Source organism: Saccopteryx bilineata, chromosome 8 (assembly GCF_036850765.1).
Source record: "Saccopteryx bilineata isolate mSacBil1 chromosome 8, mSacBil1_pri_phased_curated, whole genome shotgun sequence".
In the NCBI taxonomy this organism is placed as follows: Eukaryota; Metazoa; Chordata; class Mammalia; order Chiroptera; family Emballonuridae; genus Saccopteryx; species Saccopteryx bilineata.
In genome coordinates, this window is record NC_089497.1 from 86,643,852 (window position 1) to 86,715,940 (window position 72,089).

Below are 72,089 nucleotides of genomic sequence, written 5' to 3' on the forward strand. Positions count from 1 at the left end.
ATTGCCTTAAAATAATGAGACACTAGGATTCTAGAGTGAAAAGAATAATTGGCTTAACTTAGCCTACTTGGTCTCCAGAGCACACACGTTAGCTATTTTCAACCTGTAAAACAAGATCTTCACAAAACATCTGCCAGGAGCAAATGAATAATATTAACTGCCTCTTCTTTATTCATATCTTTTTCTTCTGTCAGACTCTGTGCTAATCCAAAATCCAGATGGTCAGCTTTTAAAACTTTACAAGTAACATATACAGAGGCAATATGGCTACTATGCTACAGTGTCCAACTACCATGCAGGGAAGCATGGATAGTCATGACTAAAAACCTTAGATCCACTAACTAGTGTTTGTCTTCCAGGAGCTTGGAAAATTCAAGAGGCAAAGTAGAGAGTCTGAGGGAACAAGTTCCAAGGGAACATGGGATTTGGCATTTTGTGCACATGCAGGGAACCTTCCAGCTCTCCTCTTTGCCTTTCTCCATTACTTTGTCTCAGTGGTTATATCAATGGTCTCCCTTCCTCTGACTCTGGTGACATTCAGCCAATGGAGTGTCCTGCAGGAGATGGAGGTGGGAGTAGAAGTCAAATTGTTTAGTCTGCTGGTTCAGAGGACTGCTTTATTAGCAAAATAAGCAGCAGTGGCTCCTACCACTTCACGAAGAGGAGGACCCAATTGTTAAGCACACATCCCATTTGGTGGTCACAATAATGATAGGTCAGCAAGGCCTTTGGAATGAATGACAACACTTCCAGGCAGGCCTGGCACCATGATGCTATAAGCATAGGAGCAACATGTCCCAAGCTAGAGGAAATGAGTAAAAATTGAGAGCATTTCACCCACCTTGGGAATGAACAAACCTGTTCTGATTGATTATTTAGAACGGGGTCCCCAAACTACGGCCCGCAGGCCACATGCGGCCCCCTGAGGCCATTTATCCGGCCCCCCAATGCACTTCCGGGAAGGGGCATCTCTTTCATTGGTGGTCAGTGAGAGGAGCACAGGATGTGGATGCTCCTGGAGTACTGTATGTGGCGGCACCGCAAAGTGCGGCATTGCTCACCTACAGTACTACTTCTGGTGACGCGGGACGCACGGCTCACGGCCGGAAGTGTGTCATATCACTTGTTATGGCTAGCAGTGACAAATATAGAAACGGACATTGACCATCTCATTAGCCAAAAGCAGGCCCATAGTTCCCACTGAAATACTGGTCAATTTGTTGATTTAAATTTACTTGTTCTTTATTTTAAATATTGTATTTGTTCTCGTTTTGTTTTTTTACTTTAAAATAAGATATGTGCAGTGTGCATAGGGATTTGTTCATAGTTTTTTTTATAGTCCGGCCCGCCAATGGTCTGAGGGACAGTGAACTGGCCCCCTGTGTAGAAAGTTTGGGGAGCCCTGCTTTAGAAAAAGCAGACACTGGAGGTGGTGAGTTCCAATGCCACGGCGCACTTGAGTGAACAAACTTCCAGGAACAAGGTTTCCAAGTCTGCTTCTCTCTGGTCCCCTCCACCGTGTTTAATCTACCCTCTGCTTAGGCAGGGTGAGGAGGCACATGCAGGAAGGAGACCTCAGCACAACCCAGATCATGCTGGAAACATCCCATCTCTTAAATGCTCTCAAGGAATTGCTATGATGTTTTGAAATGGCTCTGAGCTTGATGGGAAGGAATGGGTAGGCAGTGACAGTTCATAATCCCTTTCCACCCAGACATTTGAGTTATTAATCATTTTCCTGTCTCAACCAGTTTTGATATTAGGATTTCCTTTGCTTCAGTTAAGTTCTTCAGAGATCCAAGTGGGCTGTGCTCAGGTGTTCTTAAGCCTGGGGCCAAGGTGTCCTTGGTGGTCTCTAGTTTACTCCAGCAAGCCCTGGCTCAGTGAGAACACGGGCAAGGAGGGGCTTGTTCCTGCATTTGCATGTCCTGTCTTATCCCATCTACTGCCTCTTGGGCAACAGATGCTTTGTACTAATTCCTAATAGTCATGTTACTCTCTTGTCTGTGTTAAATAAGAGACAAATTGCTGTCATTGGTGTAGCATGGAATGACAGAGACACATTCACTGGTTACCTAAAGAAGAGATTAACGAGAGAATCAAAAATATATTTTTATTAATTTATTGTGTTTACACAGATTCTAGTGTCCCCCCGAATTCATCCTCCCCTCCCCCGTGTTCCCCAGTACATCCCCCCACCCCCTCTCTCCGTAGAATCAAAAATATTTAAAAAATATTTTTCTAACTTAGTGTAAAAGATAAAAAAAAATAGTTTTGAGAGGTTAGCTTGTTAAATCTCATACAAGTATTTCAGTTTAATGGGGGCAATTGTCCATTATTCACAGGGAAAAACAAAGTACTTGAAATAATGAGAAACTTTTTAGCACATTTCTCATTATCTTGTTCTTTAACATTACCACATTTTTAGAAACATTATGTTCACAGTACAAGTCTCAAAACTGGTGTATGTTTTGCTGTCTTTGGTAAATAAATCATTTATTGGTAGTACCTTTGGTCTTCCTCAGTCTCTCCATTATATGAAATTGTCAGGATAAACCTGCAAATGTTTGGGAACATTTGCTACATCATCTCCAGCATCACATGAAAGAAAATACTTGTGAGGTCAGTTGGCAATGGGGGAAGGTCATGTGAGGAACCAGGCCCGGGAACTTTGGCTGGAACTCTTATGCGTGCCAAAAGAAACTTCCCAGGAGCCCTTTGAAAAAGAATGACTGTCAGCCAATGAAATTTCGCCAAGTCATATCAACTCGACCACCCTAACAACCCTATAAATTACCCCCCACGCAGATCCCCCCACGTGACTTCTCTGGCCCCCCTCTCGAGGACCAGAGAACATCATCGGGGAAGCGCTCTACTAAATAAAGCTTTTGCTATTCCAACCTTTGTGGCTACGCCCTTCTTTCTTCCTCGGCAGGGAAACTATCTTACAATACTTAGTTTGGACTTTCTATTAATCATCAATTTATTGAACACCTATCCTATAGAGACTGTGTTAGATACAGTGAATCAAATAACAAAGTTAATAATATGCAAAGATGTAATTGATGACCAATGATTTATTTTCCCTTTAGGTTCTGTGTACTTCGGTGGAGTTTGTCTTGGCTTTTGGCCTCTGAAAGTTCTCATTTATTTATTTCAAATGTTTACAGAGTGCTAAGATCGAATTCAGAAACAACCAGCAAACTACTTGCCTCATTCTTTAGTGTTCTTAACAGCAAAATGGAGCAAGAAAACTTCCTCTCATTTCTTTGGCACATAGATTTAATTGTATTATAATAATTAAGGTAACAATCTGATTCATAAAATCCCTCCCAGTTCTAATAGCCTTGAAATCATCATTTGAGCTATTGCATTGGCTTGAAAGGAAATGTCTATATTTTTTCAGTTATATGATTTAATGAATTTCATTGATGATTCAAGCCAGTTTGACTTGGGTTTTTAAGTGTGTGTGTGTTTGTGTGTGTGTGTGTGTGTGTGAATGAGTCATGATCTTGGCAGGATACAAATGGCACACTTAAACAAGACAGCTGAGGAGAAGGTAATGAAGGACCATTTACACAGTTGGGGTGGGGTTAAGGGAAGCCAACAAGAACCTGCAATAACAGGGAACCTTCTTATACGTTGGCCTGAAACTACAAGGGAAGGGCATTGCTTCCCAGAATGCAGAGCTTGAGAAGAGCCATAACTGTAGCTGTTAGAGAGGACTGCCTGACAGGAGCTATGGTCTTCATGAGGAAAGCAGCCTGGCAGGAAGAGACCCAAGAAATAAATACTCTTCCTTCTCTTTTCTTCTCCCTTTCCTGTTGGTATTTCCCGCTAGCCAAACCCAAGCAGAAGCCAGAGGGAATAATGACCATTTAATGAAGACTATTGAACCCTGCTCTTGGGGCGCTGAGCTTGGTAGAAAGGGGTGCAGAGGGAATCTAGAAGGCTCATGAAGAACATTCATTATCCTAGGATTCTAATATTGTTTTTACAGTGTATTTTGGGGTTCTAGAGAACAGTTTATCAAAACAAATGACTATTATAATCATCACAACAAATAATTTAATCCAATTTGTTGAACATTTATTGTTGTAGGTACTTTGAAATAGTACAGGAATTTAGAGGTAATAGTTGCCGCTCTCAAGGGGCTAATAACCAAAAGGGTGAAATGAGATATCACAAATGAAAAATAAAATTATGGGTCTACAAAAATATAAAAATTCCCACTTCAAGCATGAACCAATCGTGTCCAGCCTTCCTGGCCACAGGGATTGAGCACAGGAACCAAAGAACTCAATGAGACAGAGTGACTACCAGGACTTTGAAATGTATTAGAAGAGACGTGGGCTCTTTCTTTCTACACCAGGACTTGAGAATATTAGGTCTGGACAGCTACACATCTTTTACTAGCAGAAGAGAAAGCCCTGGAGCTGCTCGGAAGCCACGTTATAAAACCTAAAGATGAAGTCAAAGGAAGGCAGCACAAGGAGAAACTGGATCCTTAGTGACATCGTTTGAACCACGAGCTAAGCCTGGCCTGACACCAGACACCTAGACATTTTAGTTACAAGACCCAATAAGTTTCCTTTATAGTTTAAGCCGGTTTGAATTGGGTTTTCCGTCACTTACATCATAGAGCATCCTAATAGATACAACATCCTAAAACAAGATAATTAAAGTATTATTTTAAATAAAAAATTTTAATGTTCACATAAAATGTTTGAATCTTCACAAGAATTCTTGCATTTTATTGTTAATTATTATCTTAAATTTTAAAATAAAGCCCTGATTTCTGAACTAACAAATATTCCAATGATAGTAATCATAGGAAGTAACCCAATCAGACCTGTCACTTTGAAAATATCTCTATAAGAGAAGCAGTATGTAGAATCTATTCTGTGGATGTCATTTGCCTAAAGAATTGGTGAGTGTAGACAAAGGCTAGTGAATACTGATATTTTAATGCCTCTGGCATGGAAACAGTCATCAGGCCTGAAATAAACACTTTTTTTTCATATTCTACCAAGAATAAAAATGTTGCCTTTTACAGATTTGTCCCTTGGAGTTGCTGATATCCTTCTTATGTACAACCTATGCAATCAGATACCTGATTCTTTCTAATTTCTGTGCTGTGAATTAAATGAGTGATATTAGTGGCAAACCATTGATGTTACTACAAAGCGCATAGAGCCAAGATAATAATTTTTAAAAAGCTGAGTGTTAAAAGATTCTAGGCCTGATCTGTGGTGGTGCAGTGGATAAAGCATTGGCCTGGAATGCTGAGGTCACTTTTTTGAAACCCTGGCTTCCCTGGTCAAGGCACATATGGGAGTTGATGCTTTCTGCTCCTCCCCCCTTCTCTTTTCTCTCTTTCTCTCTCTCTCTCCTCTCTAAAAAATGAATAAATAAAAATTAAAAAAAAGGATTCTAAACTCACTGTTAGACTACAATAGTAATCTCATAAAACAATAAACCACCTGATTATCACTTACTTAAAAAAAAACCCAGAAAACAAAATACAACAATGTAACACGGACAAAATTTCTTTCTGCTATTTTGAGTGAAGTCATTTCTATTTATTCAGTGTCTGGAGATCTAAATGTATGCCTGAAAAGAAACTTGTTATAGTAGAGGTCTGCAGTTGAAGTCTGGAAGATCAGGGAACAAACGTTATTAACTGAATTGTACCAGTGCTTTTGGTAAACACTTGAAATTTCCATTTTGAAAGTGAAAGAAAATGGAAGCAAAGTTCTATTATCAAAGCAAAGCACAATACTACATTTGACATAACTCTAGCAAATACTGTGCTTCCTTCATAGAACTGGTTGGATTGTTTATACAAATGCAAAACAACAGATTGACAGTTCAGCAAATTATCTACCTGGCCCAAACAGAAGCATTGAAATTTCCAGTTCCCACAGAATACTTTGCAGTGTCAGAGGGAAGTTGAATGGCGTTTCTAGACTATGATTCAAGGCCACGGGTGGCACAGCCTACCTTAGGAGAGAAACAGGCTTCTAATCTATCACAAACACCTAAGCATTGCCTTATAGATACTGCATAATACATCCAGTTAAATACATTAAATATCTCTACAACAGCATGAATAAAGATGTAGAAGTGCTTAAAACAGAATTTAAGGACCCAGATAAGTCAGAGAGAAGAAGCAGAATGGATTGCAGACATAGAAAAAAGCCCATTTCAGTTTCATGTGTAACTAGAGCTCATCAATTGTGCATCCTAGTGTGCTCTTGAAGAAAGTGAAGATTATCACCTGGTATCCTGGGAGTCATTTGCATAATTCCCCAGGACCTTGGGGCAGTGAGTGGGAAACTGGTGAGATGACCACCATATGAGAACCAAACAATTCAGAATAAAGAATGGATATCTGACTATTACAGGAAGTGCTTAGGCAATGAAGTGGTAGGAAATTAAAATGACTGGGTTGATGGCCTTAGGAATTGAGAGTCAGGATTCAGAACAAAGGGTGTAGATACATCCATTGCCAATCTGGTCACTAGGTCAGGAAGAAACATACCTCCACAGAGTGAGATGGGTAAGACTTCTGAGAATTGAAAGATTTTCACAGTGGGTAGAACTCTTTGGGTTTGCTTACCTGGGAAAGGCAGAGTGAGAACTCAGAGCCCTAATTTAGGAGACCTGTGAGATGATTTCAGCAAGAAAAGGTTGTTAGAAAAAAGAGGGACCATGAGCAAAAGATGGATGACTATCTGCCCGGTGCTCTCCTGGGGGCGTTCATCTTCCCTGGCAGTGTTACTGGAAAGAGTGAATCCAAAGCACAGTGTGTGGTTTACCTTCTCCTCTACCTGGAACACAATAAAAATCTTTCCTCTTTTCCTATGAGACAAGGCAGAGGGTCTGGTCAAGAATGAAGTACATGAGTGATGGGTGAGTCAGTGTTGTTTTTACCTTTGGTGATTGAGAAATTAAGCTAGGATGGTGGGTAACATAAATTTCCTACCTCTGTTGATTATGCACCTGATAACTGTAAAAAATTAGATAAAATCTCCTCACTCCTCCACACTCTATGTCCACTCCTGGAAAGAGCCCAGGCTTGTTTACTGTTTACTATAAAATTAGTGGGTTCCCCAAGCTCAGTGTTCCTCAGCTGTGAGGAACTGCACGTGCAGCATCCTTTAGGCCCATCTGTGTTGTCCTCATGACACTTGAGGACAAGGCGAATCAACACAAATATACTGATGTTCATGATGCTTATTGTATAATGAGTAATAAAGTCTTTTGTCTCTCACCCAAGGGTCTTGAGTATTCTGCCAACCTCCGTAAAATAACAGGGGGCTAATTTATTAGGTTGTAGGTAAGGTAAAATCAAATCCCAGATCTGACACATATTATTTTATCTGTATATATTTTGGTATATAATCTAAGAGGTATGTAATGTACTCTCAAAAAAAACCCCAAACAGATAAGTTCTAGAAAACTGCCATACAACATTGTTCCTGTAGTTAACTTTTTATTGTGCACTTAAAAAGTTGTTAAAAGGAAAGATTTCATGTTAAAGTTTTCACCACAATAAATAAAACCCTCCAAAATACTATTATCACATTTTTAAAAAGACAATAATTTTTAATAGCATTGAATATTACCAATTGTATTCAAATTTCTCCAACTGTTTAATTTGTTTACAGTATATTCAATAAACATCCAAATATTTATATTGGGTGATTTAAATCTTAAAAATATTTTTAAGAAAAAAGCCCACAGAAAAAGACAGAAAAAAAGCCCATTTCAGTTTCATGTGTAACTAGAGCTCATCAATTGTGCATCCTAGTGTGCTCTTGAAGAAAGTGAAGATTATCACCTGGTATCCCAGGAGTCATTTGCATAATTCCCCAGGACCTTGGGGCAGTGAGTGGGAAACTGGTGAGATGACCACCATATGAGAACCAAACAATTCAGAATAAAGAATGGATGTCTGACTATTACAGGAAGTGCTTAGGCAGTGAAGTGGTAGGAAATTAGAATGGCTGGGTTGATGGCCATTCTTCCTGTCCTAGTGACCAGTGAAGGTAGTAAAATATCCACGTATCTACTTCCAGAATTTTTACATCTGGGTCATTTGAATTTTTAGTATCTTATAATCTATTGGGTTTTTTTTTCTTACTTGGTTTTTCCTTGAAATTTATTTGTTGAAAAAATCAAGTAATTTCTACTGTACAGTTACCACAGTTTGGATTTTGCTATTTTCATAACTGTTTCATGGACTTTCATCATAAGGCAGGGGTTGGGAACCTATGGCTCGCAAGCCAGATGTGGCTCTTTTGATGGCTGCATCTGGCTCGCAGACAAATCTTTAATAAAAAAAATAATGTTAAAAGGATCTTATTTATTCATTTTAGAGAGAAGGGGGGAGGAGCAGGAAGCATCAACTCCCACACGTGCCTTGACCAGGCAAGCCCAAGTTTTCAAACCAGCAACCTCAGCGTTCCAGGCTGATGCCTTATCCACTGCACCACCACAGGTACCCCGAGGTTGCCAGTTTGAGCGCGGGCTCATCTGGCTTGAGCAAAATAAAAAATGCTCACCAGGCCCTGGCCGGTTGGCTCAGCGGTAGAGCGTCGGCCTAGCGTGCGGAGGACCCGGGTTCGATTCCCGGCCAGGGCACACAGGAGAAGCGCCCATTTGCTTCTCCACCCCTCCGCCGCGCTTTCCTCTCTGTCTCTCTCTTCCCCTCCCGCAGCCAAGGCTCCATTGGAGCAGGGATGGCCCGGGCGCTGGGGATGGCTCTGTGGCCTCTGCCTCAGGCGCTAGAGTGGCTCTGGTCACAACATGGCGACGCCCAGGATGGGCAGAGCATCGCCCCCTGGTGGGCAGAGCATCTCCCCTGGTGGGCGTGCCGGGTGGATCCCGGTCGGGCGCATGCGGGAGTCTGTCTGACTGTCTCTCCCTGTTTCCAGCTTCAGAAAAAATGGGGAAAAAAAAAAATTAAAAAAAAAAATGCTCACCAGCTTAGACCCAAGGTCGCTGGCTCAAGCAAGGGATTACTCGGTCTGCTGAAGGCCTGCGGTCAAGGCACATATGAGAAAGCAATCAATGAACAACTAAGGTGTCGCAACATAATGTTAAAAATATAAAACATTCTCATGTATTACAATCCATTCATTTCCTACCGCTCATGTTCATGGTTGCGGGTGGCTGGATCCAATCACAGTTGTCCTCCGGGACAACACCAAATTTTTATTGGATAATGCTTAACGTACACGGGTCGTTGTATGGCTCTCATGGAATTACATTTTAAAATATGGGGCGTTCATGGCTCTCTCAGCCAAAAAGTTCCCGACCCCTGTCATAAGACATATAATGTCTGTTTCTTTTTTCTCTTTTTGTGATGTCAGAAACAATTTATGATCATTGTTTAGATCCTTTACTTTTCAGAGGTGAAAAATGGAAACAGTTGCATAGAATTCTGTTATTTAATCTGTCTAAACCAAATATTTCATAAATCAGAAGACACTATTTAGCAAACACAGTTTTATTGATTGTTTTTCAAACATAAGAGAGGTTTTTGTTTTTGTTGTTGCTGTTGTTTAATTCTCACAAAAGGTGCAGAGTATACTCATGACTAAAGTAACATTTGTGGAAAAGTTAAAAACTACTTCTATATGAGTAACATTTTCAAGCCAAACAAAATCCTTTCTGTTACTAATGTGAGTCTATTGTTAAAAGGTAACCTAGAATTATTAATCTGAAAAGAAAGCAAACTTATTATAGACAAGCAAGTTCAGCCTCCTTTTCTTCCAAAGAAGAGTGTTGAGAGCTGGGGTTTACAATGTGTCCTCTGGTTCGTTTTTTAGTGCACAGATCTAAAATTAATCACCTTGCTTTTTTTGTTGATAGTACATGCTAGGATGGCATATCAGAATATTTTCTCAGAGCAACATTGAGACACATCTGCTATAGTGAATCAGGTACCAACTCAGTTGATTTATTTAGCAGGAATAAGAAATTCAAAAGCCAGCATATGGATTGAACCATGTGATTCCTCTGCCTCTAAAAATATTAATGAAACTTTCCTTTTATCTACACCAGAACATCTGTTAACTTATATTTGGCATGTTCTGAAACTTCTGCATGTTGGGAATTATAGCTGTTGAAATGTTATGTGACAAAACTTAAAATTTAAAAATTTGGAGGTGTTCTCTGTGTGTGTCTCCAAAGAGAGTAAACTAGCAAGTCATGTGCATATTTGATAGTATAATTTTATGTTTGAAAAAAATTCTGCTGTTTTCATATTAAAAATAAAAAATATATATACTTCCTTGGAAAAGAGAAACAAAAGAAAAAAATAAATGGGACTACATCAAAACAAAAAGCTTTGCATAGCAAAGAAAAACAATCAACAAAATAAAAAGACAACCCACTGAATGGAAGAACATATTCACCAATATTACATCTGATAAAGGACTAATACCCAAAATTTATAAAGAACGTATAAAACTCAATACCAAAACCACAAACAATCCAATTTAAAAATGGGCAAAGGATCTGAAATGACATCTCTGAAGAGGACATACAGGTGGCCAATAGACATAAAAAGATGCTCAATGTTACTAATCAGAGATGTTTAATTTGCATCAGAGAAATGCAAATTAAAAACACAATGAGCTATCACCTCACACCTGTCAGAATGGTTATTATCAATGAATCAACACATAACAAGTATTGGCGAGGGTGTGGAGAAAGAACTCTTGTGCACTATTGGTGGGAATGGAGATCGGTGCAGGGAAATGCAGTATATAGTTATTTCAAAAAATTAAAAATGAAACTGCTTTATGACCTAGCAATTGCATATCTGGGAATTTATCTGAAAAAACCCAAAACACAAAAGAATATAAGCACCCCTATGTTAATTACAGCATTATTTACAATAGTCAAGATTTAGAAGCTGCCTAAGTGTTGGGCAAACAAGTGTTAAGTTAGGCTGCCTCACTTATACTTTGCCTGACTGGTGCATTAGCTAGGACAGCACCACACGTTTATAGTCTATGTGAGGCTGCAGGTGCTTGCCCTCAGGGCAGCAGATTGTAGATTGCAGATTGCCTGCGCCATTGAGAGGGGCCATTATTTTCTATTGTTTGCTGGAGAATGGGTTTCTCCCTCCCTCCCCACCTGTTTGCTCATGAGTCCTGAGAGAGAGAAGTGGTTTTCCCTGCCTGCTTGCTCTGTCCACGTTGCCAGACTCTAAATAAACGGAATGGCCTGCCATCCTCAGGCTCCACAATTCCTTTACTGTCTGTGAAATCCAATGGGAACCTGCATGGCCACGCCCACCAGCCTTACACCAAGCGTCCATCAATAAATGAATGTATAAAAAAACCGTGGTTCATTTGCACAATGAAATACTGCTTGGATGTAAAAAAGAAGGAAATCTTACCTTTGAGACAGCATGGATGGACTTGGAGAGAATTATGCTAAGCTAATTCTTAGGTCTCATTTTTTTTTTTTTTTCATTTTTCTGAAGCTGGAAACAGGGAGAGACAGTCAGACAGACTCCCGCATGCGCCGGACCGGGATCCACCCGGCACGCCCACCATGGGGCGACGCTCTGCCCACCAGGGGGCGATGCTCTGCCCATCCTGGGCGTCGCCATGTTGCGACCAGAGCCACTCTAGCGCCTGAGGCAGCGGCCACAGAGCCATCCCCAGCGCCCGGGCCATCTTTGCTCCAATGGAGCCTTGGCTGCGGGAGGGGAAGAGAGAGACAGAGAGGAAAGCGCGGCGGAGGGGTGGAGAAGCAAATGGGCGCCTCTCCTGTGTGCCCTGGCCGGGAATCGAACCCGGGTCCTCCGCACGCCAGGCCAACGCTCTACCGCTGAGCCAACCTGCCAGGGCCAGGTCTCATTTCTTTAACCCTGCCAGTAAGTCTCCTTTCAGGGTTTGCAGCAGATGACGAATCATAAAGGAATGTCTGATGTCACAAGCCAAAAAGTCCTGGCAAACTGCCATAAAAGACCCTCCTTGTTCCAGCAGCCAATGGGCTAATGCCCCACGACCCATCTCACTCTCCCTCCTCCTCCCCAAAACCCTTAAAACCCAGCCCCAGGCTGTGCCTGGCAGGACTCCCCTTGCCAGTCAGCCCAGCAGGGTTCCTTTCTTCCTCTCAATAAAGCCTGTTACTCTGGTCTTTTCGGACTCCCATGGATTCCAACACTAATAAACCAGTCAGACAAAGACAAGTACTATATGATTTCACTTACACATGGAATCTAATAATGTTGTAGTAATATAAGGTTATAATAATTAAATATATAGAAATATAAAAATATGGAAGATATATAAAAGTAATTAAAATAATATTAAAAGTAATTATTAAAATTAAATAAAGTTATGCCATTTGGATAGGAATTAATATAGTGGCTTGGTGCCATAACTCTGTACTGTGATAAACAGACTCTGACTTTCAAGTAGGGCCTAGTTAGTACGTGTGTGAAGTTAGACCTAGATAAGAAGTGGCTTGGTGTTTAACTTGTAAGTTAATGTAAATAAGAACATCTTAAAAAGTGGTTTGATGCAAACATTTTAGTATTGACATAGAGGGGATTCCCTGCGAGGAACTCCCAAAAAGGTGGTTTGAGGTGATGATCCTGTAGAGTGACACCTGTTAGAAGGCATTGGCCAGAAAAGGTACTAAAACTAAAGGGCCCCTGCTGAGGTAGTCGCCCAGACTCCAACGTGAACGTGGACTGTCTCCACGCCACTCTGAGCTCTGACCAAAGACAGCTGAGAGGAGCACGCTGATGGGGCTCCCTTAAGCTGTACCCATGCACGCCAAAAGGATTTGTGAGTAATAAATTGCTTGAGTGATTCTTGCAACTAATTCTGTGTTTGTCGGTCGTGTCTTTTCTCTGGTGGCATTCAGTGTTGGCACTTATTAGTAGCATCCTCATAGCCACCTCAAGAGTAGTCTCAAAGAGGCTGCCAGCCCTGCTGACAAGCAGGAGTGTCCCACTGCACGGGGAAATCGAATCAGATACTCCTGATCAATGTAGAGCTCGGGCTCTACTGGGACAAATGAACAAAGTGAACTAATAAGCAAAATAGAGTCAGACTCATAGAGAGCAGGCTGACAACTGTCGGGAGATTTGGTAGGCTGGATGCGGGTTGGGGAGGGTGGCAGGACTGAGCAAAAAAGAAAAAAAAAGAAAAACAAACACAGACAATAGTGTGCTGAATACTGGGGAGGATGGGAAGGAGGTGTGGGAGGAGGGTATAGTGGGCACATGGTGACGGAAGGAGACTTGACTTGAGGGTAAACACACAATACAGTGTGCAGAGGATGCATTGTGGAATTGTGCACCTGAAACCTGTTTAATTTTGTTAATCAGTGTCACCACAATAACTATATTTTTTGGTGTACTGCAAAATTTTAGTAATTAGTTTATGTGTGCCATGAGATGAATAAAAAGGGAAAAATAAATATCTATACACTGATGATTTCCAAAATAAATAAATTGTTTAAAAAATAAAAAAAAGCAAAGCACAACTAAATTAGAATGATTTGTGGGGGAATGACTTCAAAAGCTCATTCTCTGCAAATCAGAGAAAAATGCCCACTCTGCAAAAGTCCACTTTCTTCCAAATCAAAAAGTTAACATGGATAACATGCTATATATATTATCGATGCAATGTTTGTTTTAGTTCTCTATTGCTGTGAAACAAAGTACTCCAAAACTTAGCAGTTGAAAACAACATATATTTCCTATCTCACAATTTCTATGCATCAGAAATCTAGGAGCACCTCAGCTGGGGACCTCTGGCTCAGGGCTGCCAGTCAAGCTGTAACCAGGAGCTACATAGTCATCTCAAGGCTTGACTCAGGAGGAGCCAGCTTAGAGTTCCCTCATGTGGCTGTTGGCAGCCCTCAGCTCTATTTTCAAGTTCACTCACATAGGCTTCTCTACAGGGCTGCCGACATGCTTCTTCAAGAGTGAGGATTTCAAAGACAGTAAGAGGGATCACCCCAGACAGAAACCACAGAATGACATCCATCATGTCTTTGATTTCTATTTACAGTGGTATTCAACTCATGTACCACAAGAATTTCTAAAACATGTAATACCTGACTATTTGGTCAGGAGCACTGACCTCTTTCCCCTGAATTTGTCAAATAAAACAAAATGACAACAGCTAATAGAACAATAGTGGTGTGAATGAATCAAAATTGTACCTGTTTTTTTTTTGTCAGATTGACAAAAAATATATTTTTTGGTGTGCTGCAAAATTTTAGTAATTAGTTTATGTGTGCCATGAGATGAAAAAAGCTTGAAAAATTACTGTTCTATTCATTAGAAAAGAATCAGTAAGTCCAGCCCACTCAAAAGGGGTGGGGATTATATAACGGCATGCATACTAGGAAGCAGAGATCACTGGGGGCCATTTTACAGGCTGCTTACTACAGTTTCTTTATTTTCAATGTAAAATTAAAAAATAGAAAACACATTCCCATAGTTAGAGATTCAAAAATGTAGAAGAGGGTATGTAGTAAGTCTCCCTCACACCCTGTCACCCAGTGTCCTCTCTTGAGCGAACTCGTACCCATCTCTTGTGCACCTCTCTGAGGCCCCCTGATGGAAGTGAGGTTGAAGAACTGGAGCTCCGCAGGATGCACGCAGAAAACCACGCCCCTCCATCTTGCTCATTCAAACTTGTTTTGCAAGGGTAACTCCACTCCTTGGGTGAAATTTGAGGTTGATTTTATAACTTTTCATGTCTTTCTCAGATAATGAGGAGTCTGCCAGTTATTTACACATAACATAGTTTCATGTCAGAAAGAAAATGCTGAATAGTAATTAGACTCCTAACTTTAAGTTTAATGTCTACCCTTTTCTCCCCTAAAGCAGACTCATTTAGCCTGGAAGGTAGAGATGAGGAAGGGCCTTGTGGTCAGCTTCTCTATTCTTTCCGACTCCACTGGGCTGCCTTTGTCTCTTTCTGGGTGATGGGAAATGAGTGAAGAGAGAGTACAGAGTTCTTTCTTTCTTTCTTTCTTTCTTTCTTTCTTTCTTTCTTTCTTTCTTTCTTCTTTTTTATTATAGAATCAGCTGTTTGCGTTCTTAAGAGTCTTTCTTTTGGAAACATCCACTTGTAGCTTTTTTTTTACATGTTTGCACATCCTGTCCTTCATTTAGCTTTTCCTTACAAGGATATACCTTTAGCCATTTTGTGTTGAAGTCACTTAGGGAAGCCTCTTGGGCAAGGCCTCCTCCAAGACAACCTTGGAAGGACTGGCTTTCTCTCCTTTTCAACATCTATCTGGTCCTGGGAAACCATCACACACTCTTCAGAGTATTCTAGACTCTGGAAAATCGACTAAGACAGTTCTTGTTTCTTGAGGGTTTTAATTTCTCGTAGTGTCTCGCTCAATTCCTTTAGGAATTATTATATCCTGGGAACAGGTACTGTCCAATGTATCACCCCAGGAGTTAAAATCTAGAAGAGGGGATGTATCTGCTGGTTGATCAAATGCTTGCTTTGTATGGGAAGGAAGTAAAAAACTTTTCTTGTAGAACATACTTTCCACATGCTGCGATACCTTTGAAGACAAAACAATTATGGTAATTGTTGGGCAGATAAAATACATTATGCTCGATTTGCCTCTTCTCCCAGACCAGCTCTAAAAAAAAAAAAAATACAATATGCTCACTTTGTTACGGATGGCGCTGCCCACGTGGAAGCCTGTCCCCCAGGTGATAATATTAATTGCCCTTCTTGCTTGGGATGGGTGTGATTATATTAATGTGTGTTGGGGGCGGGCTGTGGGCAGGCAGGATCCTTGTAGCCTGGGGCTTGGTTTTGGGACTAAGCCTTTCCCACCCTTTTTGATGTGAGGTGGTACACTCTTATGAGGAATCCCATTATGCCTCAGATAAGTGACTTTGTATCAGAGACTTCTTTGTTTATATATTGGATTAAAGGTTTTGATTTCTACACTCTAAAGTGGGGCAGACCGGGAGCTTGCTCTTGCTCAGTTCCTGAGATTAGCATTAGGAGAGAGCAGAGAAAGGCCACGTGGAGAAGGCCAGGAGAAGCAGCCAAGATGGTGGAGTGCTGAGTAAGAAGCCAGTTTGTGCAGAGTTTGTGCAGAGAGAAGGAGATGGGGAACAGAGGTGAATAAGGCTGGTGAGCTAGAGACCTTTGATTCTAGGAAACTTGGATAAGTCAGTAGCTTTGTGAGCACTGAATGAGTGGGTTTTGGAACCCAGTGTGTGTTTTTACTTGCCCACCAGGTACAAGCTAGGATTAAAGATGATGGCTCACCAATTTTTGGCTCCGTTGTTTCATTACCGACTGTCTGAATCTAATACAAACCTGCATGGGCCTGGCAGCTGTGATAGTGGCCATGGCTACTGGCTTTACAGTAATTAAGTCTATGAATTCTTTCAATAACCCAGCTTAGCCACAGATGACAGGTAGGTAAGGTAATTTCAGGCATGGACATCTGTATAGTTAGTTGCAGGGGACATGATCCTAAAGCATAGTGGGCCTTTCCTTTCTCTCATTCACAGAGAGTTCCTTGCTGTAAAATATCAAAGTGGTAGTAACTTTCCCATTCCTATTCCTAGTTCTGCTGTGGTTCATCTGCACACACTGTTATTTCACTCTGAGTTTATTCCACCTCTCTCTTTTCTGATGGTTCCCCAAGAGTGTCCCACAGACACCCCACTCCACCTTCCCCAACAGCCTTCTTCTGGCTAAAGACTGAAATTCTTTAGTTAACCCTTTGAGTAGTGAGTTTTTTTCATGCTCGCTGACCGCTGGGAGTGAGTTTTTTTTTCAAAAAGTGAAATTAGTTCCAGTTCCAGTTTTATTAACTTAAAATCATGTTTGATAACCAATTTATGAAAACAAGAAGAACATAGTGGCACTCCCCTTGATTCTCCAAGTGGCAACTTTCCAGATTCTCAAGCTTTGACCTCAAGTTGACAAACACCTGAGCCCAGTTGCTGTCTTGAAATTCTGCAAGTTGCATCCAATGTAAATTAAGGTGGCTGCTGCTATTTCTAATGGTGGGAAACAGCACCCATAGCACAGGCCCTCACCTCTCCCAGCCTCTCCCTCACTTATCTCAGTAATGATGATTAATTAGAAATCCACGACACCCCCGAACAGTAGATTGGATGATGGTTGCTGTGGTTACGTGGTTGCTGGTAATGGTGATCACAGGCTCCCAGAGATGCATCCCCCATGGCATTCTGCTGCTCCCTGCTACGCCGACCGGAAGTGAGGTCAAATATCTCCTAATGGCCTAACAAGAAGTCCCAGAACTAGACACTCTATGCTGGAGTTCTGTTGTTTTGGCCTACAGACCTCCGGCACAGAGTGTCTACACTACAGCAAATGTTTTATCCTCAGCTACTGCACCTGGCCGTGCAGGAGCTGAGAATAAAACGTCCTTCTTGGCATGTGGCCCCATACTTCTCTGGTATGCAGCTGCATGTGGCCGTGTGTCATCAAAAATGGCTACACATGTCAGTCATAGGTTCGTCATCACGGTCCTAGATCTTCCAGAGGTTACTCAGAATCTTCCAATTCTGATGCTTCAATTGGACTGCTGGAAATTCCCAACCCCAAGGACTCTATAACTCTTCTGTTTGGTTGACCATCTGGCATCAGCTGGAGCACCCCCCCCCCCCCAGCTTTCGCAGGAGCCCTGTCCTGTTATGCTGGCAGATGGGTCATGGATCTAATAGCTTAGCCAGGCTTCATGGCAGCACTTATACATAGCAGACGGGAGCGTAAGAAATGGCTACAGCCTCATGGAAACGACATGGGTGGCACTGCTAACACCAGGTGATGAGAAGGTGGCCTGGAGTTGGCCACATTGTAAGGTTAAAAAAAAAAAGCCAAAGGAATAAACCAGAACCAAAGAAAAAACCATGTGGTATTATTTAAGTATTCCAAGAGATAGAGTATCCTCCTAAAAAAATAGTTTAAAAGTGTAGACTATATTGTACCAATGTTAATTTTTTAGTTTTGACAAATGTGCCACATTATGTAAGATGTTAACATTAGGAAAAGTGAGTGAACTCTTGTACTATCTTTGCAAATTTTCTGTATATTAAATTATTCCCCCCAAAATAAAAAAAGAATAATGATGGAAATTGTTAGTCAAATAAGTTTTTAAATATGACATATATATTTGCTCGCTTTGGGTGTGGGGGACAGGCTGTAAGCTGGCAAAGTCATTATAGTCTAAGGCTTAGTTTTAAAACTAAGCTTTTCCCCACACCCTTGACTGTTGCATGATGTGGGGTGGTGCACTCTTATGAGGAATCCCATTATGCCTCAGATAAGTGACTTTGTATCAGAGACTTCCTTGTTTGTATATTGGATTAAAAGGTTTTTATTTCTATACTATAAAGTGGGGCAGACCAGGAGCTTGCTCTCTCTTGGTTCCTGCTATCACCATTGCAGGGGCCTCCCTGATCCCTTGCCCTTCATGGGAAAAGCAGGTTTTCTGCTTTTCCCTTGTCTTCTCTTGTGGCTTGCCTGTCTTGGTGAGACACCAATAAACAGAATGGCCCACCGTCCTCCGACTCTACCATTTCTTTACTGTCTGCCTGAATTCAATGAGAACCTGCATGTGAATGGCCAGGATGGTGGCCCCTGGCCTTACAGAAATACAGTGTGTCCATAAAGTCATGGTGCACTTTTGACTGGTCACAGAAAAGCAACAATAGACGATAGAAATGTGAAATCTGCACCAAATAAAAGGAAAACCCTCCCAGTTTCTGTAGGATGATGTGGCAGCATGTGTGCATGCGCAGATGATGATGTAACACCGTGTATACAGTGGAGCAGCCCACGGCCATGCCAGTCGAGATGTGGACAGTACAGAGGAAAGTTCAGTGTATTTGTTCTGTGGCTCACTAAATTCGAATCCGTGACCAAAGTGCAACGTGAATATCAGCGTATTTATAACGAAGCACCACCACATAGGAATAACATTAGTCGGTGGGATAAGCAGTTGAAGGAAATTGGCAGTTTGGTGGATAAACCCCGTTCTGGTAGGCCATCAGTCAGTGATGAGTCTGTAGACGCTATATGGGATAGGTACCTAAGGAGCCCTAAAAATCAGTGTGTGAGCCCACATCGAACTGCACTAAATAGGTATAAAACTGAGAGAGTTTTCCTTTTATTTGGTGCAGATTTCACATTTCTATCGTCTTTTGTTGCTTTTCTGTGACCAGTCAAAAGTGCACCATGACTTTACGGACACACTGTATTAAAGTGTTTGCATTAAAAATAAAGAACTTCCGCCTGACCAGGCGGTGGCACAGTGGATAGAATGTCAGACTGGGATGCAGAGGACCCAGGTTCGAGACCCCGAGATTGCCAGCTTAAGCGCGGGCTCATCTGGTTTGAGCAAAAGCCCACCAGCTTGATCCCAAGGTCGCTGGCTCCAGCAAGGGGTTGCTCAGTCTGCTGAAGGCCCACGGTCAAGGCACATATGAGAGAGCAATCAATGAACAACTAAGGTGGTGCAACGTGCAATGAAAAACTAAGGATTGATGCTTCTCATCTCTCTCCGTTCCTGTCTGTCTGTCCCTGTCTATCCCTCTCTCTGACTCTCTCTCTATCTCTGTAAATAAAATAAAATTAAATTAAATTAAAAAAACACAAAACTTCCTTAACCTAAAGATAAAATGGATTTTGAAGGATATTTTTAAATCTCAGCTCCTGGCATAAACATGTAATATAAAAAAGGTGCCCTGCATAAATTCTGAGAAGAATGAGTTGATGCTTCTTGGATTCACTTTTAGGAAACTTATTCTTTCAACAAATAATTTTCAACCTCTTATGGGTCTTGCATAGTCTAAGGCTACATCAGTCAACAAAATAAAGATCTCTGCTCTCATGGAGCTTACATTCTAGTGGGGGCAGGAGGAACTCAATAATAAACATTAATATAAGAAATATATTATTGAAGATGATAGATACTATGAGAAAAAAAAGAGCAGAAAAAATGAATAGCAGTAATATGCATGAGCTGGGTGGTGTGCAAATTTAAACAGAGGAATCAGAGCAAGTCTCATTGAGAGGAGAGAGGGAGTAAAGCATGAGGGGAGAGCATCCCAGACAGAGGGGGAGCACGTCAAAGTACTCCAGCAGCATCCAGAGTGAGTAACTGTGGGGAAGGGGGAGCACGTCAAAGTACTCCAGCAGCATCCAGAGTGAGTAACTGTGGGGGAGGGGGAGCATGTCAAAGTACTCCAGCAGCATCCAGAGTGAGTAACTGTGGGGGAGGGGGAGCACGTCAAAGTACTCCAGCAGCATCCAGAGTGAGTAACTGTGGGGGAGGAGGAGCACGTCAAAGTACTCCAGCAGCATCCAGAGTGAGTAACTGTGGGGGAGGAGGAGCACGTCAAAGTACTCCAGCAGCATCCAGAGTGAGTAACTGTGGGGGAGGTGGAGCACGTCAAAGTACTCCAGCAGCATCCAGAGTGAGTAACTGTGGGGGAGGTGGAGCACATCAGAGTACTCCAGCAGCATCCAGAGTGAGTAACTGTGGGGGAGGGGGAGCATGTCAAAGTACTCCAGCAGCATCCAGAGTGAGTAACTGTGGGGGAGGTGGAGCACGTCAAAGTACTCCAGCAGCATCCAGAGTAACTGTGGGGGAGGGGGAGCACGTCAAAGTACTCCAGCAGCATCCAGAGTAACTGTGGGGGAGGGGGAGCACGTCAAAGTACTCCAGCAGCATCCAGAGTAACTGTGGGGGAGGGGGAGCACGTCAAAGTACTCCAGCAGCATCCAGAGTAAGTAACTGTGGGAGAGTAGACGAGGTAAGGAAGGAAGGGTGGGTGTGGGTGGGGAGAAGTGCAAATAATAAAAAAACTTTGGCTTTTACTCCAAAGGAAATGAGGGAGATATTGCAGACTTTTGAGCAGAAGAGTAACCTGGTCTGTCTTATGTATGGTCATGCACTGCATAACAAGACATTTCAGTTGACAATGGACCATTTATACTATAACAATAGTCTCATAAGGTTCTAATGGAGTTGAAAAATTTTTATCGCCTAGTGATGTGATAGCCATTGTAATGTTGTGTTACTCACATGTTCACAGTAGTGCTGGTGTAAACAAACTGCACTGCCAGCCATATAAAAGTATAGCACATACAGTTATGCACAGTACATAATACTTAATAATGATAATAAGTGACTATGTAACTGTTTTATGTATTTATTATATTATATTTTTATCATTATTTTAGAGTACTCTTTCTACTTATAGAAAATAGTTTTCTGTAAAATCATTTGCCTGTGCCATGGTAGCAGTAACCTCATACCTCTCGTGTTTACCAAGTCTCTTAATTGCATCATTTTATCTTGTGCTTGATTTAATCTCATGCTTTGTGCAATAACATGCTGTACAGGCTGCTAGCCTTGGAGGAATAGTCTGTGCCATATAGTCTAGGTGTGCAGTAGGCTATACTTTCTTGGTTTGATAAATGCACTCTATGGAATTCAGACAGTGAAATAGCCTGGCAACGCATTTCTCAGAAGTATCGCCATTGTTAAGCTAGGCATGATTGTATTTAAAGAACAGTTGTTTGTTTTGTAAATATGCTCTGCTGGGTGAGGGCAGAGCAGGGAGAACAGTCCGAGGGCTAATGCAGGAATCCAATGAGAGATGATGGTGCCTTAGATCAGAATGAACAGTAGAGATGGTGAGAAGTGGTGTGCTGGAGCTGGCTCATTCCAGTCTTAAGAGTCAATTGTTAAATTTTTAGAAAGTTTACAAGCCAGTTGTTAAATATGCCATTATTAAAAAATAAATTATATAAACTTACAATTAAATACATTATATTGAACACTACAGAAATACTTAAACGTCATCATTTCTTAACTGTTTTTACTAAGTCTTTTTCTATTATCATGTGTTATTATCTCTGCTGCCGAGGTTATTCGTGTCTATTCTATCTATATAGCACTCTGAAATGGGGTGCTGCTGTGCATCTCTTCCTAATTCTGTACCCTGTGACATTACATTAAGAGTCTGTCAGCTGTCGTGGGAGTATTTACACTACAGGAATTGACAGTTGCTACAACTGAGTTTATCTTGTTCTTAGAGATCTGGTTGTTAAACATTTACCAGTATACCACTGCTTTGTGCTTTCCCAACTATACCTAGGAATGTTTTCACGTTCCTGCACTTCAGTTATGTCTCCAGCCCTATAGGGGGAAAGCTAATAATGGGTATGACTATTGCAACAGGATAAAGATAACCTAGTTCTCTTAAGCTTCATACCATTGATACATACTTAGCCAGGAACAATTGCTGTACCTGTGATTGGATCTTGAGTGCCGGCCCTAGCTTTAATCCCATAGTGTTCCGAAGATGCTCCTCGGTGAGTAATGGCAAAGTTTCTCCATCAATCGCATGGTCTTTAAATACCTTAGAAAACACATAAGATGTTAACTTTGTCTCAATGTCCTTAAAAACAACAACAACACGTTTTATATACAGATATTTTAGTTTGGGAGGAGACATGAAGACAGTTGGGGGGCAACACAACATTATATAAAATTTCTGATTTCAGTTACTCTCTCTTCTGTGTATAAGAAGTACATTGTTTGGGCTCTTTAATAACCCTTGGAGTGCACTGTAATTCTCGGTTTATAGAACTCGATTCCAGCCTGGAACAGTTAATGTTTGAGGGCTCACACATGTCTTATTTATCAATTACCTGTCATGCGATGGCTGGAACATAGTAGAAGAGGTGTTATAAATATTGATGGACAAATCAATGAAAAAAAGAATCTAAATGAAGGGATGTGGGTAAAAACCATCAGAGACAAATTTCATCTTTCACAGTTACAGGTGCACTGCTTTCTGTTCACGCCCTTAACTGAATGGTACAGGTAGGAGGGAAAATTGCAGATGGAAGCTGTCATGCTGAACCCTTCCAGCAGGGCCTATTTGTTCTGACTGTGTAATGGATGTGACCATGCCTTCTTCTCTTCCAGAAACTAGGAAGGCTGCTGGCACCACGGTAGCTTGGTGCCAGGCAGATAAAGAGATGGATAGGAAAAACTGAGCAGTTTTTCATGGTCTCCAACTTCAACTCGCCTGGCAATCCTATATTGACTGATGAACTTTCTCTTTTTTCTATTTCAAACTTCCTTCACAATCCTCAACTCTAGATCCTCCTTTATTTTCAACATATTGTAGAACTCCATAATTTTAAAGGAGAGAGAGAGAGAGAGAGAGAGAGAGAGAGAGAGAGAGAAACCAGTAGATAAGAACTCCTATTTCTGCCCAACAAACTTACAAACTCATAGTTTTCCCTCTGCTCTGATACATGGAAGAAGGGACCCTCACTGTTGAAAGACAATCTCTTCACGAATGCTGTGGGTCCTACCCCTCCAACCTTGGGGTCACAGTCTGTAAATAATGCCTCTCTGACCTCCAGTCTCTCCTCCTTGGCTGGCTCTTTCCCTTTGGCATTTAAGCAAGTCTTCACCATCATAAAACAAGCAATAATAATAATGAAAACACACAAATGCTTCCTCACTCCACCTCGAGATACAGCCTTGTGTCTCATCCTCTTTATAGCCCAGTTTTCAAAAGAATTGTCATGCTCTCTGTTTCCATGTTCTTCCCAGTTATTCCTCAGGCTTTAAATTTGCAGATTTGTAGTCACATACACATTTTCAAGTACTCACTCCTTTAGCCAGTCACCTTGATATCAATTTTATTTAGCTGCAAAATTTTGGTATAGACAAAATTTGCAGAATTATGGTACAGACAAAATTTAAAAGATAATCTATAAGTTGATATGCCTATTACAGTGCTTTGCATATAGTCAACCCAACAAAGAACAGGCATTATTATTATAATTTTCAATAAATGAGAGAGCAATGTAGAAAAGGTGAGGTGAGTTTCCCAGGAAGCACAGCTTGCCAGTTAGAGAACTTATAAAATAACATATAGTTTATGATTCTGATCCAGGATTTTCCCTGCTTAATCCCACTGCCATTCATAAAAAAATGGGTGCTGATGAAAATAGTTAAGAATGGTGGAATTATGGTCTCATTTCTCTGTCCTTGGTAGAATTGCAGTAAGCAATGAAGGCACTATCAGGAAGCACCAAAGAAAGAGAAACCACAAGCGAAAATTTTCCGGCACAGTTTGGTATCCAGGGCCTGGAATGCATGAGGGCTGAGCCCTCAGCCCTGGTGGGTGAACCCTGGACCTGAGGCAAACGCACAGAGCACGCCGCTGTCTCTCAGAGCATGTCCCACTCTCATTCTCATGAGAGGAAGCTCGGCCCAAACACCAGAAAAATGTGCACAGATTTTTAGTAATTTAGCCTTTTTTTTAGAGAGGGACTATTTTATCTGCTGAGTTCTTTAAAGTAGACATTTACTTAGACAAACAAAATTGTGTTGTAGGGTTTCCTGGATGTCCGTCTCTAAACAGTGAGCAACCAAGCCTCTCTAGACATCTATTTAAAAGGATTCATTTGCATAAGGGCTTGGGTTTCAGCTGTGGTTACTTTTTTCTGAATTTCTGTTTTATCTGCAGGAGGCAGGTGAAAGAAGATTGTGGCCAAAGGGAAAGGCAGGGGAGTGGGCCTCTAAAGCACAGGTGAGGAAGAGGAGGGCGGGGCAGCAGTGGATGTGACCTTGGCTATGAGTGAAAGCCAAGGCACATTTCAGACAAAGGCACTCGTGAGTGTTGTGCACAAGCAATGCTGCTACAGACTTTGTTGCACTCAGACTGTACCCGGGGCATTCTCCCGTGTACAGAACACTGGTACTCATTGTGGGGGCACCGTGCCCCAAAGAGCAACCATGTTCCTGCAGTTCATCTCACCAGCAGTGGCTGGGAAGGAGTAGACTTTAAGGGGGAAACAAGAGTGAGACTTGATCCTCGACCCATTTGAGAAACACCTATTAATAATCATTTCTGCTTCTTGGGGTGGGATAGAGCACTGACATCCTGTTGGTGAGAGATAATAAGTCAGCAAAATTTGGGCGTTCTTGTTTATGTGACTTCCATGTACCTGCAAGAGGACATTTAGGATGATAACCTTTGAAGTGCATGTAATATTATTTATTATAAGAGTGGTTATTACAAACTGCACTTTTATGATGGGATCACTGACTGATAATAATGAAAGTTCAAGCAGATTCAATCCATCAGAAGTCAGTAATCACATATACATTATACACGAGGTTGCTTGTTTCTGGCTGATATAATGATGAAATTAGCTTTTTTTTTTTTTTTTTTTTTTTTTTTAATGTAAGCAAAGGGGAGATAGTGAAACAGACTCCCACATGCACCCTGACTGGGATCCATTTGGCAACCCTCGTCTTGGGCCAGTGCTCAAATCAACCAAGCTACTCTCAGTGCCTGAGGCTGACGCTCAGACCAACTGAGCTATCCTCAGCGCCCAAGCAGACGCTCTGGAACAAATTGAGCCACTGGCTGCAGGAGGGGAAGATAGATAGAAAAGGGAGAAGAAGGGGAAGAGAAGCAGATGGTCACTTCTCTTGTGTGCCCTGACTGGGAATCGAATCCAGGACATCCATATGGCAGGTGGATGCTCTATCAACTGAGCAAACCAGTGAGGGCCAAAATGAGCATTTATTGAGAACTGACAAAGTGCTAGGCACTCTATATTGCTTGTGACAATCCTTTGAGAGTGTATTATACTATCCCCCTTTTACAGATGAAAAAACTGAGACACAGAGAAGAGACACAACTTGTCCTAGATCACATGTCCAGAAAGCAGAAAAGCCATAGTCTTAATTACTACGGACTGTGTAATTTTTCGTAAGTCTCATAAACAGAAAATCAACAACAAAAAAGAATTAACAGTATTAAATGAAAAATATTCTCAAACCAAGATCTGAAAAAAATTATTTTTAGGCCCTGGCTCAGTGGTAGAGCGTCGGCCTGGCGTGTAGAAGTCCTGGGTTCAATTCCCGGCCAGGGCACACAGGAGAAGTGCCCATTTGCTTCTCCACCCCCCCCCCTTCCTCTCTGTCTCTCTCTTCCCCTCCCGCAGCCACAGCCGAGGCTCCATTGGAGCAAGGATGGCCCGGGCGCTGGGGATGGCTCCTTGGCCTCTGCCCCAGGTGCTAGAATGGCTCTGGTCGCAACAGAGCGACGCCCCGGAGGGGCAGAGCATCGCCCCCTGGTGAGCAGAGCATCGCCCCCTGGTGGGCGTCCCGGGTGGATCCCTGTCAGGCACATGCGGGAGTCTGTCTGACTGTCTCTCCCGTTTCCAGCTTCAGAAAAAGAAAAAAAAAATTATTTTTAACATCAGTTGATTATGATAATGTTAAATCATAGTCTTTTTCTTGCTTTTCCCCCTATAATATATAACATATATATTAAAACAATAATTCTCAATTTAATAGGCACATTGTTGCTTGAAATTGTGTTATTAAATCACTTGAAAAAGTAAACTATATGCATGAAAATTTAGCATTGACACCAACTTCAAAAACTTGCCAACTCATGATTTTTGTCACAAATTTTCTCTTTTGAATAAAATTAGTTTTCCTTCCAACTGTCCTGACATTATTATAGAGAATGCATTTATCTACTAGATTAAATTCTGTGTGTCATCTGCAGTTTTGTATATTGTCCTAGTATAAATACAGAATTTAAAAAGTTAATCTCCAGCTTTTCAGATCTATTGCCTTCATGTCCTTTAAAAATAAAGTATATATTTCCATTACCTATTACAAGTAGCCTAAAACTTCTGGTACAGAAATATGTGTCCCCAAAATGTTTGTTTATAGACAAGTAAGGAAGGTAGTAGACATTCCTCATCCTTTTTGGATCTTTGATCTCTGAATCTCTTAATTTAGGAAGAATTTCCACCTTTCAGGAGTCTTGCTGGAACAGAAACTAAAGCCAGCCCTGGGCTTTCCCTAGGGTAGCCAATGCCATAAAAAAGGGAGAGATTATTAGCAATCCTCTGGGACAAAATGCAAGTTTGATGGAACTCATTATAAAGGAAATATATTTCAAAGTATCTTACTTTTTTAAAATTTTTTTCTGAAGTGAGAAGCAGAGGGGCAGAGAGACAGACTCCTGCATGTGCTTGACCGAAATCTACCTGGTAAGCCTACTAGGGGGCGATGCTCTGCCCATCTGGGGCATTGCTGCATTGCAACTGGAGTCATTCTAGCACCTGAGATGAAGGCCATGAAGCCATCCTCAGCGCCCGGGCCAACTTTGCTCCCATGGAGCCTTGGTTGTGGGAGGAGAAGAGAGAGATAGAGAGAAAGGAGAGGGGGAGGGGTGCAGAAGCAGATGGGTGCTTCTCCTGTGTACCCTGGCTGAGAATTGAAACCGGGACTTCCACACACCGGGTTGATGCTCTACCACTGAGCCAACTGGCCAGGGCCCAAAGTATCTTACTTTTATGAATATACTTAAAATAAGTCACCTGAGCATATTCTGAACAACCCGGAAGGCCACTAATGAAGGTGTGCACATCACTCACAGTCCATTTCTGAATATCTTCATCCAAAGACAGATTTTCCCCACCTGTAACCAGTATATGCATTCCTTTAAAATAGAAAGAAAATTATCTTGTGGTACAAAATTTCCAGGGGAAAGGGGAACACTAAGAGCATGGTTTTATGTATAGTTGTATTAATTTCTTCATATTTTATTACTACAGAGTGATCTCTTTATATAGAACTACGTGTAAACTCTTTAAGGGATACTAAAACTTACTGAAAGATTTTTAAAAATTTATATATATTTTTGAGAGATGTTTTCTAAAAACCTTAGCTGCCTCCTTTCTTTTCTTCCTCTAAAAGATCTTTAATTGACAGCATTAAAGTAAACAAAAACATAAAGTAAACAAAGAAGTTTTAGAACTGCTTCTCTCAGATTCCAGTAGAAATGCCCTGTGGATTTCATTCTGCAGATTAACACCACCATGTTCTCCGATGTTATGTGATTTATCACGCACTCTAGGTGATGCAAGGATTTAGCTGCATCTTCATCAAAAAGGCAAATTAACACTTTATAAAAGAAGCAGTGTTTCCCATGTGTTTAAAAATATTTTTATCTAAAGAACTTCTAGAAAACTGTTCAGTGTTTTGGGGGGAGTAGTGTGTTTATACTTTAAGATCAGAAAGTATCATCAACAGTAATGGGTACTGAAAGTTAATGCTTCTGTTTGTATATTTTTTTCTACATTTAAATACAGGTAGAATTCTTACTTTTATGCAAGAAGCCCCTCTATTTTCTGTTGAAATTAAATTAAAGCAAGTTAAATTAAAACTTTAATTAAAAATTCTGATAGGTTTCTTCATCCTTCCTCATACTTGCCTTCCTAACCTTAGCTGTGAATTCTTCTATATAGAAATATATAGAGATGAGTTTCACTGATATGGCTTCTTGGAACTAAAGTGACAAAGTGACTTCATGAAGAAGTCATTCTAAATAGGGTTAAGAAAAGGAAAGATAAAAAGGATTTAGATCACTATGTGATTACTTAAGGACTTGATAACTTGTGGTTCATGAGAATCTGCCATTAGCCATTGGTGTCGGGATACCCACCTGGCAAAGATGGTTGAGGAACTGGAGGGTAAACCCCATTCTTTCCATCGTAGGCTGCAAAAACCTGCTCTGGAACCTTATCTTTCCCACCATCCCAGACCTTTGCTTCCATCAAAGTGTGATGAGCTCCCCAGGGTTTGCTACGAGTGGGCTCCAACTCTCTACAGGTATTGGCAAGAACTGTAGCTGGCTTTTCATTGATCTCACTTGACTTCTGGCTGTTGAGAGCTTCGGTTTCTGGGTCTTTTGCACATTCATCCTCTTCATAGGGAATCACATGAATCTGGCCTAGGGATTTTTCTTCTGCTTGACTTTTAGAACTCTCAGTATCACTGTCTAGAACCTTCTGATTCCCTGTGCCTCTCCTGAGACGACGACATTTCTGCCCCCAGCCCTCTAGATAGTGTGGACCAGTTGCCACTAGCATGGGGTTTCCATGAAGGTTTCTCAGGGAGCGTCTGTGCCAATGCAGGTCACTGGGAGGGAGAATGCCTCTGCCATGGCCGGTGGCTGGGCCAGCTGGGATACTAGGGCCACAGAGTAATGGTATCCCCAGACCTGCTAATCCCTTGGGATTCACTTTTTCTATTCTTCTTTGCTGGTAAATGGCATGCATTTCCATTCCCATCCTAAAAAACAAAACAATTCATTTTATACAACCCAAGAAAACCATTAGAAATATAATTTTATGGTGATGAAGGAGACTTGACTTTGGTGGTGAACACACAATACAGTGTACAGATGATGTGGTATACAATTGTACACTTGAAAGCAATAAAATTTTATTAACCATTGTTACTGCAATATATTCAATAAACATTTTTTAAAAAGATAAAGTTTTAATGGCCTTCTGCCTTCCCTGAGACAGCACCTCTGTTTTCCCTGTGAGTTTCCACACTACTTATCTGAGTTTGTTGAGTAGAAACATGTATCCCTCACAAAGCCACTGGGAAGGAGAGTTTTGGGATAAGATCTGAGGGGAAGAGGCAAAAGTATGAATTTTTACTATAAATTAATAACATAACACAGGGTAGTTTCTTGCCAGAGTTAATCCTCAAAGAAACTGAAGTTCTAGAAGAGGTTTTTAAACCCTGCTGTATGATTTTAGTGGGACTCAAGAAACTCAGTAAGTCCACACAAGTCTCAACTGTTACAAATTACTGCAAGCGGCCGGGGTTGGAGGGAGGAGAGGAAGGGCTTGGTGTTTCTGCTTACTTTACTTTGCTTATTGGTTATCATCTGGACCCCTTGGGATTCAGTGATGAGAAAATGGGCTCTGATGCCTTCTTTTCCTCACAAGACCTACCCTGGACATTACTGCTATCTTTCCTTTCTCCTGGTAGCTACAGCTGAAGGCCACTGTTGGTTTGAGGTGGGGCTGGCTGGGCTCTGATGGCATTGTCTGAAGTGAGATTGGCAAGTTGGCTTTTATCTTTGGGAAGAAGTGAAGTCATTTAAGACAAAAATGTCAATATAAATATGAGAGGAATCACAGGTAGGCATGTTAATTATGAGACATTGACAGTCTGTAACCTTAGCTTCGCTATGTAATTTCTAATCTTGCTTTTATCCTTAACCAACCTGTGTAGATGTATATATATGTTTCTTTTTGTAATAGTCTTGAAATATTTTTTTAAGTAATCATAAGTAATTGGAGCATGTGTGTATATCTATCTATAGATATATATATAGATATATGCACATAAATTCATTCAGAATATACATACACATGCATGAATGTACACAAATACAAAAATATGCAAATATAATAAATGAATGAAAGTATATATTAAAATATATATAATTATATCTATTTACCTATCTATTTAAAACAAGTGAATAAACAAACAGGTGAATGAATAGAGAATAAATAAAGCAACATTGTTATGTTACCTGGCAGTATGCTGCCTTTGAATCAGTTCATTCCTTCTGGCCATTGTCTTCAAGGATTCAGGTGGTAAAATGCCCCAACCTTAAGAAAGAAAATCACCATCCCCCCAACAAGCAAATTAACAACTTCCATTTGAAAATGATAAAGTATAATGATTAAAACAGTATTTACAAAACACCATTAGCTGAGTATAATGTTGGAAGTAGTATCAGATACTGCTATTTAGTGTCTAGAGAGTCAAGTTGGTGATAGCATGATAACATTAGTTTTGGGGTTTTTTTTCCATTAAGGCTAGGTCTCATGATTGGTGACATTTCCTGCCATCTTTCAAAATGAAAAAGATGAAATAAACTGTGGATTTCTTGATCTCTTGCTTTTGAAGTAAAAATTGATAGGTTTTGTTTTCCTTCAGTACAAGAGCAATTAGTTGGCCTTTAAAAAAATGTAACTAAATGCTTCCTGTTCCATTGAAATCCCTAGAAATAAATGCATGGTTAAGTAAATAAAATATATAGTTCTCTATGTGGATATTTTGGTGTATCTGAGGAAAATAAGTTTTCGAAATGATTTCAGTGGAGTTGGGTAGTAATTATATTTTTTGTTTGTGTCAACTATCTAAAATGTCTTGAAATAATGGCAGCACAACCAGAATTCAAAGCTCTATTTTTGCCTAATAACTTCATGCTACATTGATTTTTTTTCTTTATCTTCACTCCTAATGCACTTAGAATCTATACAGGTGCTTCTCAAAACATCTATGGTGAGAGCATTTTTTTCTTTTTGAATTTCCAACTCATCATGGACCAATACTTTAAAAAAATACAATAAAATGACTTTTTAGAAAGTTGAAATAAAAACAAGAACAAATACAAGCAAATATTTTTTAAATTAGTAGATTAATAAACATAAAATTACCCTGCCAAATTGCTATAGCACAGGTCCACACAGTACGCTCTAATAATAATAAACACACAAATTGTACTTATTGCACATAGTTTGTTCAACTATATTTTCACTTGTGTAGTCTGTTCTCCCCCCCGAAAGGATAAGTACTGTGAAAGCTAGACCTGTTGCTTTTACTTGCTCTGTACTGTGATAGTAGAGCTCATTAAACAATAACAGTAACCTATCTTGAAATAAACCACACTATATATTTTTTGAGATTCTTTGCCATTTTTAAAAATCAGAGGCTAGATGAGGTGACCTCTAAAAGTCCTTCTAACTCTAAACCTCTACATTTTTATAGTTCAGTGGCTTCAGGACATTCCTTTATAGTCAGCTGATATGCATGAAAGTGCCAGTTCATGGTGGACTGCCCAAGGGTCCAGAGAAAGTCCATGTGAGAAGTTCAGTGCAGAGAGCACAATTCTAATCACGTAGATTTTAGGACCTTTTGAAATCCAGACTCATCTAATCTATTTCAGGTTTCTTTCTCTTTCCCAAATAAGTGGCCCCAAACTTAGTTCTAGTCTAGCTGTAATAAGTCACTTCCTATCTAACACCCTATATTTTGAAATAGATCCCTGTCTTAGTTTCTATTTTGTTAACTTACTTTGAAGTTTAGTTTCTATAGGACTGAGGCCTTATGTTGCCTTGGTTTATTTTCCTACACATAAGCCTTGAGTTGGGAGACCTGACCTACATCCCTGGGACAGGTGATAAACCTGCCTGTTTGTAGGCAAATATTGGCAGTTTCTGGACTTTTCATCTCTACAGAGGACACTCTCAGTGTGTGGTCTGTTTATCTGTTGTCTGTAACCATGGCTAGAGGTTTACTGGGTTCTTATGGCCAGGTGGGACCTTCCATTCAGAATCAGCTATCTTATTTGGTCTTAGGGACCCTCCAGTGTAGGTGTCTAGTTTCGTATCTGGTCTTTGCTGGATGCCTGATCTCACTGTGGTGGATCCATGCACTGTGGTAGCTCAAATCCAGGCAGGTCAGTGTCTTCACTGGCCTGGTACCAATCATATTTCTTTTGGCCAAAAAAAGAAATTGTTCCTATCTATTAAGGCTTGTTGGGGTTAGGAAGCAGAGACAAACAGAAACTCATGAATGTTGTTTTGGGGAGATAAGATGCATCGATTTGATTTCCAGTATGATGAGGACATTCTCATCTCCTAGTCTCTCTTGAGTCCCCATCAATAATATTTTCATTGTTTCTACTCTACTAAAAATGCTCTTACCAAGATCACCAATGACCTCCACATAACTAAATCTGGTCATGTATTCTTAGTCCTCATCTACTTGATCTATGAGTGGCGTAATTGACACAGTTACTCAATCTCTCCTTAAATGATTTCTTCCCTTGCCTTCTAGCCGGCACACTCTCCTGGGTTTCCTCCTACTGCACTGGTTTCTCCTTCTATCTCTCCCTTGCTTGTTCCTCAGGATCATCCCACCCTTGTTGGTATGTCCCAGGGATCATTCTTTTAACTTCTATCCCTCAGCTAGTTTCATGTATGCTAATAACTTTCAAAATTATATTGCCGGTGTCTCAAGAAGTCCTCCCTGCACTTCAGCTGCCTTTCTGACATCTTTCATTGATTGTTTATTCAGTGTCTCAATTGTAATATGAGCTAAATTGAGCCTATGATATCTCTCCTGACTCAAGAATTCTGTTCCTCTCACAGTATTCCTCAGCTCAGTAAATAGCAACTTCACCTTTCTAACAGCTCAGGCCAAAATTTTTAGTGTCATCCTTAACACTCCTCTTATGTATATCACATACCTGAACTGTGAGAAAATTCTGTTGTTTCTACCTTTAAAATAATACAGAATCCAATCATTCTTTATTATTCCTACTGTATTCACCCAGGGAAAATCCATCATAATCTTTTGACTATTCTAATAACCTATTTAATCCCATAAGTTTATCCTCAGTACTTTGTCCTATCAAGTTTGTCCCCAACACAGCAGCCAGAGTGATCTTGGTAAAATGTAAGTCAGAACACATCACTACTTTGTTCAAACTCTTCAAAAGCTTCCCCTCTTACTCAGAATAATGGTTAAGTCTGAGCTATGAACTATCAGGCCACATATATACTTCCCCAAGCCTTCTTTAACTCTCAGATCTCATCTCCTCATGACCTCATTAGTTCCTTACATGTAAGATATGACAGATACTAACTAACATTGCAGATTTTCATGTTATCCATTGATAAATTGATGGTTGAAGAAGTGAAGCAACTTACCCTTGGTTAGACAGTGAGGAAACCATAATTTAAACCTAACTGCTAACTGCAGAAACTTACAAGCGCCATCCGGGTCAAGTGGCTTTCCATAGATGAGAACCATTGATTGCTCATACCTGGGTAGACACGACTGGACATCATGTTTGGCATATTTGCATTTGGTAGGACAGAGGATCCAAACTGGGATGGAACACAAAACTGTCTTGGGTCAGTTGTAGCTACAGTGGAAGGCAATAAATCTCTAGAACAAAATATACAAAGCCAATAAAATGAGGATGGGATTGCACAAAGTTTCCATTGCATAGGCAATGAGTTTTTTATTGCCGTATGGGATTCTATCACCTCTTCCCAAAATGAAATATAAAGGTCCTGCACTCTCTACAGATTGAAGTAGAAATACAGTACGAAAGATTAGATATCACCCCAATACATTTAATAAAATTAGAAAACAATAAACTTGATGTAGAACACATAATTACGATGACAAATTTTATCTAATGTTTTTTTCTGTGTTTATTGAGATAAGCATAAAATTTGTTTACATTTATTAGTTGGTCAAATATATTAATTATTCAACTAGGTTTGTTTATTTAAGAATATACATTTTATTGGTTGTAAAGATACACATGTGGCAGACCTATCAAGAAAATCAAGGGATCAATAATAATAATAATAATAATAATAATAATAAAAACTGGATGCCCCCTCAAGGGTGAGGAAAAAGAGAGTGGTGGAGTGTGGAGGTATCCACAGGGGCCTCTGAACTACTGTATAATGTTTTTTTTTTTTGTATAATGTTTTATTCTTAATCTAGGTGTTTTATATATAGATATTCATTTTATTTTTCTTCTTTAAATTGTATCTATATGTTTTAATCTATTTTTATATGTACTGCTTCTTTTCATAAAAAATGGGGGAAAAAGAAAGTTTATGAAGAAGCAGAGGCAGATTTAACAGTGAGCACACTGAGCGCGTGCCCTGGGCCCTGATTTCTGAAGGGCCCCACAAACCCCCAACTTTACACTTTTTTCTAATGTCAGGGGCCCAATATTTTCTTCTGTGCCTGGGTCCTCAACTGACACTTATTCGCCTCTGGGAAGAGGAACTCTACTAGGGAAGGGTTGACCCAACTGACAACAGAGAAAACAGGAAAGGAAAGTCTTAGGGATGTCTGGAAGAGATCTGATTTTCCATGAGCACCATAGTGTTTCTTTTTCTTCTTTTAATTTTTCAATGCTTTCTGAACTTCTTATTGGTCTCCTACCTCCCCCCATAGGTGCCCTGTTTCTACTTCCTTAACGCCTCAGAAATTTGGGGTCATTGACCTCAGATCCCACTTTGTCATCCACAATCTTGCCAGTGATGGCCTTCTGGATGGATTGTATGGAGTTGCTATTGTCCAGGGCATTGCTGAGATCAAAGTTCTCCCCTTCTTTGAGCAGATGGTGATGGTGATAGCTTGACCTTGATGTTCAGCAGGACCTCATACTCCTGGGGCTGGTGCTGGCCTCTGCTCCAGTATGAGGCAGCTTTGACTCCAGGTGCAGCAGAATCCTATTGAGATGTTCTATTGTCATAGCATAGTATCTCTACCTCCCTTAGCTGGCCTTTAGAGAGTTCAGGTCAGTCTCCAGGGACTAGACCATACACCTCAGCCCCAGTAGTGTCATTTCAGCAGCTCCTATCTTAGTGGTCTGTGAAGTGACCACTCTGGTGTAATCTTTAGTCTGCTAGGACCAGTACTAGTCTAGTTTTTTGGTTCTTTTGAGCCAGCTCATCATATTGGGCCCAGATGTCTGCTGTTATCTTGCTGAGGTCCTGAGATATAAGAGTATCCAACTGCACAGTCAACCTAGAGTTGGAAATCTGGTTTTGTAGACCATTTACTCCTTCTTAGTTGTTCTTATTCATAAAGACCAGCTCCTCCTTGAGAGTCTCGATCTCTGTCTCTAGCAGCAGAGTGACATTGGTGTCATCAGTGACCTTTTGGAGACCATTGATGTCACTCTCCACAGACTGGCACATGACCAGCTCCAACATATACTTGACTCTGAAGTCATCAACAGCAAGGCAGACAGAGATGACGTCAGAGTAATGGCAGGGTAGGAAGCGATACCGATAAATCTCCCCCAAAACTAAACAAGATCTTCAACCAGAAACAGAAAAACCTATCCTTAGAGCCTCCAGATGTTTCGCAATACACCCGAAGGTATGGTCGAGCGAAAAATTGGCTAAATATATAACCAAACCCCGAAGGAAATAGGGAGTAAGAAATGCTCCGCCTTCCTCACTAACCTAAACAGGGCGGCTTTCACTGGGAACTGTGAATATAGAAACTGAGGCGGGCAAAGGGGGTGAATAGATCCAGGCCGCGGCACAAACAGCCGAACCAGGCTGTGGCACGGAGATGCAAGCCGAGGAAAAACTGTTCCTGTGGCAACCCGGGCAATACAAGCTAACACTCGCGCCAAACCCAGACAAAGAAAGACAAGTGGGACAGCCATTTTCCCCAAACCCCTGGTCGGCGCCCAGATAGTGGGCGAGAGATTCCTTCCAAAGCCCCAGAAGTGGGCGCCCGTGTTATCCCACAGAGAAGCAGAGTCAGAGGCCTTTGTGTGGGCCGAAAGCGGAATCTCCGAGCAGCCCCAGCACCCTGGGAAAGCCACGCACGGGAGGGAGCGAGAACTAATTCCAACGGTGGAACTTTTCTGTGCTGGTGGGGGTTTCACTCAGAGGGAGCCGCGGCCGGCCTGATATCCTGGTCTGCGCACGCAGATAGTGAGCGAGAGTTTCCTCCAAGCGCCCCGGGAGTGGGTGCCTGCCCGTGTTACCAGACAGAGTGGCAGAGCCAGAGGTCTTTGAGTGGGTGGAAGCCCCGCCTGATTATGCTAGCAGCTCTGACTGACTGAGCCTTACCCAGAGCCCTGTGCTGAGTGGAAATAGAGTGGGGAATTGCCAGCTCTTTGAGCCTCTTACTATCCAGGCAGAGGCAGCAGCAACCCCATAGCTGGATTATCAGGCTACTAATTGAGGAAGGAAAGACTAGGAGAAAGGGTCCTAAAGCACAATACATTTCATCACCATAGAGACTTATCAACTGCAAACCTCTCCAATCAGATACAAAGAACAAAAAAAACCAACAAAGCCACAAGTAAAAGCTCCAAGAAGAACACAATAAAACCAAATTTAAACTGTGACAACAATCAAAAGAAAGGGAGGAGAGGATGGAGATTAACAGTAGCAAAGGACGATGGAGTGCAAAAGTACTCACAAAATAGTTCGCTATAATGAACAGGGTAGGAACCGTTTTCATTACTTAAAGGTAACCACCATTAAAAAAACCACCACAGAAGCACAGGAGATAAAAAAGATAGCAACAGAGGAAACATGTATGGAATACAACGAAATAAAAACAAAAGATAGAAAAACGAAAGAGAAAGATCAAACAAGACACAAAAATAACAGAAAGCAATATACAAAATGGCAATAGGGAACTCACAAGTGTCAATAATTACACTAAATGTAAATGGATTAAACTCACCAATAAAAAGGCACAGAGTAGCAGAATGGATTAAAAAAGAAAATCCAACTGTATGCTGCCTACAGGAAACTCATCTAAATAACAAGGATAAAAACAAATTCAAAGTGAAAGGCTGGAAACAATACTCCAAGCAAATAACATCCAAAAAAAAGCAGGCGTAGCAATACTCATATCGGATAATGCTGACTACAAGACAGCAAAAGTACTCAAAGACAAAAATGGCCATTTCATAATGGCTAAGGGGACACTGAATCAAGAAGACATAACAATTCTTAATATATATGCACCAAACCAAGGAGCACCAAAATATATAAGACAGCTACTTATTGACCTTAAAACAAAAACTGACAAAAATATAATCATACTTGGAGACCTCAATACTCCACTGACAGCTCTAGATTGGTCATCCAAACAGAGAATCAACAAAGACATAGTGGCCTTAAACAAAACACTAGAGCACCTGGATATGATAGACATCTACAGGACATTTCATCCCAAAGTGACTGATATACTTTTTTCTCCAGTGTACATGGATCATTCTCAAGAATTGACCATATGTTGGGCCACAAAAACAACATCAGCAAATTCAGAAAAATCAAAGTTGTACCAAGCATATTTTCTGATCATAAAGCCTTGAAACTAGAATTCAACTGCAAAAAAAGAGGGAAAAAATCTCACAAAAATGTGGAAACTAAACAACATACTTTTAAAAAATGAATGGGTCAAAGAAAAAATAAGTGCAGAGATCAAAAGGTATATACAGACTAATGAAAATGACAATATGACATATCAGAATCTATGGGATGCAGCAAAAGCAGTGATAAGAGGGAAGTTCATATCACTTCAGGCATATATGAACAAACAAGAGAGAGCCCAAGTGAACCACTTAACTTCACACCTTAAGGAACTGGAAAAAGAAGAACAAGGACAACCCAAAACCAGCCAAAGAAAGGAGATAATAAAAATTAGAGCAGAAATAAATGAAATAGAGAACAGAAAAACTATAGAAAAAATTAATAGAACAAGGAGCTGGTTCTTTGAAAAGATCAACAAAATTGACAAACCCTTGGCAAGACTTACCAAGGAAAAAAGAGAAAGAACTCATATAAACAAAATCCAAAATGAAAGAGGAGAAATTACCACGGACACCGTAGCTATACAAAGAATTATTGTAGAATACTATGAAATACTTTATACCACTAAATTCAACAACCTAGAAGAAATGGATAAATTCCTAGAACAATACAACCTTCCTAGACTGAGTCAAGAAGAAGCAGAAAGCCTAAACAGACCTATTAGTAGAGAAGAAATAGAAAAAAAACATTAAAAACCTTCCCCCAAATAAAAGTCCAGGCCCTGATGGCTACACCAGTGAATTTTATCAAACATTCAAAGAAGACTTGGTTCCTATTCTACTCAAAGTCTTCCAAAAAATTGAAGAAGAAGCAATACTTCCAAACACATTTTATGAGGCAAACATAACCCTTATACCAAAACCAGGCAAGGATGGCACAAAAAAAGAAAACTACAGACCAATATCTCTAATGAATACAGATGCTAAAATACTAAACAAAATACTAGCAAATCGAATACAACAACATATTAAAAAAATAATACATCATGATCAAGTGGGATTTATCCCAGAATCTCAAGGATGGTTCAACATACGTAAAATAGTTAACATAATACACCATATCAACAAAACAAAGAACAAAAACCACATGATCTTATCAATAGACACAGAAAAGGCTTTTGATAAAATACAACACAATTTTATGTTTAAGACTCTCAACAAAATGGGTATAGAAGGAAAATATCTCAACATGATAAAGGCCATATATGATAAACCATCAGCTAACATCATATTAAATGGCACTAAACTGAAGGCTTTCCCCCTTAAATCAGGAACAAGACAGGGTTGTCCACTCTCTGCACTCTTATTTAATGTGGTACTAGAGGTTCTAGCCACAGCAATCAAACAACACAAAGAAATAAAAGGCATCCATATCGGAAAAGAAGAAGTAAAGGTATCACTTTTTGCAGATGATATGATCCTATACATCGAAAACCCCAAAGAATCCACAAAAAGACTACTAGAAACAATAAGCCAATACAGTAAGGTCACAGGATACAAAATTAACATACAGAAGTCAATAGCCTTTCTATATGCCAACAATGAAACATTTGAAAACAAACTCAAAAGAATAATCCCCTTCACGATTGCAACAAAAAAAATAAAATACTTAGGAATAATCATAACAAATAATGTAAAGGACCTATTTAATTAAAACTATAAACCATTGTTAAGGGAAATCGAAAAAGATATAATGAGATGGAAGAATATCTCTTGTTCTTGGTTAGGAAGAATAAATATAATCAAGATGGCCATATTACCCAAAGCAATATACAAGTTTAATGCAATTCTCATCAAAATTCCAATGACATTTTTTAAAGAAATAGAGCAAAAAATTATCAGATTTATATGGAACTATAAAAAACCCCGAATAGCCAAAGCAATCCTAAAGAAAAAGAATGAAGCTGGGGGCATTACAATACCTGGGCCACGACAATCAAAACAGCATGGTATTGGCAGAAAAATAGATACTCAGACCAATGGAACAGAATAGAAAGTCCAGAAATAAAACCACATATATATAGTCAAATAATTTTTGATAAAGGGGCCAACAACACACAATGGAGAAAAGAAAGCCTCTTCAACAAACGGTGCTGGGAAAACTGGAAAGCCACATGCAAAAGAATGAAACTGGACTACAGTTTGTCCCCCTGTACTAAAATGAACTCAAAATGGATCAAAGATCTAAACATAAGACCTGAAACAATTAAGTACATAGAAGAAGACATAGGTACTAAAATCATGGACCTGGGTTTTAAAGAGCATTTTATGAATTTGACTCCACAGGCAAGAGAAGTGAAGGCAAAAATTAATGAATGGGACTACATGAGACTAAGAAGTTTTTGCTCAGCAAGAGAAACTGATAACAAAATAAACAGAAAGCCAACTAAATGGGAAATGATATTTTCAAACAACAGCTCAGATAAGGGCCTAATATCCAAAATATACAAAGAACTCATAAAATTCAACAACAAAGAAACGAACAATTTAATAAAAAATGGGAAGAGGACATGAACAGACACTTCTCCCAGGAAGAAATACAAATGGCCAACAGATATATGAAAAGATGTTCATCTTCTTTAGCTATTAGAGAAATGCAAATCAAAACTGCAATGAGATACCACCTCACACCTGTTAGATTAGCTATTATTAACAAGACAGGTAATAGCAAATGTTGGAGAGGCTGTGGAGAAAAAGGAACCCTCATACACTGTTGGTGGGAATGTAAAGTAGTACAACCATTATGGAAGAAACTATGGTGGTTCCTCAAAAAACTGAAAATAGAACTACCTTATGACCCAGCAATCCCTCTACTGGGTATATACCCCAAAACTCAGAAACATTAATACGTAAAGACACATGCAGTCCCATGTTCATTGCAGCATTGTTCACAGTGGCCAGGACATGGAAACAACCAAAAAGCCCATCAATAGATGACTGGATAAAGAAGATGTGGCACATATACACTATGGAATACTACTCAGCCATAAGAAATGATGACATCGGATCATTTACAGCAAAATGGTAGGATCTTGATAACATGATACGAAGCGAAATAAGTAAATCAGAAAAAACCAGGAACTGCATTATTCCATACGTAGGTGGGACATAAAAGTGAACCACCACACATAAGAGTGTGGTGGTTACGGGGGAAGGGGGAAAGGGAAAGGGAAAGGGGGAGGGGGAGGGGCACAAAGAAAACTAGATAGAAGGTGACAGAGGACAATCTGACTTTGAGTGATGGGTATGCAACATAATTGAATGACAAAATAACCTGGACTTGTTATCTTTGAATATATGTATCCTGATTTATTGATGTCGCCCCATTAAAAAAATAAAATTATTTAAAAAAAACCAGCAAGGCAGGCATTGCTAATTTGCATAACAATGCAGTCATTGTGCACATGACCTGAGCCCTCATATCCTCAATGGTTGTGAAGTAATTCCCCCAGTCTCTGATCTAAGGTCTTTTCTTCTCCAGATATTCCCAGATTTTGCTCTCCAGTCTCCAGTTATCAACCTCCTGCTTTCTTATCCTTTCCAGGTAAGAGGCCAGGTATCCATCAGGCATTGCATAGTCTCCTTCTTGCTCTGGATGTCCCCTATGCCTGGTAGGCTCCTGGACTCCCAGCTACACCAGACACTCATGGAGTGGGACACAGAAATACAGGAACCCAAGCCCCTGGGACCTGCATAGACACTGGTCATACTGCTGGCTGAATGGCAGGGTGAGTTGCAGGTGACTGCATAAAGACCAGGGTCCAGAGGTTGGTGAAGAAGCTGGAGGGTGTGCTGAGCTCATGTTGTTTGGGGAGGAAGATGAGAGGCCAGGTTTTAGGTTTGAGCCACCTCAATATACTATTCTGACCACAATATTCTTTTCTCATTTAATGAAAATATTTGGCTTTGTCATACAGAATCAAAGTCTGACTTCCTGGGTGGATTATTTATTTTGCTAAACATCAGTGGCTCTAGAAGTCAAATTTATTGTTCACACTCTATGAACAAGAATAAATAATAGATTATTACTTTCTCTTCATAATGTCAAAATATTCTAAAGAAGTTGATAGGAAACTGCAAGAGTCACAATGTAAATACTTATAATGTCATTTTTATTGAAAAGAAAGAATATTCTCAACAAACTATTAGCAAATCAGATACATGAAAAAAATCATACATCATGATCAAGTGGGATTTATTCTGGGGAGGCAAGGCTGGTACAATATTTGCAAATCAAATCAATGTGATTAATCACATAAACAAAAGGAGAAGCACAAAAACCACATGATAATATCAATAGATGCAGAAAAAGCATTTGATAAAATCCAGCACCCATTTATAATCAAAACTCTCAGGAAAGTGGGAATACAGGGAACATACCTCAACATGATAAAGGTCATCTATGACAGACCCACAGCCAACATCATACTCAATGGGCAAAAGTTAAAAGCAATACCCTTAAGATCAGGAACAAGGCAGGGGTGCCCCCTTTCACCACTCTTATTCAACATAGTTCTGGAAGTCCTAGCCACAGCAATCAGACAAGAAGAAGAAATAAAAGGCATTCAAATTGGAAAAGAAGAAGTAAAACTATCATTATTTGCTGATGATATGATACTGTACATAGAAAACCCTAAAGTCGCAGTAAAAAAACTACTGGACTGGATAAAGGAATTCAGCAAAGTGGCAGGATATAAAATTAATACTCAGAAATTAGAGGCATTTTTATACACCAACAATGATCTATCTGAAAGAGAAATTAAGAAAACAATGCCCTTCACTATTACAACAACAACAAAATACCTAGTAATAAATTTAACCAAGGAGATTAAAGACTACTCGGAAAATTATAAAACACTGATAAAAGAAATTAAGGAAGATATAAACAAGTGGAAACATATATCGTGTTCATGGCTAGGAAGAATAAACATCATTAAAATGTCCATATTACTCAAAGCAATTTATAAATTCAATGCAATTCCTATGAAAATACCAAGGACATACTTCAAAGATATATAACAAATATCCCAAAAATTCATATGGAACCATAAAAGAAACTGAATAGCCTCAGCAATCTTGAAAAAGAAGAATAAGGTGGGAGGTATCACACTTCTTGATATCAAGTTATACTACAAGACCATTGTACTCAAAAAAGCCTGGTACTGGCATAAGAACAGGCATATAGATCAATGGAACAGAACAGAGAACCCAGAAATAAACCCACACCTTTATGGACAACTGATATTTGACAAAGGAGGTAAGAGCATACATTGGAGTAAAGACAGCCTCTTCAACAAATGGTGTTGGGAAAATTGGACAGCTACCTGAGAAAAAATGAAACTAGACCATCAACTTACTCCATTCACAAAAATAAACTCAAAAATGGATAAAAGACTTAAATGTAAGCCATGAAACTATAAGCATCTTAGAAAAAAACATAAGCAGTAAGCTCTCCGACATCTCTTGCAGCAATATGTTTTCTGATTTATCTCCACGGCTAGTGAAATAAAAGACAGGATAAACAAATGGGACTATATCAAACTAAAAAGCTTTTGCAGAGCTACAGACAATATGAACAAAATAAAAAGACAAACAACACAATGGGAGAACATATTCGACAATACGTCTGATAAGGGGTTAATAACCAAAATTTATAAAGAACTTGTAAAAATCAACACCAGGAAAATAAACAATCCAATCAAAAATAGGCAAAAGAAATGAATAGACACTTCTCCAAAGAGGACATACAGATGGTCAATGGGCAGATGAAAAAATGTTCAATATCACTAACCATTAGAGAAATGCAAATTAAGACCACAATGAGATATCACCTCACACCAGTCAGAATGGTGTTCATCAACAAAACAACACAGAATAAGTGCTGGTGAGGATGTGGAGAAAAGGGAACCCTCCTGCACTGCTGGTGGGAATGCAGACTGGTGCAGTCACTGTGGAAAACAGTATGGAGATTCCTCAAAAAATTAAAAATAAAACTGCCTTTTGACCCAGCCATCTCACTTTTAGGAATATACCCCAAGAACACCACATCAACGATTCAAAAGGAGAAATGCACCCCCATGTTTATGGCAGCATTGTTCACAATAGCGAAGATCTGGAAACAGCCCAAGTGTCCATCAGAGGATGAGTGAATTAAAAAGCAGTGGTACATATACCCAGTGGAATTCTATGGGGCCAGACAAAGAAGGAAATATTACTTTTTGTGACAACATGGATGGACCTGGAAACTATTATGTGAAGTGAAATAAGTCAGGCAGAGGAAGAAAAATATCATATGACCTCACTCATTTGAGGAATCCAATGAACAATATGAACTAAAGAGCAGAATAGAGACAGAGGCAGGATCAAGGGATCCAGAAGCCTGACCTGTGGTGGCACAGTGAATAAGAAAGGTGTCGACCTGGAATGCTGAAGTTGCTGGTTCAAGACCCTGGGCTTGCCTGCTCAAGGCACATATAGGAGTTGATGTTTCCTGTTCCTCCCCCTTCTCTCTCTCTCTCTCTCTCTCTCTTTCTGCTCTTTTCTCTCTAAACTAAATAAAATCTTTAAAAAAATAAATAAAAGTTTTAAATAAAAAGAAAAATAAAGAAAAGAAAAGAAAGATCTATGAGAGGAAATCAGGGTACCCAATTAATACCAACTAAATTGTGCTCCTAACTCCATATGATGAAGTCTTAAATATAAGGTTATTGAGGGACAATTAAAGTTAAATGAGGGCAAAAGTGTGGAGCCCTATCCCACAGGACTGGCATCCTTATAAGAAGAGGAAGGGATACCTTAGAACTTTGGTGAACTCTAGAGAAATGACAGAAACTAGAAATTAGTGTTTTGCCCAGTTTTCTTTGTTGTTGTTTTAGCACCTCTCCAACCTTGGAAGAAAAGTGTTCCCACACACATACTTGCATGCATGTGGACATATACAGAGAAAAAGGCCATGTGAGGCATACTAGGCAGCTGTCTGCAAGCCAAGAGAGGTCTTCCCACAAACCAACCCTACTGACACATTGACCTAAAACTTTCAGCCTCTAGAACTGTGAGAAGTAAATTTCTGTTGTTTAAACCACCTAGTCTGTGGCATTTTGTTATGTCTGCTCTCCCAGATTCTACCAGTGTTTGCATCTGCACAATGCCTGTCACATAGTAAAAGTGCTTGTTAGCTATTTGCTGAGTATGTCAAGCAGGTCTCAAAGGGGCAATGATGGGAAGTGTGTTGAAGGTACCGCCAGCAGAGTGTCTTGTTGTTTAACAGTATATTAGGTGACTTGAACCTGAGACTTGGCCTCTCGTCTTCCTCCCCTGACAACACAAGCTCAGACTGCACCACAGTTCACTGGTTTTATTAGACCATAAAACAACACTGGGGTTAAAATCATTTGAAAAGTTAGCAATTATTCATGTTCCTTGGACCGTAATCTTATGTTGGAAAGAAATACCTATCCAGAGTTGGAGGTTCAAATGGTGAGGAAACCGGTGGAATCCTTTGCTGCCCCGATACTGTCAATAAAGGGTTCGTGGCCATTGTTGGATTTATCATCAATACCTCTCGCCACTGATGGAATTCTAAAAAGAACCAGATTGATATGTTAACAAATAACTCTACTTGGTGAGAACTATTTGAATTCTTCTTAAACATGATGACCACTTTTTGAATTTTCCCAACACTTGGGAAGACTAGCCACAACAAGCTTTCAGTTACATAAAAGCCTTGCTTGTAAGCACTCAGATACAGTTGTGGAACTCACTGTTTTATCTGTGCGCCTTGAAGTGTGTTGCGGAGTTCACAGGCATTACCACATCATGCCACAAGCCATAATAAAATTAAACCAGCCTTGCAAGATCCCAGAAATACCAACTTGCTTTCTAACAACTTATTTTTATTTGTCTGTTTTCAGAGGTAAAAATGCATATCTTCTCCCTTATGTTCAATCTTTTTGAAAAAATATTCATATTTACCGTAGTTCATAAAATTAAAACAAAAAAGAAGGGGAAATTTTAATAGCTAAAATATATTTAATTAGAAAGGATACAAGTTGAAAGCATGAGACTGTTTAATTAGAACAAGTGACCAAGCTCTATTCAAAAATACAAAAGCACAAGAATTTATAGCTTTATCTTCAGAACCTTGTGAGCAGAAAAAGAAACCCTGGTTAAGGGGATAATATTTTGCCTTACATTTGCTTGTTAGCTATTAATGTTCTTTGAATAATTTTAAATAATAAACAAGTGCTAATCAAACAGTTCATTTTAGCTTCTCCTTTATCCTCGGTTGTCACTCAAACCCCTACCCTGCCAAAAATAAAAATCCCAAAATATCTACAACTATGTTTGGAAAAAAAAAGTAGAAAGAAAAACTCTGCTTTCCAAAGTAGTCTTTCATGCTTTCTTCCTTTTTTGTGTGTATTATTTGATTTAAATTTAAAATAATTAATACACTTCTATGATTCAAAATAATGGTGTTTAAATAAGCAATTCTTTAACTCACCAGACTTAAACCTACTGATGAAATTGGAGACTCAAGTCCATGGGTCACTTATCATTTGCCTACTGTATTTCTGTCAGGATTAGAATAAAAGCATCTACTAGGTGACTGCCAGCCATGGTGAGAGTGTGACAAAGAATGTAGGCTGGGTTATGTCAGATCTGGATTTATAGTTCCAGCAAGGACACTGCCCTGTGGAGGGAAATCCCAGGACCCCACGGGACAGTTGGTGCACAGCCGCCTTCTCCCCCTGGGTCCATTACACACAGAAAGATGTGGGATGCAACCTGGTGTCTCATTTTGAAACATTATGAACTTTGCTTTCTGTCACCAATAGACTGCCTTTTCAAGAAGTTTGGATTTACTAATGAATGAGCAGAGGCGGATATAACAGTGGGCACACTGGGTGCACACCTTGGGTCCTGACCTCTGAAGGGCCCCACCACACCCCAACTTTACACTTTTTTCTAATGACACCAAGTTTGGTTTCATATGTACATTTTTAACATTAATCATACATGATATTTTTTATTTATTAAAAAATATGGTTAACATGTATTTTTTTACCTGTTAAGTTTTTATTTTATTTAATTTTTATTGATTTAAATATACTGTGTTTACATAGATTCAAGTGTTCCTTCAAATACATCCACCCAACCCCGTGTTCCCCTCATCATCCCCTTTGCCCTCCTCCCCCACACGCCTTTCCCCCTTCCCTCTAGGATTTGCTTTTCTGCTCTCTATAATGCTGTGTTATGTATATATAATTTCACTAATCTCTTTACATTCTTTGATCCCATCCTCTCATCCCCTTTCCCACTGTCTGCTTGCCCTCTGGTCCGTTTGATCCGATCTCTGCCTCTATTCTGTTTCTCAGTTCAAATTGTTCATTGGATTCCTCAAATGAGTGAGGTCATATGATATTTTCCTTTCTCTGCCTGGCTTATTTCACTTAACGTAATAGTTTCCAGGTCCATCCATGCTGTCACAAAAGGTAAGATTTTCTTCTTTTTCATGGCCACATAATATTCCACTGTGTATATGTACCACTGCTTTTTAATCCACTTGTCTACTGATGGACACTTGGGATGTTTCCAGATCTTCACTATTGTAAACAATGCTGCCATAAACATAGGGGATGCATTTCTTCCTTTGAGACAGTGATTTGGTATTCTTAGAATATATTCCTAAAAATGGGATAGCTGGTTCAAAAGGAGTTCAATTTTTAATTTTTTGAGGAATCTCCATACTGTTTTCCACAGTGACTGCACCAGTCTGCATTCCCACCAGCAGTGCAGGAGGGTTCCCTTTTCTTTACATCCTCGCTAGCACTTATTATGTGTTGTTTTGTTAATGAGTGCCATTCTGACGGATATGAGGTGATATCTCATTGTGGTTTTAATTTGCATTTCTCTAATGATTAGTGATGTTGAACATTTTTTCATCTGCCCATTGACCATCTGTATGTCTTCATTGGAGAAGTGTCTATTCATTTCTATTGCCCATTTTTGATTGGATTGTTTATCTTCCTGGTGTTGATTTTTATAAGTTCTTTATAAATTTTGGTTATTAACCCCTTATCAGACGTATTGTCGAATATGTTCTCCCATTGTGTTGTTTGTCTTTTTATTTTGTTCATATTATCTGTAGCTGTGCAAAAGCTTTTCATTTGGCCTGACCAGGCAGTGGGGCAGTGGATAGAGCATCAGACGGGGATGCAGAAGAAGACCCAGGTTCGAGACTTCGAGGTCGCCAGCTTGAGCACAGGTTCATCTGGTTTAAGCAAAGCTCACCAGCTCGGACCCAAGGTTGCTGGCTCGAGCAAGGGGTTAGTCGGTCTGCTGAAGGACTGCGGTCAAGGCACATATGAGAAAGCAATCAATGAACAACTAAGGTGTTGCAATGAAAAACTGATGATTGATGCTTCTCATCTCTCTCTGTTCCTGTCTGTCTGTCCCTGTCTATCTCTCTCTCTAATTCTCTCTCTCTGAAAAAAAAAAGTTTTTTAGTTTGATATAGTCCCATTTGTTCATCCTGTCCTTTATTTCATTTACCCACGGAGCTAAATCAGCAAATATATTGCTGCAAGAGATGTCGGAGAACTTACTGCTTATGTTTTCTTCTAAGATGCTTATGCTTTCACAACTTACACATAAGTCTTTTATCCATTTTGAGTTTATTTTTGTGAATGGTGTAAGTTGGTGGTCTAGTTTAATTTTTTTCAGGTAGCTGTTCAATTTTTCCAGTATCATTTGTTAAAAAGACTGTCTTTACTCCATTGTTTGCTATTACCTCCTTTGTCAAATATCAATTGTCCATAAAGGTGTGCGTTTATTTCTGGGTTCTCTGTTCTGTTTCATTGATCTATATGCTTGTTCTTATGCCAGTACCAAGCTGTTTTGAGTACAGTGGTCTTGTAGTATAACTTGATATTGGGAAGAGTGATACCACCCACCTTATTCTTCTTTTTCAAGATTGTTGAGGCTATTCATGTTCTTTTTTGGTTCCATATGAATTTTTGGAATATTTGTTCTATATCTTTGAAGTATGTCATTGGTATTTTTATAAGAATTGCATTGAATTTATAAATTGCTTTGGGTAATATAGACATTTTAATGATTTTTTTTTCTATCCATGAACATGGTATATGCTTCACTTTTTTGTATTTTCCTTGATTACTTTTATCAATGTTCTATAATTTTCCGAGTACAAGTCTTTAACCTCTTCAGTTAAATTTACTTCTAGGTATTTTTTTTTTGTTGTAATAGTGAAGGGCATTGTTTTCTTAATTTCTCTTTCAGATAGGTCATTGTTGGTGTATAAAAATGCCTCTAATTTCTGAATATTAATTTTATATCTTTCCACCTTGCTGAGTTCATTTATCTGGTCCAGCAGTTTTTTGACTGATACCTTAGGGTTTTCTATGTACAGTATCATATTATCAGCAAATAATTATAGTTTTAGTTCTTTTCCAATTTGGATGCCTTTTATTTCTTCTTCTTGTCTAATTGCTATGGCAAGGACTTCCAGAACTATATTGAATAAGAGAGGTGAAATGGGGTACCCCTGCCTTGTTCATGATCTTAAGGGGATTGCTTTTAACTTTTGCTCATTTAGTATGATGTTGACTGTGAGTTTGTCATAGATGGCCTTTATCATGTTGAGGTATGTTCCCTGTATTCCCACTTTCCTGAGAATTTTGATCATAAATGGGTGCTGGATTTTATCAAATGCTTTTTCTGCATCTATTAAAATTATCATGTGGTTTTTCTCCTTCCTTTTGTTTATATGATGAATCACATTGATTGATTTGCAAATGTTGACCAGCCTTGCCTCTCCAGAATAAATCCCACTTGATCATGATGTATGATTTTTTTCATGTGTTGCTGGATCCAGTTTGCTAATATTTTGTTGAGAATTTTAGCATCTAAATTCATCAGAGTTATTGGCCTATAATTTTTTTCTTTGTATTGTCTTTGACTGGTTTTGGAATCAGAAGTATACTGCCTCATAAAAAGAGTTTCAAAGTCTTCCCTCTTCTTGAATTTTTTGAAATAGCTTGAGAAGGATAGGAGTTAGTTCTTATCTGAATATTTGGTAGAATTCGCCTGTGAAGCCATCAGGCCCAGGGCTTTTGTTTGTTGTGAGTTTTTTTGTTAACTATTTTGATCTCATTTGTTGTAAGCAGTCTGTTTAGGTTTTCTGATTCTTCCAGACTGATTTTTGAAAGATTATATGTTTCAAGAAATTTGTCCATTTCACCTAGATTGTTTAATTTTTTGGCATATAGTTCTTCATAGTATTTTCTTACAATCCTTTGTGTTTCTGCTGTATCAGTTGTTACTTCTCCACTCTCATTTCTAATTTTATTTATTTGAGTCCTTTCTCTTTTATTCTTGGTGAGTCTGGTTATAGGTTCATCAATCTTGTTTGCCTTTTTAAAAAACCAGCTCTTGGTTTTATTGATCCTCTATATCAGTGGTCCCCAACCCCCGGGCCGTGGACCGTTACTGGTCTGTGGGCCATTTGGTACCAGTCCGCAGAGAAAGAATAGATAACTTACATTATTTCTGTTTTATTTATATTTAAGTCTGTACCATGTTTTATTTTTAAAAAATGACCAGATTCCCTCTGTTACATCCGTCTAAGACTCACTTTTGACACTTGTCTTGGTCACGTGATACATTTATCTGTCCCAACCTAAAGGCCGATCCATGAAAATATTTTCTGACATTAAACTGGTTCGTGGCCCAAAAAAGATTGGGGACCACTGCTCTATATTGTTTTTTTAGTCTCTATGTTGTTTATTTCCACTCTGATCTTTATTATTTCCTTCCTTCTACTTCCTCTGGGTTTTACTTGCTGTTCTTTTTCTAGTTCTTTTAGATGTAGGGTGAAATTGTTTATATGAGCTTTTCCTAGCTTCTTAAGGTATTTCTGTAATGCTATGAACTTTCCTCTCAGGACTGCTTTTGCTGTGTCCCATAGATTTTGAGTTATTGTATGTTCACTTTCATTTGTTCCACTGCAATTTTTATTTCTTCCTTGATTTCATTATTAACCCATTCATTATTTAGTAACATGCCATTTAGTTTCCAAGTGTTTGAGTGTTTTTCAGTTTTTCTATTGTAGTTGATTTCTAGTTTCATGCTAGCTACACAATCAAAGGAGCAGTCTATACAGAGACAAAACAGGAAGACAAGGAAGTGCAATTCAAATGAATCAACAAGAGAAATCCCCAGGATAAATAAGTCTTGGTTGTAGGCTCTTTTTCTGCATTACTTTGAATATTTCTTGCCATTCCCTTCTGGCCTCCAGGGTTTCTGCTGAGAAGTCAGATGTTGTCCCTATAGGGGCTCCTTTGTAGGTGATTGACTGCTTTTCTCTTGCAGCTTTTAGTATTCTTTCTTTATCTCTTAGCTTTGGTATTTTAATTATGATGTGTCTTGGTGTAGGTCTCGTTGATTCCTTTTTAATGGGATTGTCTGTGGTTCTTGAACTTGTGTGACTTTTCCCTGCATCATTTTAAGGAAGAGTTCAGCTATGGTTTCTTCAATCAGGTTCTCTATCCCTTGTTCTTTCTCTTCTCCTTTAGGAACCCCTATTATGCGAATGTTGTTTCTCTTCATGTTGTCACAGAGTTCTCTCAGAGTTTCCTCAGACTTTTTGATCCTCTTTTCTTTTTTGTTGTTCTGCTTCTGTGCATTCATTTATCTTGTGCTCTAAAATGCTGATTCGATTCTCTGCTTCATCCAGCCTGCTTTTAATTCCTTCTACTGTAATGTTCATTTCTGATATTCTGTTTGTCATTTCTGTCTGATTTGTTTTTATAATTTCCTTGTCCTTTTTGATGCCAGCTATCTCTTTGTTTTAGTGCTCATTTAGTCCATCTATTGTTGCTCTAAGATCCTTGAGCATCCTAACAATCATTATTCTAAACTCTGCAATCAGTATCGTAGTGATTTCCATTTTATTCAGTTCTTTTATGGGAATTTCTCTTGTTGATTCATTTGAATTGTACTTCTCTGTCTTCCCATTTTGTCTCTGTATAGACTGCTACTTTGGATGTGTTGTTTGTGTAGCTAGCTGAGTATAGGGTTGGTGTTGTCTGCCTCCAGCTTTCAGTTGTGTTATTTTTAAATCTTCTTGGTATGGCTTCAGCTGTTTGTAATCTGCTGTGGGCTACATGCTCTGCATGTGTGGGAGACTCCTCGCCTCACTGGGCTCTGCACCCCATGGGTGAACGATCTTCCTTTCCTGTCTCTGCCCTTGTGGGTGTGAGGGGGGGACACCTCTTAGGACTCTACCCCTCTCCTTCACAGCCTGGGCCACTGGGCTGTGCACTTCATGGGTGCCCTGGCTGTCTCTCTAGGCTCTGCTCCCCATGGGCATGCGGCATCCCTCACTAGGCTCTGCCTCTAGCAGGTGCACTGGACACCTCACTCCACTGGGGTCTACCCTGTGCCAGCACAGGGGACACTTCATCCCACAGGGTTCTATCCCTGTGAGCACATGGGAGTCCTCTCCAGGCTCCACTCCCTACCAGTGTCACATGGGCTGCCTCGCTGGGCTCCGCCCCCATCTGCCGTGTGGGCCAAATGCTGTGTCTGCTGCTACAGCTGGGCCCTCCTGCCCTTTGGAGGGTACTCAGCAGGTTGGGGAGGCCATGTACCCCAGAACTCAGCACTCAGATCCTGTGTCCCTGATGCGCCTCCTGCTTTTAAGTGACTCTCTGCAGTGACTGAAGCAGGGGAGGCACTGGTGGGTGGGGTAATTTCTTCCCTTTGTTGGTTTGGTTTTCCCAGGAAGAATGGGCACTTTAGGTTTGGGGAGTGACTCAGTACAGGGGTCAGGGTGGCTGTCCCCCACAGTCTCTCCTTGTGTTCCCAAGACTACACTCTCCTCTCTCAACTCTAGTCCTCTTGGTGCTCCTCGCTCCCAGAGCCCCGGGTAGGTGGCTGTGAATGAGGTTTTCTGTGCGGTCCCTTTAAGACAGAGCCTGGGTCTGAGTGTTCTGTCTCCCTCTTGCAAACAGTAAACCGGCTCTTCTTTCAACTAACTACTGTCCATATGCCTCCTCTAATCTCTGGGACTCCAGGCTGGGGTTCTGGTCCTGTGGCTGAGGGCCCACAACTCTCTGGGAAACCCACTCCACCATGAGAGATCCTGTGGGCTGCCTCTCACTCCTGGGACTGGGGCAGCCCTTTCCACATCTCTGCCTTTCCTACCAGCTCAGTGTTGTTCCTTCGGTGATGCTTGGTTATAGATTCCTCTTAGTTTAGTCCAAAGTTGGTTTTTTAAGATGATTGTTCCTAACTTAAGTTGTAATCCACTTTGGTTCTGGGAGGTGGGAGTTGTAACATCTGCCTACTCCATCACCATTTCCCCCTTCGGTTAACATGTATTTTTATTTTACCTGTTTCTCTCTCTCTTTTTTAAAGAGGCCCAATATTGTCTTCTGTGCTAGGGGCCTCAACCAACCTTAAACCACCTCTGTGAATTAGATAGAATCTTTGAAATGATTAAACATAGTGCTCATTTATATGATGCCTGAGACCAGTCAGGAGGAAGAGGAAGGAGGAAAGTGAGCGGTGCATAATTCCTTCAGAGCAAGGACTGCCTGGATGGTGCCTCCCCTCTGCCTCACACATGCCAACTTTGGGAAATGCCATGTGGATTGATCACTGAAAGTGAACGAGGCTGCCTTATTTAGGACTCTCCTTAAGCAGGCCTCAAGACAAGAGCTTGAGTACAGGTAGTTTATTTGGGAGGTGGTCCCAAGAAGCCCACATGAGGAAGTGAGGAAGTAAAATGAGGAAGAGAAAAGGCAATAAGGGGTGAGTTATGTGCAAGTTACCACAGGGAAGGGGGAACTGGTGCTCAATCCTGCTGGGGAACCTCTAAGAAACCTGTGGGACACACCTCAGAATGTCCCAATGAAAGACAAAGACTTGGCTGTTTACTCATCAATTTCTGTCTGCATACTTTTCCCTCACATCTGATTTATGCCTGAGCCTGATCCAACAAGCTCCTATGGTGCAGAAGAAAGCCTTTGCACCAAGAAGGTGAGCGATGCAGGTGCCTGAGTTGGAAAATGACCTCCATAGTTGCAGGTGAACTCTGAACTGGGCCAAGGGCATATGGAATAGGGCAGCAATAGGGTTTAGAGCAGCTGAGGCAAAATGGTTACCTTCCAATGTCATTCCATTAGATAATCGATACAGAGGCCTTACTTCTGGACTGCCAGCTTCACCAGGGGTAGGCATGTTTCTACAAGCCTCTGTAGGGTCCATTGTCTGCAACAACATAGCCAGATTTTTTTCACTGTTAGTCATGTGCTCAGTGAAATAAGTGGGGAACACAGGCTGTTGGGTTAATGGAGATAAAAACATGAGGCATCAGAGATAAGTCTCATCTAACTGAAATCTAATTTAAAGCCCTTCTTGGTACCATACCTGTTCTGGAGTCCATGGTACTTGAGTCTGGCTTGTTTTCTTTTTGCCATGCCAAAAGAGTTGAATGTAATCTACTAAATGTTGCTCTACTTTTGATATAGTCGTTTACTATTTTTGAATCAATCCACTAAGTTTTTATTCAAAAGGTAAATTATTTTTAATGTTTGGGGAAATATCTGTATGTCATGGAAGTCTCTGAGGAGGACAGCAAGTCATTGACATCTGCTACACCTAAATGCTATGATTCTGAGCTCTCCTTGGCTTTCCTCGTTTCTCTGGTGAACAAGTGCTTCTTTACTTACCACTATCATACCTATTGCTGTCCAAACTTCATTTAAAAAGAAAACCACTGCTGGGTGTTATAGACTGAATGTACATTCCTCTACCCCCAAATTCCTATGTTGTACCCAATCCCCAATATTATGGTATTTGGAGCTGGAGACTAGGTTACGAAGGTGGAACGCTCATGAACAGAATTAGTGTCTTCAGAAATGAGACACCAGAGATCTCCCTCCCCCTTTTGGCACATAAGACACAGAAAGAAGACACCCTTATATGAACGAGAAAGAAGATCTTCACCAGATGCTGAATCTGTTGGTGCCTTCATCTTAGACTTCCTGCCTTCAGGGAATTTCTGTGTTTATAATTCATCCAGTTTATAGTATTCTATTATAACAGCCTAAATGGACTATGGTACCATTTTTTCATGTTATGTCTACTATCTTTTGTTTTCAATATATAACATATATTATATACACATGTGTGTATATGTATATATAAATATATATATAAATATATGAAGTAACTTTATATTTTTAGGTTCACAGCAAAATTGAGTAGACAGTACAGAGAATTGCCAAATATCTCTTCCCCACAAATTTCTAGCCTTCCCCAGAGAGGCACATTTATTACAGTTGATGAACCTGCACTGACACATCACTACCACCCAGAGTCCATAGTTTACCTTAGTGTTCACACTTATTGTCGAACTCTATGGGTTTTGACAAATGTATAATGACATGTATGCACCATTATAGCATCATATACAACAGTTTCACTGCCTTGAACCAAATTATATTTTAAAGCAAATATTATCAGGACACTTCCAAGGAAATATTCTGGGATTGGCCAGGTCTTTCCCGTCATCATCCAGATAGATACTTTAAACTCCAAATCTATGTTTCTACGTACAAACCATTATGGAAATACTCAGTCATAAAATCAACCCATGAGAATTTACGTACTAACTTTCATATTTTCTCTGTATTTAAACAAACAAACAAACAAACAAGGTACATGTTGAAAAATTGTAAATCAAGGTTACTTTGCTATGGCAGATGAAATGATCTTGAGTCAAAGTATGCCTGGGATCTCTGTTTTAAATGTGGAGCGTGACTGGTTATCCCAAATGCGGGAGAGTGCTGGTGCTTAGGTTAGCACTCAGGCTGGATTTCTCTGACCCAGAGCTCTAATCCTGGATGCTCAGCACTTTAGGAGGATGAAGACTCCTTAATCTCTGTCTTCAGACTCTTACCCTCAACAAACCCTTCCAGGCAGCACGCAGGCGATTTAGCTAGTGCTAATTCTGTCTCAGCTGATTAGGGCAATAGTAGCAAGACATGAACTTCATGAACTAAAGCCCTTGCCACATCAGCAGATATTTAATGAACGTCTGCCTGGTGCATAGCAGCCAGGTGCAAATTCAATTCTATTTCACTTTCTCACTGGCTGTCCCATGACTGTTCATTAAAGCCAGTGCAATTTGAATTTGCCAAACCTGAGTTTGAGCAATTTAGAAACTATTTGTTGCATATATGATGCATGAAATTCTAGGATATATTCATTTTAAATGAATTAATTTTAAAATAACTTGTATTTGGCAAGTTTTTACATTTAAAAGAAGATTAGTAGGATTAAGTGTTTCTATAATTTTAAGAAAAATATAAATTCTTAAAATTAGAAGGAGATATCCTTAGATGGCTTTTGTTTAAGTTATAAAACAATTTTCAGCATCTTCACATACTCACTATTCTAGGTGTCCTATATTAATGCTAAAGCATATTTCACATTTCCATAAGTATATTTTAGTTTTTTAAAAAAATAAATAGGAAATCATCTTTAAAATAAGGAAGGCCAAAATAATATCTCACTATCAAATACTTTTAACTGAAAAACTGGCTATGAGAAGAGAGATCATGCTAATTTCTCATAACTATAGTTAGAAGTGTGAAAAATCTATTTTTATATCCAATATGAAAAGGATTTTTAAAATAATTATATAAAAGATTGTATAAGATACAAATTAAACCAAAATTAAGTCAAACTGCCTTCTAACAGAGGATGTTAGTGGCATAATTCAAACCAGCAGAAAAGAACTCTCTAAACTTCCTAATCTTAGCAAGGATGGGGGGGGGAGTCAGCAGAGTGACCCAGAACGGAAGGCCCACTGAGGAGAGGCTCAGAGCAGTCTTGCCACATCAGCAGATATTTACTGAATACATTTTAATTGAAATACAGTTGAAGGTACTATCTGCATAAAATATTTTACCGTTCTAATTGTAGAATCACATATTTCTTGAGAAGATTATAAGAGAATTATAAAATTACCGAAGCACTTATTTCAAGTGGAAGAAATAGTCCAAAATATCTTCAACCCAAATGTGCATCACAGTGATTTTTAACAGGAAAAGTAATATTGTTCCTTAAAATCTGAATGACTGGGCCTGACCTGTGGTGGCGCAGGGGATAAAGTAACAGCTTGGAATTTTGAGGTCACCAGTTTGAAACCCTGGGCTTGCCTGGTCAAGGCACATATGGGAGCTGATGTTTTCTGCTCCCTCCTTCACCTTTGTCTTTCTCCTCCTCCCCCAAATGAATTTTTTAAAAAAAGGAAGAAAAAATCTGAATGATTGATGTCACCTTCAGCCCCTATCCCACATCTTCTGCAAGGCTTCGGCCCATTCCTGGGGATTTCATCTTTGCGGGCACTCTGTCTTGAGTTTTTGTTCTTGAGGGGCTCCTAATCTACCTCATGGCTCACCGACTCAGAATGCAGTCCACTTCCCTCAGTATTCACACCAAACCACTCACAGTGTGCAGCCAACTTTACTGAGATCTGGGCCCATTGGAGAGGGAGAGGGAGAGGGTGTGTGTTAACAACAACTTAAAATTGAACATGACTTCTCTGTTGTGAAACATTCCTTTGGGAAATTTTGACAAGTCAGGCTCTGGTTTCCTGCTTTTTTTCTTGACCTTCTTTCAGCCAGTACCCAACATTCTGAACCAATTCCACCCACTTTGTTTTGCACAAGCCTCCCTAGTCCCTCTCCTAGACTCTGCTCTGAGCCTCTCCTCAATGGGCCTTCTATTCTGGGTCACTCTGCTGACTCTTCCTCCCCATCCTTGCTAAGAATAGGAAGTTTAGAGAGTTCTTTTCTGCTGGTTTGAATTATGACACTAACATTTTACTTTAGAAGGCAGTTGGCAGTCCTGGACAGTTGGCTCAGTAGTAGAGCACCAGCCTGGCGTGTGGAAGTCCCAGGTTTGATTCCTAGTCAGGGCACACAGGAGAAGCAACCTTCTGCTTTTCTACTTTTCCCCTCCCCCCTTTTTTTTCTCTCTCTCTCTTCTCCTCATGCAGCCATGGCTGGATTGGTTTGATCGTGGCCCCAGGCACTGAGAATGACTCCATGGCCTTCCCTCAGGCATTAAAATAGCTAGGTTGCTGAGCAATGTCCTCTGGGTAGGGTAGGGGCTTGCCGGTTGGATCCCAGTCAGGGTGTGGGAGTCTATCTCTCTGCCTCCCCACCTCCCCACCTTTCACTTAATTAAAAAAATAATAATAATAAATAAAGAAGGCAGTTGGTCTTTTGGTTTTAAATGACAATAAGCACTTTTTTGGTTATTCACGCACAGTATAAACAAAAATGAGTTATCACTGTTGTAATGCCAATAATACAACAGTTAATACAGAAGTATTTGGCAGTGGTTGTAAGATACATTTCACTAAAGGCATGTGCTTTAGCACTTTGTAAATGCATCACATCACAGAGAAGAAATACTCTGGAAAGTGTTGTTGAACACATATGGTATGTGCGTGGTTTTCTCACCTTTTATTTCTTTTCATCTGGAAGCTCATTGTCATTGGATCCACCCACACCATTGGATCCACCCATTGTCATTGGATCCACCCATTGTCATTGGATCCACCTAGAGCTTTATGTTTTCTTGAAACATAAAGCTCTAGGCATATTTGCAGACATTGTGAGACAAAGAGATACATTTTTGACAACATTAAGCAAGTAGAAACTGTAATTTCTTTTTTACTTGAATTCATAATTTATGTGTTACTATTGTTTGTATAAAATTTGTTCACTTTCTTCAAAAGATTGTGAAACAAAACCTATTATATCTATATAAATTTGTACATAGACTACAGTAAAATTCTAGCAGTATTCATATAATTGAACTGAATTTTAGATAATTTTAGAGAATGAGCTCAGAAATATTAATATAAGAGATTTTTTTTCATAATTAGGCTTGTTTGTTCCTCAATGTTTTTTTCTGAAACTTTCTACTCTGACACTTCATGGTCTGTACATCATGACAATTTTTGGAGCACAGTTATCTGCAGTAATGGGAGGCCATTAAAATGATAATGTAAATACTATATATAGCAGTAACACACAGAAACAGGTACTTAATATCTTTGAAGATTACAAAATGCTTAAATTTATATACAACTTAGAACTGACTTGATCTTTTAAAAACTTTATTTTATTCTACAAAAAAAAAAAAACTAAAGCAAGGCAGTATTTATTTTTTTATTTGGTAGGAGCAGTATATTATTTTCCTCTTCAGTAACTTCAGCGAAATAAAAATTTATCAGCTGACATTCTGCTAGTAACAGAGCCAACGACATTTACAGATAAATCTTTATATAAGTTTATTCTTCCAAAGTGTACTGTGTTTTTTTATACTGTACTCACCCTGCAATTATGGGAGGAATGCTTTCGGTGGTATTTATACATGGTTATTTCCTTGTTTTCCCATTTTCATTAAACTTATATATAAAACTATATTCCTTTTAAGATAAAATTCTCCTTTCATTTTACATGTGCAAACACTTTAGTAAAAGTGACTAGCCTCAGTTTGGCCTAATCAGCATGTAAATTTGTATACTTACGTCCTCTGGGAAGACTTCTTGGTTAGGGCATTTCTCATGGAAAAACCATCCAAAGACTTTGTGTCTTTAAATTGCAGAAGCTTCTCTGACTGCAGCTTGAAAAACACACCTGACAATTGTTGCAGACACTGTCTTAATTAATTCACCGTGCCTTAAATATGAATTCAACGAAGCTGATTAATCTTATTTTACGACAGAAATGCTGCCCTCTGGTATCCTCTTCAGACAGGCGGGAAGACGTTAAGCTCCAGGAGAGCGCGCGCCAGCGTACATAAACTGCCTTAGGGCTTAGCCTTCGCTTTAATCCCTCCTTAGTCTCTAAGGTGCTTTGTGGGCATTCACTTAATGCCACTCTTCGCCATAAAGGGAAAAAGCTTTACAAATAAATAATAAGCTTTTCTTTGGTGGAAATAAAACTTATTTCGTATTTCCAACAGGTTTTAGTGGAAAAGTTCCTACTGCAAGTAGGAAAAAAACTAAGTTGTTTCCCACAGAGCTGCAAAATTAAAAAAAAAAAGCAGATTTTAAAGAAAGAATCTTCTAGAATTGACAGGTGTACTTCACACCTTCAGAGTCTGTGCAAGAGCTAAACTCTACGCAAAGGAGAAAACATGGAACTTTGAAAAGTTGACCTGTTTTATTTACTAAAGAAATAAAAAATTTATAGTTTTGAAAAATAACATTCATTTTTTTATTCTGACTCATTTACCAGTGGAAAGTACAAAATTTAATATAAAAAAATAAAGTGTCCCCAGTAATGCTTTAGACTTTGTTGACACACATTTTTGTCATTAGCTGTTGAGGTAATTATAAGAAATAACAGAAAGAACATACTGATTTCATTCTAGAATATTTGTTCATAAAGCAGTGGTCAACAGCAGGGACTTCAATCACTAACTGACTCAGTCAAGTCTCAGGCCCACCGTTTATGAGCTGCATGACCTGGCCAAACAAGCTCTTGAACTTTTCCCAGCCACTCTTCCTCATTTCAGAAGAGCCTCAGAGAGTTTTTTGGAGATGGGAAGGCAACAATGTGGAAAGCATTTGGCTAGTTCCCACTAAGTGTTAGCTATTTTGTCAGATACCTACATTACATAGAGTTCTCTACTGAGGATACATGGGAGAAATTTTTCTCAGCCTTTAGTCTTAGGCATAATTGGGTGTTTTCCAGAGAAATCAGACAAAAACAAAATTTAGGAATCGTGTAACTAGTGAATTTCTAGTTTGCGTTGGCTAATAGTAAATTCAATCTGCCTTTAGGCATGCATTTTAAAACTACAAACTTTCTATGGCTTCAACTTGTTCTTTCTAACATTAGTTTCACTTTGCCTTAATTTCTTTACTAAACTGTCTCTCTCATTGTATTATATGTATAGTTTAAAGTTTATTTATAATATAAATTTATATTAATGAATATAAATACATAGAGATTTCATCTCTCTGATTAGTCCTCAAATTAGAAGAGCTTGTGCTTGAAAGGCTTGTTTATACATTGCTCAAAGGGAACTCATAAATGCATTGTTTTCATATAGGCAACATCCTGGCCAGACCATATAACCCCATCTTAACAGTGTAACAGTTCTCATTTCAATATGGATTTATAATTTTGTTCTTCTGGAAATGTGATCAGAGTACCAGTAGGGTTCATGAATGACATGGTTTCTTCTGAGCCAACCCTGGATGAGTTTTTAGTGCTCACTTGCAGTTATGACTTCTTTACTCCCCTACACGAGCTCCTGCTAGGAGAGTGGGCTAAGACTATGTGAAGGAAAGTAGGAAGGAAGGAAGGAAGGAAGGAAGGAAGGAAGGAAGGAAGGAAGGAAGGAAGGAAGGAAAGAAGAGAGGGAAGGAGGAAGGAAAAAAGGAAAAAAGGAAGGAAGGTTAGGAGCCCTGATATGGGGGGGGGGGCAGTAAGAGAAACAGTGGCTTCTGGAGGGTCTGGGCTCTGATGGAAAGAGGGAGAGCAGATGTAGAAGCTTCTGGTGTCCTGTTACCATGCACTAGTCTGGCTGTGCTGCCTGGAATTCTCCAGCAGTGGTTGGAAAGGAGCCACTGCCCTGAGGCCCCTCTGCTCCCCAAGCCAGTTGCTCCAGCACTTCCCCTGAGATTTCCCACTCATTTGCCAATACACACAGTGTATTATCCCTAACACAACAAGGGAACTACAGGGTCCTGCTCTAGCACCTCAGCCAAAATCTAATCGGACTGGTCTGCATTGGCGGTGACTGTCCCTGAACGAGGGAGAAAGATTGCAGGGCTGAAGAGTGTGCTCTCTGAAGTGTTGAGTTTGGGAGAAAAGGGAGTGGCAGGCTCCCCGCCTGGCTGTTCTGGGAGAGTTGAAGAAGCCCCATGCCACCATGCCACCATGCCACCGCTGAGAGGAACAGGTGAGGATGAGACTAGCAGTGGCCGTGGGGGCTATTTGTTAATTATTCAGAAGTGTTGTAAATTTGCAACCTACACTCAGTACAAAGAAAAGCCTCTATTTTTTCCTGCAGCTGATCTAGTCTCCTTCAGGGGTCCTACTGTCTGCATAAGAGGTGAGAAACTTCGTTTAGTCCAATCTGGTCACTTAAAACCTATCCACTATAACATAAGAATCAGTGTTTCTCAGGTAACTTGGTCTATTCTGAGATTAAATGATTTCCTTTGGATTTTTTTTTTCTCCATCTCCTTTTGTTCCTTGAGATGGCACATAAGTTGAGAGGTGAACACTTGCTGTGGCCTTATGGTAGAGGAGTGGGGAGGCTCTCAGAGAGCGCTGAGGAACCACATTCTGCCACTCCGGCCTGGGCTCTGCTGGCTTCCCATCTCAACATTATCTCATGGCCTGCTCACAGGAGGCCCTACCCGCTGCCTCAGCATCTGACACTGCAGAGCTCATTCTCTGTTGCCCTTGACCACAGAGTGACTTTTGCCATGGCGTTGATGACTCACTCTAGCAAGCTTCCCAGACCAGTCTTTATTATACTTCCATCACCCAAGGGGGTGCAAGCACTTCGAGGTCCCTCCTTTCGGGCCAGTCACGGTGACTCAGGCTCTGTCTCTCCCTGGCCTGCTGGCGATCCTAGGTTGCTCCAGGGCACCTAGCTGGGAAACCACGGGAGATGTGTAACAAAAGTTCTTCTGTACTTAGCTTTCCCTTCATTCATCTAATGCGGCATCCTCTCCTGGAACTCTAGAATGCCCTGGTGCCCTGTAATCAAAGGGTAGGCCACCTTGTTCCCGACTTTCTGATGTACAACTGTGTGCAGGTCTCCAGGCTTGGCCTTTGATATGCTAACAAATGGAGATGATCTGGAATTAGGTTATCCATTCTCTCCACACAAAGCCTGGTTTTAAGGACACAAAGAACAAATGTCTGGCTTTAAGAACAAATGTCTCAACTAAGTAGATGAAAAAAAGAAAGTATGGGACTCAAAGCCAGTCTACCCCACACTGTTCGTTGGTGAAAGTTCTCCCCTGTCCCGTCCTGTGGCAGTAAGTCTCATGACCCCACCTCTGAGCCATCTTAAGAAGCAGCTGCCGCCTTTGTGTAGCTTCACATCTTTGTATCATCTCCATCTGTTTAAATAGTATAGAGTTAGTTTTAAAATTCTGTTTATTACCAAAGTTCTTACTGACTTAACACCAATGCCTTTGCTGAGTGTGGTGAGGATACACTGAAAAATAAAAACTGTTTTTAAACTATCTTATATCATCATTTGTTTTGATGTTGACATTGTAAGGTTGGTGGATAATGGGGGACAGTCACTTGGGGAACTCAGACCCGCAAACTTTGGCTAGGACCGCCCACAACCAAGTGCGCCAAAAGAGGCTTCACAGGAACTGTTTGGAAAAAAGCAACCGTCTACCAGCCAGTGGGATTTCACCACGTCATGTTAGCTCCACTCCCCTAGAGGGACCCCTTTAAATATCTCCCACGCGGTTTAATCCGTGCAACTGCCCTGGCCTCCATCTTACCTCGGGGCCAGGGAACCTTGCCGGGTGGAATGCATGCTCTGTACTGAATAAAGCCTTTTGCTATTCCACACTTTGTGGCTCTGGGCCCCTTCCTTCCTTCTCAGCGGGGAAAAATACCTTACATTTTGGTGCTGAAACCCGGGAAGGAGTAGAAGTCCGCAAGGACCCCTCCTCTTCCTCATCCCCTCCGAGAAAGAACCAGGATCTCTGACCTTCCACCCACTTTGGCACACGGTGCGGTAAGTCCCCTGCCTCCAGCCTTCCCCTCAGTTCTTTCCTCTGAGACTCCCTGTTCGAAACTGTAGATACGTCAGGGAAGTCTTTTCCGTCCATCCGAGTGAGCGTGTGCTTCGGAGACCTCCCCAAGTACATCCACTTTACCTTTTCCATTCGTGGCTGGACCTTGAGTTTTTAGGATGCTAATACTCAAATCTGACCACTCTGAGGACTGAGGGTGGCTGTGGGGGCACAGGAATCTTCCTCCTTAAAGAAGAAGAAACTGTTCTTCTTCTCTGCTGTGGCCAGGCCACAAAACCCACTGAATTAGCCTCCTGAAGGGACTTTCAGTTTTAACACCCTCACCAATTTAACTATCGTCAAAAAAGCTGGGAACTGACTGGAGATCGCTTACATTCACGGCTTCTAATTATTCACGCACCCTTCCTTAATCTCTGTGCCACCTGTTCCACCGCGCAGGTCTTTTTCTGGCCAGAGAAACCTCACCTAAAACCTCCACTCCTGATCTTTCCTTATCCGTGGACTCCCAACCCTCTCTCCCTCCTGTCTGACACCGGGGGCACCCCTCTCTCAGGACTTCTCTCTAGTCCCTCTGCGGACCTTTTTTTGTGCTCAGGTCTCTTCTCTCTGAGAGCTCCCTCCCCTCCCTTTACAAAAACCTGTTTCTTATTCACCACTACCATTCTCTTTCTCCTCCCCTGCTGGCCAGGGGCCCCTCCCATCACTATATTCTTTAACTCTTCCTCCATCAGGCCAGTCTTAGCCTGGCATTGGCTCTTACACTGGTTTTCAGGACGTCCAACCCCAATTTTCTTGCAGGAAGTTCTTGCCCTGTCCTGCCTTTGGCTCCAGTATTTCCTGCGGGATCTGGGTGCCGGGCTCCCCATGAGCCCTCCTCCTTTTATTCTCAACCCCCAAACCCCTATCCGGAACCTGTGAACATGACATTTAAAGTTTTTAACGGTCCCAACTAGTAGAAACAAGCCAAGGCTGTTCGCCAGGCCCACATGCAGCAGAAGGTAATGCTCCAAACCCAAACTCTTGTGGCAACCCTGAGACCAGCAGAGCCACTAGCAGCTTGCTTTAAGTGTGGCAAGCAGGGCCACTGGTCCTGGCAGGGCCCCTGCCCACGGCTGCCCACTGAGCCTTGCCCTGACTGCAAGCAGCCCATTCACTGGCAGAGTGATTGCCCCTTTGGGCAACAGGTTTTTCCTCAGAGGACAAGCCGCCCGAATGGAAGGCCAATCCAGCCAGGTGGGTGCGTCGCTCAAACTCCTAGGACACAGCCTGGACTCAGAGAACCCAGGGTATGCTGCAACAAGTGGGTAAGTCCATCTCATTTCTTGTGGACATGGGGGCTGCCTTCTCTGTTTTGCTATCACACTCTGGACCTCTAGTTCTCTCACAGGTCTCAGTTATGGGAATGGATGGGACCCTTTCCTTTCCCCTTTTTACGCCACTCCTGACATGCAGTTCTCCTCAAGCTTGCCTCCTTACAGGACCACTGGCAGTTGGAACCACTGGACTCCATCCATCTCCAGCTCACCAAAAGGCTGGACCCTGCAAATCCCCCTATTACTCCTCTTTTTAAAAAATTCTTACAGGACTGCATCCGCGAAGTTTCTCAAGTCACAGCCACACAGATATTCCTCCTGACACCCCTCAAAGCCACCACCTTCTAATCTCCCCCTTCCCACGATGCCCCTATTCAGCAGGAAGTAGCCAGACGAATAAACGGCGCCCCTTTTTCTATTTAACACAAAAGGTCAGAATGTAAGGTCGGTGGATAATGGGGGATGGTCACTTGGGGAACTCAGACTCACGAACTTTGGCTAGGACCGCCCACAACCAAGCACGCCAAAAGAGGCTTCACAGGAACCGTTTGGAAAAAAGTGACCATCTACTAGCCAGTGGGATTTCATCACGTCATGTTAGCTCGACTTCCCTAGAGGGACTCCTTTAAATATCTCCCAGGTGGTTTAATCCGTGCAACTTCCCTGGCCTCTTTCTTTCTTCGGGGCCAGGGAACATTGCTGGGTGGGATGCACTCTGTACTCAATAAAGCCGTTTACTATTCCACATTTTGTGGCTTCGAGCCCCTTCCTTCCTTCTCGGCGGGAAAAAATACCTTACAGACACACTTCTAACCTACTAAGCCCTTGAAATTATTTTTTCTTACAGTGTTAAGAGCTCTATTTCTGGAAATTAATCATGTAAGTATAGAAATGAAATGTAATAGGATTTATTCCAAGAACATTTTTTCCATGTAACAAGACTTCCAAAGAAAGAATAGGAAATACTCATTCTTCACCTGTCTTCCCTTTCTTTGACCAGAATATGGATGATGATTATTTCATGCCCTAAGGAAACTGTAAAAAATTGGGATCACTAGTCCTGGCCAGGTGGCTCAGTTGGTTAGAACATTATCCCAAAATACAGAGGTTGCCGGTTTGATCCATGGTCAGGGCACATACAAGAACAGATCAATGTTCCTGTCTCTTTTTCTCCCTTCCTCTCTCTCTAAAGTCAATAAAAATAAACATTTAAACAAACTTTGGATTACTAGCTTAATGATATTGTAATTTATTTGTTAAAAATATGGTGATAGCATTGGCCCTGGCCGGTTGGCACAGCGGTAGAGCATTGGCTTGGCATATGGAAGTCCTGGGTTTGATTCCTGATCAGAGCACACAGGAGAAGTGCCCATCTGCTTCTCCACTCCTCCCCCTCTCCTTCCTCTCTGTCTCTCTCTTCTTTTCCTGCAGCCAAGGCTCCATTGGAGCAAAGTTGACCTGGGCGCTGAAGACAGCTCCATCACCTCCACCTCAGGCACTAGAATGTCTCCTGCTGCAACGGAGCGACACTCCAGATGGGCAGAGCATCACCCCCTGGTGGGCGTGCCAGGTGGATCCTGGTCAGGTGCATCATATATATATATATATATATATATATATATATGATGGTAGCATTAAATGCATTCTTCTGAAATTGTTATATGTTATTTTAATTAACAAGCTTGTACAAATTAAATGCTTCTAATAATTAACAAGCTTTCTAATAAACAAGCTTTCTAATAATTAACAAACCTTCTAATAATTAACAAGTTTTATAAAAATTAATATATTTATTATAACATACATTATGTTGATTTACATGTATTCATATCCATGAAGTATTGTTACAAAGGCAATGCTATTGAATCAGTGAACATTGGTTCAACTCTTGCTCATATAGGGTGGGGCAAAAGTAGGTTTACAGTTGAGAGTATGCAAAACACAGTTTATTTTTGTATTATTATTTATTAATTGTTGTATTTTTTCTATACAAACAACTATAAACCTACTTTTGCTCCATCCTCTATTGTACAAGGGGACAACTGTGTGGAAATAGTAAGAGGAGAAAAACAATCAACAAAAGTTTTTGTTTCTTTAGACACTAGTTTCAATTGTCATTTTCTTTAATTTTAAAAGTCTTATTTTCCTTAATATCCTCATTAAAATATAAAATTACTTATTAACTTTTTATCACTTAAAATCTTACTAAGATTTAGAAATCCATAAACCCTGAGAAAAAGTAAAATTCAAAAATTATTTCCTGCATGACAAAGTGCTTTTAAAACATCATTTGATTTTAATGGCCATAAAATGCTGAGCACCATAAGAACTATAGTATATGCTGAAGACATGGTTCTTGTTTCTTGCTTATAGTTTATGCATATTTTTTTTGCAAATTATTTTTGTTTCTTTTACATGATTCCCTTGTTCCTCCCTCTTTACTACTGATATAGCGTAAGAACTAAGCAGGAAAAATAATTGACAAGGTATAGAAAAGAAAGTAGACTAGCAAACAAGTAGAAACAATATTTTACTTTTAAATGGGAGAATTAATTTTAAAAAATCATTCAAATAATTGCACTTGTAAATTGCTTATTGATGGTGGGATTTTTGGTGGGGTTTTGTTTGTGGGTTGGTTGGTACCAAGATTACAACTCCCCCAGGGAATTTGAATCTAGACTATTTGGCCACACCACAAACACTTCTGAAATAAACCCATATTTGTTACATGGGTATTCATTGTAATGGAATTTGATTCCTCCAAATTATTTGCATTTCTCCAAATAATAGAAATATTCCCAACAAAGGATGATCAAGAACTACAATTACCATGGTCTTCTGACTCTATAAAATGTTGAGCTGTTTTGCTGAGTGTCATTATGATTCATGGCTAACAAATTTCTTCTACCTTTAGAACACTTGCAAAATTAAGGTAGAATTATCCTAGTTGACTGCTATTAGCTAAAGTTCCAGGACCTGGTGCCAAAAATAAGTCCTTATAATGAGAGATTTCAACAGTTGTATAAAGCAGACTTTTAAAGATTGGTTTCAGGAAACTAAATATTACTTGCTGTGGCAAAGAGTGTATTACTAATAGATATCTAGCCCAAACCAGTTAAATGGACAGAATTCCTTTGAATAATTTAACAATGTTTACAGAAATAGCATAATCATACTAATGATAATATATATTTTTTTACTTAAAGTTTTCTGTTGGTAAGGAGCCTCTGCAATTTTACAAACATCACCTCATCTATACTTAAAACATCTACCTTTTTTCTTTAGAATGCAGTAATAGCATTTGGTCAAGTCCCCAGAAGGTTCAATAACTGCAATTCACACACTGCGGGTCACTGATGAAGTCAGAAGCGGCCTCAGGTTCCTCCTCTCCTGTGTGGTGCTCTGACTCCTGGCATGAGCCGTGTCCTGTTTCATGGCAATCTCAAATGTCAATATTTTCTATCTAAATAAGGAGCCATTTTTATGAGTACCACATGGCATGAAATATCTTTTTTAAACTGTGATACTCATAAAATTTACCATCTTAATCATTTTAAAGAGTACAGTTCAATAGCAAATTCATTCACATTTTTGTGTAAGTAATCTCCAGAACTTTTTTCATCTTGCAAAACTGAAGTTTATACTCATTAAACAACTCTCTATTCCCTACTCACCCCAACTCCTGGCAACCACCATTCTACTTTCTGGTTCCATGATTTTGATCAATTCATGTAAATGGAATCATGGAGTATTTATTCTTTTGTGACTGGCTTATTTCACTTACCATAATATCCTTAAGGTTTATCCATGTTGTGGCATGTGTCAGAATTTCCTTCCTTTTTAAGGCTAAATAAAATTTCATTGTATGTAAATACTACATTTGTATATTCATTCACTCATTAATAGATATTTGGGTTGCTTCTATCTCTTGGCTATTGTGAAAAATGCAGCTATGAAAATGAATGTGAAAATCTCTTCAAGACCCTGTTTTCAATTCTTTTAAGTACATAGCTGGAAGTGAAATTTCTGGGCCATATGGTAATTTTATTTAAAAAATTTTAAGGGACTACAATACTGTTTTTCACAGCAGATGCACCAGTTTATATTCCTATCAGCAGTACACAAGGGTTCCAATTTCTCTACATCTTTGCCAACACTTGTTATTTTCTGGGTTTGTTGTTGTTTTACTGATACTATCTGTAAGGTATTTTTTGTGCTAAGGAAGAAAGAAGGGCATAGGCACCAAGTGTAGAATAGCAAAAGCTTTATTCAGAGCTCATCCCGGGCGAAGTGAGAGATGGGCCAGAGAAGTTGTGCAGCCTCACCCGCGGGGGTGGGGGGTAATTTATAGCGTCAGTTTGGTGGTGGGGGGTTGATATGACATGGTGAAATTTCATTGGCTGACAGTCATTCTTTTTCAACGTGCTCCTGGGCCGTTTCTTTTGGTGGGCATGGATGTGAGTGGTTCCAGCCAAATTTCCTGGACCTGGTTCCTCATGTGATCTTCCTCCATTGCCAACTGACCTCACATCCCAACCTTTTATGTGAGATAGGGGCACCGCTATTCATCTGGCTACTTCCTGCTGGTTAGGGACGTCCTGGGGAGGGGAGGTCGGAAGGAGGTGGCTCTGAGGGGAGTAGTGTATATGGGTGTAGGAGCATCTGGTTGACCGTGACTTGAGAAACCTTGCGGATGCGGCCCTGTAAGAATCTAAGAAAAAGAGGAGCCAACATGAGTAATATATGCTGATAATTAGGAGAGGACCTAGGATAGGGGCAGCCCAGGTGAGGATGGGTGGCTGCCACCAGGAGTTAAGCGGGTTGTAGGAAGAGAGATCCTTTCACAGTTTCTCTTACAGACAGTTGAGGACATTGATGTTTTCTTCCCTCAGGCCAGTCTCATTGATATAGTAACAGCATTGCTCCCTGCTTTAACTCACTCTGGTGGCAGGTTCCTGGTGGGAGGGACAGGAGCAACAGGAGGATCTGCAGGGCCCAACCTTTTGGTGAGTTGAAGACGGGTGGGGCCCAGTGGTTCCGACTGTCAGTGGTCCTGCATGGGGCAAACTTGAAGCGAAAGACATGGTAAGGTGTTTGCCCTAGGAGCGTGGCTGCAGTAGGAGTAGTCAATATTACTGTATGGGGTCCCGTCCACCTGGGCTGTAGGGAGCCGGGCTGGAGCTCCCTCAGAAGAACTCTCCTGGCTGGAGGGGGACCGCTGGGTGTGCTTCATCTGGACCCCTTATGGGAGGAAGGGTCCGGTCTGCATGTTTCCTAAGAATATGGTGAAGTAAAGACAGAAAGGGAAAGTACATGGCAAGAGGAAGTACATGACAGGTAAGCTGTGATTGATTAGGAATGGTCTACCGTAAACCAGCTCAAAGGGCTGAGGCCAGTGGGGTTTTGCGGGGTTGCTCTGATTCTGGTGAGTGCCAGGGGGAGGAGGTTTGGCCAGGAGAGTCTGGTTTCAATGGAAGGTTTAGTTAGCTGACCCTTCAGGATGCCATGGGTCCTTTCCACCTTACCTGATGATTGAGGGTGATAGGGTATGTGGAGCTTCCAGGTGATGTTGAGAGAGTTGGTGACCTGCTGGACTATCTGGGCAGTGAAGGCCGGGCCGTTGTCTGACTGGATGGTAGTCGGCAGTCCAAACTGCGGGATGATGATTTCAGCGAGAATGGAAGCAATGGTGTCTGCCGTCTCTTGAGAAGTGGGAAAGGCTTCTATCCATCCTGAAAAAGTATCAACAAAAGTTAAGAGATAATGGAGTTTTTTGTGAGGGGGCACATGAGTGAAGTCAATCTGCCAATCCTGGCCTGGTAAGTGCCCCCTCAGCTGATGAGTAGGGAAGCGGGGGCGGAGTCCCCCTTGTGTAGAGGTTTTGGAACAGATAGTGCATGCTGCATGTACCTTTTCGATAGTCTGCTGGAGGCCTGGGGAGAAAAAGAGTGGTTGTAAGAACCAATAGAGAGCTTTTGGCCCTGTGTGTAAGGAACAGTGGATATCAGAAAGGAGAGTTTCAGCCTGTCCTTTTGGTAAGGCAAATCTATCTCCAAGAAATAGCCATCCCTGGTTACACATGTTTCCACCTTTTCTGAGGAGGGTCTGTTCTTCCTCAGGAGTGTAGGAAGGTTTCAAGGAGGTGGAGAGAAACATGAGAGGAGAGGGGGAGGTCTCCGTGGTGAGGTTTCGAGCCGCCGCGTCGGCCCGAGCATTTCCCAAGGCCACCAGGTCCAGAGAGGTTTGATGGCCCCTACAGTGTACCACAGCCACCTCAGCGGGAAGCTGTAATGCCTGCAAAAGTTTAGAAATGAGGGTAGCATTGATTATGGGGGAGCCCTTGGTAGTGAGGAAGCCCCTTTCCTTCCAGAGGGCAGAGTGGCTGTGGGTGATAAGAAAAGCATATTTAGAGTCAGTATATATGTTTATGCATTTTCCCTGGGCCAGAGTGAGTGCCCACATGAGGGCAATTAGCTCTGCTTTCTGGGAGGTGATGCCCTCTGGCAGCTGTTGGGCTTCGAGGGTGGAGGAGGTGGTGACCACTGCATAGGCTGCCTGTCATCGTCCGTCGGGTCCCTGTACAGAGCTCCCATCTACAGAGTATTAAATCTGGATCTTTTTTTTCTTCTTTTTGTATTTTTCTGAAGTTGGAAATGGGGAGGCAGTCAGACAGACTCCTGCATGCGCCCGACTGGGATCCACCCGGCATGCCCACCAGGGGGTGATGCTCTGCCCATCTGGGGCATTGTTCTGTTGCAACCAGGGCCATTCTAGTGCCTGAGGTAGAGGCCATGGAGCTGTCCTCAGCGCCCGGGCCAACTTTGCTCCAACGGAGCCTTGGCTGTGGGAGGGGAAGAGAGAGACAGAGAGGAAGGAGAGGGGGAGGGGTGGAGAAGCAGATGGGCGCTTCTCCTGTGTGCCCTGGCCAGGAATCAAACCCTGGACTCCTGCACGCCAGGCCGATGCTCTACCACTGAGCCAACCGGCCAGGGCCTAGATCTGGATCTTTTAAAGGAGAATCTGATAATCCATGTCGGGGTCTGTTGAGGAAATCTATTAGTTCCGTACAGGAGTG

The 72,089-nt window shown here is 40.6% G+C and overlaps 2 protein-coding genes and 1 pseudogene across 4 annotated transcripts in view; all 3 read right to left on the reverse strand.

Annotated features, from left to right (window-relative positions):
- Positions 1-14,435: 14,435 nt before the first annotated feature.
- On the reverse strand, positions 14,436-59,687 carry SAMD7 (sterile alpha motif domain containing 7). 3 transcript variants are annotated; one of them, XM_066241890.1, is made up of 9 exons: positions 59,481-59,687; positions 54,031-54,136; positions 45,295-45,421; positions 33,785-33,909; positions 30,479-30,557; positions 28,586-29,214; positions 27,459-27,559; positions 22,331-22,441; positions 14,436-15,576 (listed from the first exon to the last, which is right to left on the reverse strand). In XM_066241890.1, the coding sequence occupies exons 2-9, from the start codon at positions 54,131-54,133 to the stop codon at positions 15,382-15,384; spliced, it is 1,470 nt and encodes a 489-aa protein (XP_066097987.1). In that variant the 5' UTR covers positions 54,134-54,136; positions 59,481-59,687; the 3' UTR covers positions 14,436-15,381. The 3 variants fall into 3 exon arrangements, with proteins under 3 accessions (XP_066097987.1, XP_066097986.1, XP_066097988.1); XM_066241889.1 differs by having other exon boundaries at positions 27,459-27,580; XM_066241891.1 differs by lacking the exon at positions 54,031-54,136 and having other exon boundaries at positions 27,459-27,580.
- Positions 34,964-41,730, reverse strand: LOC136312181 (keratin, type I cytoskeletal 18-like; annotated as a pseudogene).
- Positions 59,688-69,352: 9,665 nt separating the features above from the next.
- The window catches only part of LOC136312224 (uncharacterized), a 7,368-nt gene continuing 4,631 nt past the window's right edge, over positions 69,353-72,089 (reverse strand). Inside the window, exons 3-4 of the mRNA XM_066241758.1 lie at positions 70,540-70,746; positions 69,353-69,725 (exon numbers count right to left, since the gene is read on the reverse strand). Of these exons, the coding sequence (XP_066097855.1) occupies positions 69,580-69,725; positions 70,540-70,746 (353 nt within the window). The 3' untranslated portion in view covers positions 69,353-69,579. The remainder of the gene's footprint in view (positions 69,726-70,539; positions 70,747-72,089) is intronic.

Excerpts from the sequence above, each read along its gene's own strand:
- SAMD7 (XM_066241889.1), bottom strand. The coding sequence starts at position 54,133 with ATGGACCCTACAGAGGCTTGTAGAAACATGCCTACCCCTGGTGAAGCT. Across the intron at positions 30,558-33,784 it reads GTCCAGTCGTGTCTACCCAG|GTTGGGGCATTTTACCACCT; the intron begins GTATGAGCAATC and ends TTCTTTCTTAAG. Across the intron at positions 15,577-22,330 it reads CACTCAAGATCCAATCACAG|GTATCGCAGCATGTGGAAAG; the intron begins GTACAGCAATTG and ends TTGTCTTCAAAG.